We start from the raw sequence: 60,948 nt of genomic DNA, 5'->3' as shown, positions 1-60,948 counted from the left end.
CAAAACCACAGTGGCCCTGATTTTCTTAGAGAGAGTTCCTGAGAGTCCAGAAGAAAAGATGTGTGTTCTGATTGCATCCAGGTCAACCAGCCTGACCTAACATGTTGACAATTTGTCTGTGCCGTTACAGAAAAGTCTCTATCCGGGAGAGGTAGGGGACAGGGCCGATGCCCATTTGCCTTCTAAGCAAATGCATCAGAGACTGTTCTAATAGGGAAAGAAAGTAGAAGTAATGAAATTAAATTCAGGGAAGGAAGATGAGCTTTGCTAATGATTAATGTTCAACTTAATAGATCAGCAAGACGTGCTGAGTTGAGAAGCTGCCCAGAGGGTTCCAGCTTGGTGCCCAAGCACGGGAGGAACAATGAGAGGAGGAACTTCGGCTCCTCCCACCCACAGCTGGTCTCTGGGGAAACACAGTTATTAATTGCTCTGAAATGTCAGTCGCTTTGCTTCCAAGAAGCCACTTCCCCAGCGGCTTTCTGATCTCCCCCCTGAAAATGACTTGTAGTGTGGACATTGACTCTAGCTTGTGTTTAAAACCGAATTTGGGGCCATGCACGGGGGCTCCTGCCTGTATCTCAGCACTTTGGGAGGCCGAGGCAGGCGGATCACCTGAGGTCAGGAGTTGGAGACCCACCTGACCAACATGGTGAAATCCCATCTCTACTAAAAATACAAAAATTAGCTGGACATGGTGGCGAGTGCCTGTAATCCCAACTACTCAGGAGGCTGAGGCAGAAGAATTGCTTGAACCTGGGAGGCAGAGGTTGCACTGCACCAAGGTCACACCACTGCACTCCAGCCTGGGTAACAGAGTGAGACTTCATCTCAAAAAAAAAAAAAAGAAAATCAATTTTGGGGCCACCTACCACCTACCATATCAATGCATTAGCATTTTACATTTTTTTTTTTTTGAGACAAGGTCCCACTCTGTGGCCCAGGCTGGCGTGCAATGGTGCAATAATGACTCACCACAGCCTCCATTTCCTGGGCTCAAGTGATCCTCCTGCCTCAGCCTCCCGAGTAGCTGGGACCACAGGCAAAATACCATGCCTGCCTAAAGCAAGCATTTTACAAAGTGACGAATCAGCTCAGTTCAACACACGGGGGTGGCATCCTGCTGTTCTTCCCCTCGGAAGGCAAATACCCACATGGAATCACGCACCCAGAACAGTGTGAGGTAGGGTCCATGGGGGCTTCCAGAGAATAAGACAGAGAGCCAAAAGGGGACCCAGTTGAGGCAGTGCCTGCAGGCCAATGGTGGCCACATTGTCCTCTTGGAGGGACAGGCCCTGGGCTCAGACCAATGCACCATCTGGGGCTGGGGTCTTCTGTTCTCTCTTTTCCAGGCACCAGTGGCAGATAGGAAAGGACCGCTTCCCCAGGGTCCCCCTTTGGGGCACATGGCTTCCTTTGCTCCCCATCCTTTCCCTCTAGGGTTTCATGGAGCCCCAACTGTGTGCCAGGCCCTGCAGCAGCTAAGAACACCAGGCTTCAGGCCCCGCTCTTTCAAGAGAACCAGACAAGCTACCTGGGCAGTGGACAGTGTGAGGCGACACACCAGGAGAGTTGGATCAGGTAGGTGCCTCGGTGCGGTGTCGGGAGGGGCGGACATCTGTGTGACAACCGAATTCTCCCTCTGTTTGGAACCTCCCTGTATTTAACTCTGCAGTCTTTAAAACAATATAATCTCTAGGACGCCACAGCTTCCCAAATCCCATTGACCTGTGATTCGGATAAGAACTGATCTCATTTGTGTCTGAATGAATGAATGAATGTTGTCTGTGCAAGCAGCTGACTTCAGGGCTAGGCTGGTATCCAGCATCAGAAGAGCAAAGGCATGCTTTGGGGTTGCAGATCGGACCGGAGCAGCCCTCCCTCCCTCTCCCGTGGGGCCCGAGAGCGTCGCGGGTGAGGGGAGCCAGTGGCGGCAGCCTGCCTCCGTGCGTGTTCTCTGAGCTCCTCCTGACCTTGCTGGGAGTGTGTCTGATCAGACGTTTCCCCTGTGACTAAATATTTGGTCACGGCAGCAGGAGAGAATTCCATCAGCGGACAGCTCTATTTTTAAGGCTCTGGCTTTGTTTTCTGTTTCCCGAGAGGCAGCCCCTGCAGCAGGCTGGAGCCTCTCACACTGACAGCCCGCCTCGCATAATGTTAAGCAGGCGTCGGACACTTGCTGGAAGGCAGAGAATTGCCATGGAAAAGGGCGAAGGTGAGAAGCTGTGCTCCTCGCGGTGAAGGCAGCTTCTGCGCTCCTGAGATCTGCTGTCAAGCCAAGGTGACGCCTGCTTGCATGCTACCTGAGACGTGTGTGTGTGTGTGTGTGTGTGTGTATATGTGCACGCATTTTTTATAATGATAGCATCCTATTTGCCAATCACTGCCTGAAGCACCCCTTTCTCCAACCCCACTAATCAACTCATTCATTCACCCTCCCCTGTGAATATATGTCTTTGCCTGTCCCTTCCCCTGGGACAATCTGCCCATTTCCAGGCCTCCTCGCTTTCCTTCTCTTTTCTGCAAAACCTCCTGGGAGGCTGCATGAGTCTGTTTTGTCTTGCCATAAAGAAATATCTGAGACTTGGCAATTTATATATATATATATATAAATGTGTCTTTGGTTTACGGTTCTGCAGGCTGTACAGGAAGCGTGGTGCCCTCATCTGCTTCTGGGGAGTCCTCAGGAAGCTTTGACTCATGGCAGAAGGGAAGGGAAGCTGGCATCGCACATGGCGAGACAGGGAGCAGGAGAGGTGGCAGGCTCTCTGATTTTATGATTTATTTTCTTTTTCACATGATTATTTTTGACTTTTAGGATCGCGAGCACATGCAAGTTACTTGTATAGGTAAACTGTGTGTCATAGGGGTTTGCTGTGCAGACAATTTCATCACTCCAATAATGAGCACAGGACCCTATAGAGATCTTTCCTGATCCTCTCCCTCCTCCCACCCTCCACCCTCAAGTAGGCCCCAGTGTCTGTTGTTCCCCTCTTTGTGGTCATTGGTTCTCATCTATTAGCTCCCATTTATAAAGAAGAACTTGTGGAATTTGGTTTTCTGTTTCTGCATTAATTCACATCGGATAATGGCCTCCAGCTCCATCCAGGTTTCTGCAAATACATGATCTCATTTTTCATGGCTGCATAATATTCCATGGTGCATCTGCACCACATTTTCTTTATTCGGTTTACCGTTGATGGGCACCTGGCTTGATTCTGTGTCTTTGCCATTGTGAACAGTGCTGCAGTGAACATATGTGTGCGTGTGTCTTTATGGCAGAATGATTTATTTTCCTTTGGGATTATGCTCAGTAATGGGATTTCTGGGTCAAACAGTAATTCCGTTTAAGCTCTTTGAGGAATTGCCACACTGCTTTCCACCATGGCTGAGTTGGTTTACCCTCCCACCGACAGTGTGCAGGGATTCCCTTTCCCACACAACCTTGTGCCAGGCTCTTTTGCACAACCAGCTCTTACATGAACTCATTGCTGCAGGGAGGGCACAAGCCATTCGTGAGGGATTCGCCCCCATGACCCAAGCCCCTCCCACCAGGCTCCACCTCCAACACTGGGATCGAATTTCCATATGAGATTTGGAAAGGACAGTTATCCAAACCATATCAAGCGCCCTCTAACCTAGTAGCTCAATCTCAGCTCTCCTGTGAGCTGGCCCTGTGGTTTTTGCACATGCGCTCCATCGGTCCAGGGCTCCTTTCCCCTATGTGACAATGTGACCTCTCATAGGGGACATGTCACCTGCCCGGAACCCCATCAGAGATTAAGCTGCTTTTGCTATCCAGTCTCATTGCAACCCACCTCTTACACATTCGCCGCTGATGCCCTGATAGGTAAGTGTCGTGTGGGCAGTGCTCTTGTTACACACCTGCCATTTGTGCCCTGAGTAATAGATGGCATTGTGTAGGCAGTGCTCCTAGTTTCTGCTGGAGAAAAACTGGTCCATTTTGACCTTCCCCAGCCCCACAGATTTGACCTCTCTAGGTCTGGTGCAGGGGAGCATGGCTGGAGGCCAGCCAAGTAGACATTAATTCTTTGTCCACTCCTTGGGAAACGCTTGTTCCAACAGCATCTCTAGGAGACCTTCCCATTATGCATAGGACCCTGCCTTTTAGACTTTCTTTCCACCTACTCCTGGACACAGTGGTTGATGCACAGCGAGCACTTGAGCCATTTAGGACAATCATGTTTTGAATGGAGTTGATGGCAAAGAACACAGTCTCTGTGCTGTCAGTACATAGCCTCCTGTTCTGGCCGGAGCCATCCTGGGAGAATGCGGCCGTCACGTGGGGAGGCCGATAGCGGGCTCCTGGTGATGACGCCTGAACCTTGGGCCCCTCTCCACTGCCATTTGCTTCTGGGGGACATCCACATCCCTCTTGAACCACAGCAACCAGGAGGAGGCCGGGCAAAGGCCCGGAGGGGGACGTGGAGCGGGACATTGTTGAAAAAGCAACACGATTTGGTAACACACTTCAGCATTAATCCCAAGGGAAGGTGGATTTTTAAAAACCATGTAAGAACATGACCTTTGCCACTGCTCTTGTAGAAACGGAAGAAGAGGGGAGCGGGCCGAGGGAGAGGCCACCTTATCCATGGGTAGTGCCTGCCCGCGAGGCGTCTGCAACATTGACCCGGGGCTCTCCCCGCTGTGGGTGTGTTTCCTGTGAGTTCCACGGTTAGTGAGAAAGAAAACAGCAAAGCAAGGTCACATTAATTGGAAAATGTGATTATCTTCAAAAAGACAAGACACCATGTGGGCTTCTCCAGCTCGCCTCCAAAGATTTGCCTGCATCCCAAAAAGGCTTTTTTTTTTTTTTTTTTTTTTTTGTAAAGGTCAATAGGAAGAAAGTCTTTGATGCACTTTAGTTCTGGATTCAAGAGTATTTCTGACTTCTGGGCTACATGGCATGTCTGGATGTTTTTCTACTTCCTCAGACTTCCTGGATCGAAATTAAGCTTCTCACCTTTAAAGATCCCAGATATCTAACTTCCACCTGCCAATGGTAATAGGGCATTTTCAGGGTTTAAGACAAAAATAAACTAACCCTAAAAGTAAGCAAGATTTAGGCAGTAGCGGGGACACCCTACAATCATTGTGCAGGCACAGTCACAAAGCAGAGGCCCCTTTGGAATCCAGTCCCACGGCATCTCAAGCCCAAAGCGGCCCCAGAGTAGCGTGTCTCAGTGGATGGAGGTTTGTCTGGCCAGACTAAGGGTGCACACAGGAAGGAGAAACACAAGTCCCAGTAGAATCTGTGGTCTGTGTTTTTTTCAAAGAGGGTTCCAGAAGCTTCGATATTTAAAAGGGAGAGATCAAGTGGGAGGGGAAGAAAAAAATGAAAAAAAGGAGGGAGGGTAGGTAATGAGCCCAGCATTATCTTCATAAAAAGCGCTGATCCCTGCCCAGTGAACGTACATTTCACATGTGAAAAGGAAGGCGGTGGGGGTGGGGAGGGGGTGGTCAATGATACATTTGTCTAATGCCTAGTAAATCTACATTTTACATAAGCAAGCATGTGAAGTAAGCTATCTGGGAACAAAAGGAAGGCAGCTTTTGCATGACTGGGTTCCAAGCTTAACCTTCCCTTTGGCAGAGTGAGTTTCAGGTCCTGAGATTCAATTTTTCCTTCACAGCATCAGAAAAGGAAGATGGATTTCAGTGTATTTAGACTGGGCGAGCTGGTCTAATTCTACCTATGCCACACCTCTCTCTGTGGCCTTGGTCGAGTAGCTACGCTCATCAACATTTCTTTTGGCTCGTGCGAATATTTGAATATTAAAATATCAAAAATTTAAATACAAGTGTCAGGTATTCACTTGAACATGAGTTAATATGTGAATATCTAGAGGTGGACGTAGGGTGTAGGGTTAAGGGGAATTCTGCTGTAACTGGTCACCGTCAAAGTTCACTCTATATAATTTACTTATTTATTTATTTTTGAGACAGAGTCCCACTCTGTCACCCAGGCTGGAGTGCAATGGCACGTTCTCGGCTCACTGCAACCTCTGCTTCCCAGGTTCAAGTGATTATTGTGCCCAGCCTCTCAAGTAGCTGGGATTATAGTTGCTCACCACCATGCCCAGCTAATTTTTTGTTTTTGAGATGGAGTCTCACTCTGTCATACAGGCTGGAGTGCAATGTGTGATCTCGGCTCACTGCAGCCTCCGCCTCCAAGGTTCAAGCAATTCTCTGCCTCAGCTTCTTGAGTAGCTGGGATTACAGGTGCCCACCACCATGCCCAGCTAATTTTTGTATTTTTAGTAGAGATGGGGTTTCACCCTCTTGCCCAGGCTGGTCTTGAACTCCTGACCTCGTGGTCTACCCACCTCGGCCTCCCAAACTGCTGGGATTACAAGTGTGAGCCACTGCTCCCGGCCCCAGCAAATTTTTTTTTGTATTTTAATAGAGACGAGGTTTTGCCATGTAGGCCAGACTGTTCTCCAACTCCTGGCCTCAAGTGATCCACCCGCCTTGGCCTCCGAAATTGCTGGGATTACAGATGTGAGCTACTCAAGGTAATGTAAATAGTAGTTTCTATAATACTAATTCCTGGGAACAACACCATTTTACTGATGGGAAAACTGACGCTCTGAGATGCTGAAGCTCTCAGGCTACAAGTGGTGATCTGACTTCTATGACAGTGCTCCCTGCTCATTTAAAAAAAATAATAGACACATTTTTGTGAAGAGGGTGGAAAATGGCTTCAGAAGGGCTTTGAGATCTACTACTTAACGTGCCTGGGAGGAAAGGCCACTAGAATACAATGTTAAATGCAGCGAATTTTTTCAGTTTTGTGTTTAAAACTGTCTCAAAGGCTTCACACCTGTCAGGCGGGGAGACAGCAAGTAAATGACTACATTGCACACAGAAATTATACACTTTTGGAAAATAACTTTTGTCATGCTAGTGGATTTTACCTATGAATTAAAAATTGAAACTCAGTTTTCTCTTTGGCCAGCTGTGAGATTTTGCCTGTTAGGAACAGAGTCCCAGTTCACACAGGACCCCTGGCTACCTCAGGACCCTGGACAGAGTCCCGGCTGACACAGGACCCCCGGCTCCCTCACACCTGCTGACTGATGAACGCCTGTGTGTTTTGTATCTGTGACCTGAATCAGGTAAAAGCTGCATGGAGGAATGGGAGGGAGGTGGGCACAAGGATTGTGGTGACATCCCCCTGTGGGTGCGGGACCTGCAGCCTTAGGGGCATGTGGCCTGGTGTCCCCTGTCTCCATGCCAGGTGTGCAGGCACTGCCATCGTCTTGGGGGTCAGCATCTAGGGCCCTGCGGGAGTTCACACTCAGCCCTATTGGGCATCAGATTAGGTCTGGGACATACCACAGGAGTTAGAGACGTGGGTCGGAAGTGGGGCTCAGAGATCAGAAACAAATATGGCCCACTGAGGATTAGGCTGGGCTCCAGCTCTGAGTGCAGATGGGTGGAAAAGTCAGAGGTGCAGCAGCTGCTTGGGAATCTGGTGGGAAGAGGCTCAGCTCACCTGAGTGGCCAGGCCTCTAGGCGATGAGGACTCCAAGGCGAGCAGCCTGGAGGTGCTCCTGGTTTTCCCATCAGCCCCGGTCAGTGTCTAGGGAATGCCCAGGAGAAGCAACAGAAGCCTGGGTTCCTGCTACCCACAGAGTCTACAGGGCCACACCTCTGCCCTGGGGTCAGGGAGCTGGGGCATCGTAGACACCTCCTGCCTCATGCTGTCTGTGCCCTGGGGCATTACTCAGACTCCTCCATTGCAAGGACACTCTGCCCGGTGCTAGCTGGGAGCCAAGGGAAGATTCGATCAGGACCCTGTGGGTGCCTTCACAGGCTTTCAGGAAACTCTGATGGACTCATAAGGGCTCTCTTTCCTGGTGCTGGCTAAGGGGCACTGACGTGTGTGGCTGGTGTGTGCCACGTCTTGTCTTCCAAAGGGACTTCCTGGATAAGAGTTAGGCAGGGGCAGGCCACCTGTTTCTGGCATCTCCAATCACTGCCACTGAAATCTCAGGGGACTCACCCAAACCCACCCACATGGCAAGCAGAAAGCCTCACAAATCACTGGTATTCCACAGGAGTTTTTCCAGCAGAGCACACAGAAGCCCCTCTTCAATAACTGCTTAATATCTGTAATAGGTCTTAGTGTTTTCTAAGATAAAGTCCTGTTGACAAGGCCTGAGCTCCCACGTGCCTGGTGTCTGGCTCCGCAGGAGGGATTTCCATGTCTGCTTGCAGGCTGGGGTCCAGTCTGGCTCTGGATGGAATGCTGGCCTTACACAAAGGAAGGGAGCCACAAAAGGCAGCATTCAGAGCCTGAGTCCCTGGAGGATGGAGGACACAGGACATGGAATGCAGATGTCCTGTGAGCAGGGGCAGGGAGCACGGAAGGGGTCGGTCTCGGGCTGTGCAGAAGAAAAGGCAGCAGCAGCCGCCCTGACCCTCTAAGCTTTCTGTGAAACCCTTGGCTTTTGAAAGACCCATCTCTTGAGGGGCATTTGGGGTGAGGCAGGGTGGAGAGGATATGAGGTAATGATGGCAGGGCACGTGAAGGAAGAGAAGAAGTGGCCCTCTGTCCTGGGTGTTGGCAGAGAAGACTTGGAAAGGATTTGAGTTAATACATTTTCAACAATGAGTTTTCAAAGGTTGTTCCAGGCGGCCTCTGTCAATGCTTCTCATGGGAGGAAGACATCTCCAACCACATTTCAGGAGCCAGCCGGGCAGCTGTATCCATGTCAACAGCTGAGAACAGCGCCAGGCAGCAAGTGGGCAAAGAAGCGTGGCCAGCACAGTGGCTCAAGCCTGTAATCCCAGCACTTTGGGAGGTCGAGGCGGGTGGATCACAAGGTCAAGAGATCGAGACCATCCTGGTCAACATGGTGAAACCCTGTCTCTACTAAAAATACAAAAAATTAGCTGGGCATGGTGGTGCGTGCCTGTAGTCCCAGCTGCTCAGGAGGCTGAGGCAGGAGAATTGCCTGAACCCAGGAGATGGAGGTTGCGGTGAGCCGAGATCGCGCCATCGCACTCCAGCCTGGGTAACAAGATTGAAACTCCGTCTTAAAAAAAAAAAAAAAAAAAAAAAAAAAGAAAAAAAAGAAGTGCGTGGAGATGTCATGGGGATTTTGGCTTTCAGCCTTGCCCTCCAGGAGATGACCACACTGGGAAATTCTGCTCCACGGAGCATTCGTGGGCATTGTCAGAGAGCAGAGGGCATGTGAGTGGCCAGGCTTCCAGGCCTGGGGATGGAGACTCTGAAGCAAGCAGCCCGGAGGTGCTCCTGGTTTTCCCACCAGCCTGGGCGTGTCTGGGGATGCCCAAAAGGAGCAGCAGAAGCGCTGGGTTCCCACTCCCCATGTCCAGAGTGCACAGTTCCACAGCCTGCATTGCAATGGGGGCTTAAAGCAGCAGCCATGTCTGTTTCCCTCCACCGGGGAGCTCAGCGTGGAATCCCGGTTGCGAGGCTCTGTCTCCAAGCACTCGTCTTGCTGGAACAAGTCATCGCAACAACCAAGACAGCTTGCAGTCAAGACGACACAGCCCTCATCCTTGTAAGGAAACAACATGACAGGTATTAAAGCGTGGCTATTTGAGGAAATCATAATAAATATCTTTGGCAGAGGAAGGCTGGTGAAGGCTTGAGTCTCAATGGCTGAGACTCTGTCAGCCTTCCCATTATGAAACCCATTTTTCAGGGTTTTTAACTTGAAAGTAAAAATGTGCTCCTGGCAGAAGAAGCCTAGTACACGAAGTCTCTATCCAGAAAGAAGGATCTGAACAGATACGTTCAGATCAGCTTGAGATTGTAAAGAAAGACTGTCCTGATAGGTCGGGCCCTGGAACAAATCACCCAATTTCTGTTGCAAGCAAGTTAACAGCAGGGAAATGTTTGTGGAAATCTTGCCCAGAAAGCACCTACCTGATGTTTACCTGGAAGTGCATCTAAGTGGTCAAATTCTGGGGGCTGAAAACATTGCCCACGTGGCTACTGGAGAGCAGACGAGGGGCACCTTTCCCCCTAGAAAGAGTTCAGATAGGATCTGAGGTTCTAGGAACTGTGCCCGGCTTCCTGACCTTTCTGAGGGAATTCATTGAACCTGGCATCTAGCGGCCGTTGAGTGCTGACTGTCCTTTTGATGTCATAAGTCAAACGCCTGCTTCTAAGTCATGCAGGCCCCCAAAGCATCACTTTGCCTAATTAATGAGCACTCAGATGGGAACCCTACTTCTCCATCATAAGATGCCTCCACTCCGTTTCCCAAAGCCCTTCACAAACCAGATAAGTAGATTCCTGCCCACACACAATGTTCACGGTCTAGAAAATAATCGAATGAAATGAAATCTCATCCTGTTTGATCAGCACTGAACAGCCTTTAGGCCATCAGTATTGCTAACAGGCCATGGTGTCTTCCTGATAGAACTGTGGATTCAGTGGTGGGCACGCATGCCGTTTGCATCAACTGTTTATCGTAAGCGGAGGTTTAGACGGCGGTGAGCTGTAGCAGCGTTCATGTTTCCTGGGAATTCTCAGTTCTAGGGCGTGTGGTCCAAACTCTTAGCTGGATTTGGTTGGGAACCTCCACAGTTGAAACATCCCATGGACCAGCGTAGCAGTTTAAAAACAGTCTTCCATTTTATTTTATTATTATTATTATTATTATTATTTTTATTTTTATTTTTTTGAGACGGAGTTTCGCTCTTGTTACCCAGGCTGGAGTGCAATGGCGCGATCTCGGCTCACCGCAACCTCCGCCTCCTGGGTTCAGGCAATTCTCCTGCCTCAGCCTCCTGAGTAGCTGGGATTACAGGCACGCGCCACCATGCCCAGCTAATTTTTTGTATTTTTAGTAGAGACGGGGTTTCACCATGTTGACCAGGATGGTCTCGATCTTTTGACCTCGTGATCCACCCGCCTCGGCCTCCCAAAGTGCTGGGATTACAGGCTTGAGCCACCGCGCCCGGCCTCCTATTTTGTTTTTGTATTTTTAGTAGAGACGGGGGTTCACCGCGTTGGCCCGGCTTGTCTCGCACTACTGACTTCAGGTGATCCGCCCGCCTTGGCCTCCCAAATGCTAGGATTACCGGCATGAGCCACCGCGCCCGGCCTAAAAGCATTCTTTCTACTTTTCTTTTTCTGTGAAAAATTTGGGAAGTAGAAAAAAATTGGAAAAATTAAATAGTCAGTCTGCGTTATCTGTCCATAATCTCCAGCTAGCCAGTTTCAGCATTTTTAAACCTTCATCCAATCATTTCTCAGTGATACAGAGGCATATGCTTTACAAAAGTGAGATTCTATTTTCTAATTCTCCGTTCTGATTTACGTATTTAGCATCGTATTAGGCGCATTTTTCTGTCTCCATAGATATTCTTAGAAAAATAGCATTTAAAAATTAACTCCATAATCATACCTTGTATGGATTTTAAACATTCTCTTTATGGATATAGTGTTCTTATTTTTTGCTATTATACAAAATTGCCTTGATGGGCATCTGTACACATGAATACTTTTATGCTTCTGACTATTTCTTTAAAATATGCTCCTGGAAGCTCCTAAAAATGACTGCATCAAAGAATGACCTATTGCAAATTGTTCTGATACAAAGCAAGACACTGTCCCCACCACATACAGCATAAAATACTTCTGCACTCAGGAGAATTGCCTGAATCCAGAAGGCGGAGGTTGCGGTGAGCCGAGATCGTGCCATTGTACTCCAGCCTGGGTAACAAGAGCAAAACTCCATCTCAAAACAAAACAAAACAAAACAAAACAAACAAACAAACAAAAAAAACAACTTCTGCACTCTACTGCAGGCAGAGGGTTTCCAAAACAAAGCTGAAATTTTTGGATAGGTTAATATGGCCATGGCTCTTTTTGCTTTTTTTTTTTTTTCTGTTGTGTAGGTAAAACTACTAAAACAATATGAGTCCACTTTTCTGTGTTGGTTGGTCATATTTCTTCATAATTCCTCATTCCCTCCCTTTCCCAGTTTTGGTTCACGGCGAGCAGTTCACAGTCTTACCCTCCTGCCATGGACGCTGATCATATGACTTGCTTAGCCACTGTGAAATGAACAAGTACATGCCAGAGGCTTTAAATGTGTGTGTGGAGTTTCCACCCGCCCTGTTTCCCTTCTGCCCTTAGCCATGAAATGAGCATGCCCAGCTTGTCACTGGGCTCAGAGTGAAGAGATGTGTGAGACACCCCTAAGCCCAAGTGTCACTCTGGAGCCCAGCCGGCCAAGCTGGGGCTGATGAGCAGTAGCCCATCCAGGAATAAGATTTAAATGAATGTGATTTTAGCCACAGAAATTTAAGAGATGTTTGTTACCCGGTATCATCACAACAAAAGCTGATTTGAAGAGCTTTCTTTGTCAGATGAAGAATATGAAGCTTAGAAAGATGAAGCCATTTGGTCAAAGTTACCCAGGAATCAACGGAAGAGTGCAGATGAAACCCAAGTCTGCGCTAGTTTTCAAGGTAGTATTGCTACGTGGTTGGTGCACAGAAGTACTGCCTTATGATTTCCTGTATTCTGGCTGGAGTTCTAGGGTATTCCACTGATGCCTACCACAGCTGTAGGCCTGAGATTCTGCCCCACTTAGGAAGATAGCAGCTATCACAGACGAGGTGACGGACAGGGCGAGAGCAGGGCCTGGGGAAGGCGGCAGCAATATAGCCGGTGTGAAATGACTGGCCACTTTAAGTCACTTATTACAACAGGTAATTCATTTAGAATTTGAGAAAATGAATGTCAAAATGTGATGCTACACACACACACAGAGATTCATATTTATGAACGTGAGCTAGGGAGTCACACTGCTCAGTGTTAAATTCCAGCTGCCTGACTCCCTACCTTTCTGATTTATAAGTTATTAGAGCATCTGTGTATTTCAGCTTCTTCCTCCATAACATGAGATGACAGGAATGCTTTCCTCATACAAATGATGTGATGATTAAATAAAGTAACACTTATTAATACATGGACGAGTGCCTGGCAGGTAGTAGGCGCTCAATAAATCTTAACTAATTACTAGTTTTAGTATCTGCCCTTCAGAGCCCACTGGACTTGATCTAAAGCACTGGCCACCTTAGCTTACCTTTTCTGTTACTTGAACTGATTAACAGTCCCATGGTTAAGGTATGAGGATTTCTGGACGTCAGCCCTGATTATTTGGACTTCAATTCCTTTCATCCTTAGTAAGGTTGGATGTGCATATTGGCAAGTGACGCAGTTGGGGACTTTGTCAATAAGCAAAATGTTTAAAATTATATCTCAATCTCATCTCTAGTTCTGTCTTTATCAAAATTCTCTGATTATAATCCAGTTGCATAGAGTGTGAGACTGATGCGCGTTAGGAATCCCATCGCTCCTGACATCTCTAACGTCTCTTTCTGTTTGGACTCCACACATGAATGCCTGCCATTTGCATGGTTCTAATATTGAGTGTCAGCTCCTTAATAACCAGTAGGCAAAGAAATGAACAGGAAAGAAAGATAGAGATCTGGGTCTGGAGATTACAGGTGATATGAATTTATGGCTGTGACCAGATTGTCAGAGTCATCTAGGATTTACACAATTGTCAGCAGAAGGTGAGCTCATAAGCAGTCTTCTGGAGTCTGGGATCCAGCCCAAGGCCAGCAAGCCCAACTGAGGAACAGAGGTGGGAAAATTGGCTAGTGTATTTCCAGATGTGGATTATTAGAACAGAGACGGTATAGCATCGTGGTTCAGTCTGGTGCCGTATGTTCCGGATTTAAATTCTCACTTCTTTATTTACTTGATATGTGACTTAGGCAAGTTACTGCATCTCTCTGAGCCTGCGTTTCTCCCTCACTAACATGGGGACGGTCATAGGCCCTATCTTGTGGAATTGCAGCGTGGACCACATGAGGCAATCTGTGAAGTGCTGAGAGGGAGCTGTGCCTGGCCCATGGTGACCATCAGGCATGCGTCAGTTGTCCCTGTCCTTATTATTGTTGAAAGAGAGTGGGAGAGTGTTATTAAAGATGGAACCCAGAAGCACCAAGATTTCGTGTTTTAAATAACAGCTCTCATTGACCTAGGGACGTTAATTCATAGAGTGAAACTAGGAAGTCTCTCTGATTAACCTTTTACAGTGAGAAAACTGAGGTGCAGAGAGGAAACGTGTCTTACCCAAAGTTATACAGCAAAATATCTGCTGACCTGTGACCCTAAGAAAATGCCAGAGCTCCTGATTTTCAATCTAGAATTCTTCCTGCTTCTATTTTTTTTTTTCTGAGATGGAGTCTTGTTCTGTCACCCAGGCTGGAGTACAGTGGTGTGATCTTGGCTCACTGCAACCTCTGCCTTCTGGGTTCAGGAGATTCTCCTGCCTCAGCCTCCCAAGTAGTTAGGATTCTAGGTGTGTGCCATCCCACCAAACTAATTTTTTAAAATATATATATTTTTAGCAAAGACGGGGTTTCACCATGTGGGCCAGGCTGGTCTCGAACTCCTGACCTCAGGTGATACGCCTGCTGAGGCCACCCACAGTGCTGGAATTACAGGCCTGAGCCACCGCACCCGGCCGCTGCTTCTCTTCTTAGCTCTTGTGTCTGACTGTTGACCAAACGTGTCGATGCAAAAGCCACAGCTCCCAACAGAAATCTGGATCTAAATCCCATAGCGAGCTCTTTTCCTAAGAGGGCAACAGGCACAAGAGACAGATCAAGAGGAGCACCAGGGCTGCAGCAGGGGAGGGAGTAATTTCCAGCAGCAAATAAATCTGCCTGTTGCCAAGGTTCATTCCTGTGTTCCCTTGGAAAATGTGCACTTTATGTTTATGCAGCTTTGAGGCAACTATTTCACAAGAAAGGAAATCTCTTGATCACATAATGTTTTCTAAGTGAACATTTGGTATTTAGCGGCTAAGCAAATTTACTTTTCTATAATGGACAGAGTGGATGATTGAAAAACATTTAATATACTGAGGTGTGGGTACCGCTGTCCAAAGGATTACTTAACTCACAATTTAAACTCTCATTTTTTTTTTTTAAAAGGCAAACAGATTTCTTTTATAGTGGGGAGTTTGGGATTAACCGTTTTGTTCCCATTAAAATCTAACTAAATATGTGAATTGTGTGTTTTTACCTATGGGCTCTAGGGGGATATATGGATACACTGTTGTCAATATTGAACAGCCTTACCATTTTGCCAGGATTTCCCATTGGTACCTGCCTGCTGGTTGGAGAGTCAGTTGGTAAGTGTTATTGATTTAGACAAAAACCTGGACTGCTATAATTGCATTCAGGTTATAAGAGCTTTTATGTAATCCCAGCACTTTGAGAGGCTGAAGCGGGCAGATCATGAGGTCATGAGTTTGAGACCAGCCTGACCAATGTGGTGAAACCCCGTCTCTACTAAAGATACAAAAAATTATCCCGGCGTGGTGGCAGGCACCTGTGATCCCAGCTACTCGGGAGACTGAGGCAGGAGGATCGCTTGAAACTGGGAGGCGGAGGCTGCAGTGAGCCGAGATTGTGCCACTGCACTCTAGCCTGGACAACATGGTGAGACTCCATCTCAAAAAACAAGTTTTTAACATTGAGCCCACATAAATGCATATTACATTGTACTCATGCAAAGCCACAGAAGCACATCAGGTTTCTCTTCACAACTAACAAATAAAGAATTTATTCAAAGAGAATGAAGAGAGAAGACTTTGAACAACCATGACCTAGGAAGGCAGGGAGGTGAGGGAGCAGGGACAGGACAGCTGTGAGACTCTTGGCAGTCAAAAGTTTATGGACTTTCTGGGGGATTCACGTACAGTGACTTCAAGTCCTCTGAAACAAATTTCAGTTCATGGGAGAGAAAGTTGGCCCAGTTGGAGGCAGGTACTTGCCAATGAATTGAGCTAAGACCAGAGAGACAGTGCCACACAACGGTGTAATTGCTGTGGTCATTCCAAGAAACAGAGTTTATCGTGAGTTAGGCAGCAATCCCCAACATGCATTCATTGAGTCAGGATGGAAATGTGATTAAAAATCAAGTTGTTTTCCTTCTTTAATAGACACTGTCAGTGCCTCATCAACTCCTCCCGCCCGCCACCCCTCTGTCCTCCCTATTACAGGCACCTCATGACTCCCTACTTGCTTCTTTTTTTTTTCTTTTTTTATTGCATTTTAGGTTTTGGGGTACATGTGAAGAACATGAAAGATTGTTGCATAGGCACACACGTGGCAGTGTGATTTGATGCCTTCCTTCCCATCACCTATATCTGGCATTTCTCCCCATGCTCTCTCTCCCCAACTTCTCACCCCCCACTGCCCCTCCCCTATTTTCCCCCAACAGACCCCAGTGTGTAGTGCTCCCCTCCCTGTGTCCATGTGTATTCATTGCTTGACACCCGCCTATGAGTGAGAGCATGTGGTGTTTGATTTTCTGCTCTTGTGTCAGTTTGCTGAGAATGATGGTTTCCAGGTTCATCCATGTCCTTACAAAGGACACAAACTCATCGTTTTTTATGGCTGCATAATATTCCATGGTGTATATGTGCCACATTTTCCCTGTCCAGTCTATCATTGATGGGCATTTGGGTTGGTTCCAGGTCTTTGCTATTGTAAACTGTGCTGCAATGGACATCCGTGTGCATGTGTCCTTATAGTAGAACGATTTATAATCCTTTGGATATATACCCAGTAATGGGATTGCTGGGTCAAATGGGATTTCTATTTCTAGGTCCTTGAGGAATCGCCACACTGTCTTCCACAATGGTTGAACTAATTTACACTCCCACCAACAGTGTAAAGTGTTCCTATTTCTCCACATCCTCTCCAGCATCTGTTGTCTCCAGATTTTTTAATGATCACCATTCTAATTGGTGTGAGGTTGTATCTCAATGTAGTTTTGATTTGCATTTCTCTAATGACCAGTGATGATGAGCATTTTTTTCTTATGTTTGTTGGCCTCATGTATGTCTTCTTTTGTAAAGTGTCTGTTCATATCCTTTGCCCACTTTTGAATGGGCTTGTTTGTTTTTTTCTTGTAAATCTGTTTTAGCTTTTTGTAAATTCTGGGTATCAGCCCTTTGTCAGATGGGTAAACTGCAAACATTTTTTTCCCATTCTGTTGGTTGCCGATTCACTCTAATGACTGTTTCTTTTGCCCTGCAGAAGCTGTGGAGTTTGATTAGGTCCCATTAAAGCTAAGCAAGGTCGGGCCTGGTTAGTACTTTGATGGGAAGCCTACTTGCTTCTTTCCTTGGAGATCAGTATTTAGATTTCTCACCTCTCAGATGCAAACACTCCAAGTGGTTTCTGCATCATGACCCATAATTCCACAGGGCACCAAAGCCCCCAGTTCTCTAGTGGTCCTCAGTAGTAACTTGGTCCTTACTGTCTTCCCTTTCTTCTTCCACTTCCCCATCCCCTACCAGTGCTTTCTGGGATCACCTCCCAAGCAAACCACCGGCTGGCTAATCCTTGTTTCAGGATCTGCTCCTGGGAGGGCCCAGCCTAAGACACATTCTCTCTGGAGGCAGACAGCAGTCTACTCATAACTGATGGCTGCTCTCCTTTGATGGACTTAGTTAACAGTAGCCTCATTGGAGAGGGAGTCTGGCCGTCCCCTGCGTTTCCAGCTTCAGCATGATGAGGGAAGGGTCTGATGGTAAAGAAATGCCCATATGCCATGCCCGGCCACGGAGAGGGTCACAATTTTTCTTTTTTTTTTTGAGACGGAGTTTCGCTCTTGTTACCCAGGCTGGAGTGCAATGGCGTGATCTCGGCTCACTGCAACCTCCGCCTCCTGGGTTCAGGCAATTCTCCTGGCTCAGCCTCCTGAGTAGCTGGGATTACAGGCACGCGCCACCATGCCCAGCTAACATTTTGTATTTTTAGTAGAGACGGGGTTTCACCATGTTGACCAGGATGGTCTCGATCTCTTGACCTAGTGATCCACCCGCCTCGGCCTCCCAAAGTGCTTGGATTACAGGCTTGAGCCACGGCGCCCGGCCCACAATTTTTCTTGTTTGGAAAAAGGCTGACCGTGCTGATCACGCCCAGCTTTGCAGCTTAGCGTCAGCCTCGCGGATTGTTTTGGGCCTGTGGAGGTTGCCTCTCCAACTGCATGATGAGCTGCTGGAAGCCAGGGAAAGATCACTTGTTCCCTTCCATTTGTTCTCCCACTGGACAAAACTGAGGGGTAGAGACACTGAAGGTGCTCGGAAGAGATGTGTTGCTTGATTAAAGCACTGAAAGAGGAACAGACACAACTGTTTCATTTTCTTTAGGCTGGGGGAGGTGGGGTCTCGGCTCTTCGCGTATGGTGATGGTCCATGGAGTTTTGAGTGGGCTGTTGCAGGCACCGTCAGAGACCGTCCCTTTTCCCTTTAGCATGCACTGTGTGCAAACCAAAGGCTTCTTACTGCAATTGCCAATGAATCCACAATTAATCCTGCATGCAGGGCAGACGACAAGAGCCAGGGAGTAAATGCACCTTGGAACAGCTCTCCACCAGCCACCACTGGGGTGTGGCGAGTGAGCCCTCCAGCTTCCTCATCGGAGGCTGGAACAATTCTGAAACAGGTTCTGTAAGGCGGGTTTCCTCACTGGGAGCTTGGACACGCCCATCCCTCTCCGCCTGAAAACTACGTCTGTGCTGGATGGACATCAAGCCCTGCACACCGAAACCCAGCCGGCCATTGGAAAACCCTGCCAAAGTTTAAAAGAAGCCCTGCCCAAACCTGCCCAATAGCATTTTGCTCCATCCAGGTCCCCCTCCCCGTGGGTGGCCTGCTCACCGGAAATCCCGCCTACCTACCAATAGCAGCTTGCCCCAACCACGTCCGGTTTCCCCACAACCAATCAAAACTCCTTTGCTGCCTATAAAACCCCCCCCATGCCCCGGAAAATCAAGAACGACTTCCCTGGCCCCTTTACCCGGGACCATGGAACCTCAGCTTGGACTTGAATAAATTGGCATTTAATTTTCTTATGTTGGTCTGTTTCCTCATTCCAAACTTGGCAGTAACCCTTAGAGGTTCCACAGCATGAACGGAATCCAACAGGATTAAACTCCGGTTTCCCATAAGGCAAACTGCTCTAACACACCCTGCGTGGGTTTTCGTTCCTCCCCATCCCCCAGCAACCTGCTCCTCAGTCAGTGCTCCCTGCAGTCACTCCCGGGCCCCACGTCTTCATCAAGAGCCCGCTTCTGGTTTAACCTAAGATGAAGGCAAAATGGTTTCTGCATGTGCGGAAGGTTCGTTCAGAGACCAGGAAATGATGGAGGGAGAATTCGTGTCAGTACCCATTTACATCAGGGTAAATTCGTTTCCTATGCGGACCAGCTTCTTTGTTGTTGTTGTTTCTGTTTGTTTTTCATCTTCCAGGACGTGTGCACTTCCCTTCATGCAGAACATTATTTTACAAGACAGTATTTCCCCAGGCTGGTGTAAATTATTATCGAACAATGAAGCCTCTTCTCTAGTCGTCATTCCGGTGCCACCTGGCCAGGCTCAGATAAATGGCCTATTCTGGAGGTGCAGGAAACCGGATGAATCATGATGTTATCCCAGGAACATGGCAGCCCGGGCCCGGGGGATGGAGCATCTGTAAGTGCGGGCCTGTGGCAGCTCCTGGAGGAGAGGACTTTGCCATGATTAAAACCCATCTTACTGCCGCTTCCGGGAAACGCTGTAGGCACTGCACTGGTGGCCCAGGTCTGGGTTTAGATGATAACATTTTCCTCATGGCCTCTTTCCAGCTACCTAAGTTTCATAATGAACAAGCTATCCAAAATCGGGAAACGAGTGGCGTAACTTTCCTAATTTTACGTTTAGTCCCGTTGGTCTTAAAACTCATGTGCCGAATTGGGCATTGCTGCTGTTATCTTTCTGGCTGTTCTGAAACAGAAATTCATGCTGTCTCCTGGACAAGCACTCAGCTCACTCACCCAGACCGGACACCGAACACCCCTGCGAGAGCTCTGAAGTCAGAATTGCATTTAACTTAGGGTGTCAAAGCCCTGCCCTGAGCTTGGAACACTTCAATTGCTTTCTCTTAGGAGAGAGCATCAGGGAAAGAAGAGAGGTCCCACAGGTCTGAAACTGGGGCTGATCTGAGCTCTCAGGGAAATGGGCATGAGAGTCTGGGGTTTGTGTAGGATGCTGGGGAAAGCAGTTCCTATGTGCACAGCTTCAGGGGTTGCCTGGCGTTTCATATGACAATCACCACGTTGGGACTGAAACGATGCCCTGTCCCTTCTTAACTATAGGCAGCCAGGAGGACGATGCTGACCAGGTTCTGCCAGACATTACCTGTAGAACAGACTGATGCATTTTTCTCAGGACTGTCCTGGGCACTACTCTCAGGCTAAAGAGATTTCAGAAATGGTGATCAGATGGCTTAGGCCCAGAGTTGCAGACACATGACACAGGTGCAGTTACCACCTGCTCTTCCCCAGGGCAGACATCACTAATCAATCCCGAGTCCGGAAACAGCCTTTCCAGCTCACCCTTCTGGGCAGCCATGACCATACGTCAGGTTACACAGGCAAGCTCAGCTGGGTCCCTGCTGTGTTTCTCATCAAAACTGGCACCTGCAGTGAGTGCCACGGGACCAGGACAGCACCCCTGCCCTGCACGGCCTTTTCCCACATATGCCACAAGCGTGTGTTCATGAGAATTCACTGACTGGTTCACTGGTTCACTCTGTCTCAAAAAAAAAAAAAAAAAAAAAAAAAGTCTCACTCACTGTTACCATAGGAATCTCCCAGTCACTAGGATGATGAGCCCAGCAACCAATTCGTAGGGGTCATTGCTGAAGGATCCAGGCCCTCCTGGCACCTGGCAAAGGAAGGAAATGAGATGAACGGAGAGAAAAGGAGGGGCCGGTGCAGAAACTGCATGCTGGGCTGGGCTCCCTACACCCATCCCCTCACGGTATTCTGAAAATAGGCTTGTGAAGTGGGTGTAGATAAGTGCTATTCCTCTACTTCAAGAAACGAGGCTTCGAGAGCCACGTTATTTATTCATGCTCCGTGGCTGATCTGGGCTGCAAATTCAGCGGATGGCTTCAGACGAGAAGGAGCCCAGCTCTTCCTGATCTGCACAGCTCATTCTCCCTCCTGTGGCTCCCACAGCCCCTGAAACCAAACCTCGAGTCTAGAAATTGTCCTGTAAATGTCCAAGGAAGGGAAGAAGGAGGAAGAGGCAAACGCTTTAGGTAGGGGAAAGCCAGAGGGAAGGAAGAGCTGACAGCCGAGTACCTGGGGTCTTTTCTTACAGCAAGAGTGACTTCCCAGGGGGCTTTACCTTGCCCTGTGGAGAGGCCCACCCTCGGGGCTTCCCCCACATTCCCTGGCCCCTGCCATTCTCTGGAGCACACCCACTCCATGCATGCCCACTCCCGTCAGCTGCGCCGGGTCTCTGTGCCAGCTGCCCTGACTGACCTTGTCTGACTGCACTGAAGGCTGAAAACGCCTCAGGAGCTACATCCTCCTAGGATCAGACCCCACTCACAATAGGTGGGGAGGTGTAAATGCCTCCTTGCTTCTTGCTAATTGTTTTTGAATTTCATTGTTGTTTGTTCATTTTTGTTTGCATGTTCTTGAGACAAGGTCTCCCTCTATTGCCCGGGCTGGAGTGGAGTGGCGCTATCACAGCTCACTGTAGCCTTGACTTCCTGGGCTGAAGTCATCCTCCCACTTCAACCTCTCCAAACACCGGTGCATGTCGCCACATCTGGCTATTTTTTTTCAAGTTTTTTTTTTTTTTTTTTTTTTTTTTTTTTTTTTTTGCAGAGACAGGATCTCACCATGTTGCCCAGGCTGGTCTCAAACTCCTGTCCTTGAGTGATCCTCCCACCTCTGCCTCACGAAGAGCTGGGATTACAGGTGTGAACCACCGCGCCCGGCCCCCTTGCTTCTGATCAGGATGGCTCTCCATGCCCTCCAGAGCTCCCTCTCCAGGCCGAGCTGGCACCGCCTGGGAACCGTTCATGATGCTGCATCCTTGGGTACCCTTCTTCTCTCTGCCCCACTTTCTCACTCTTCCATTAGTCATTTCTGAGTAAGTCCTCATAATTTGGCTCAATCAATCATCCTAGTGACTGGGAGATTCCTATGGTAACAGGGAGTGAGCTGGCATTATTACCTCCAATTTATAAAGAAAGAGACCAAGATCCTCCTTCTCAGCTCTTTTTCTAGGGAATCCAGACTAAGATGAGAATCTCATCAGAATCTTCCCTTCCAAGCCTGAAGCCCTCCAGTAACCTCTTTGGGGCCATGTCAGAGCCTTGGTAGGGTCTGAGGGTCAAGTTCAAATCCTAAAAGTTTTAAAGATTCCAGCTTAGCCGGCTCCAGTGTTCACCCTTTGGGATGTGAATACCAGAGGTAAGGCTTGAGTTTTTAAAAGGACTTTACTCAAAATCTGTTTAGGGCGTTGCCAAAATGCTACAACCAAAGCACCTCGTGACCTGCATTCGAAAATTCCAATCAGGGAAATCTGAGATAAAGTAAGACATCAAAATAGAACTTTTAGGAGTAGAAGAATTATAACATAATTCAGCATTGATTTAGCCAATCCAGAATGCCAGGTACTGTGCGAAGTTCTATTTGTGAGCTACTGTTTATTCCTGCTGCAACCCTCTGAAGGATGAATGATTATATTTCTCTTCCCTCTCACAAATGAGGAGGAGACTGGACTCAAAGCTCTAAGAAATCCATCATGGGACACTTAGAGTCCAGTGAAAGAGAGAGATTGGCAGCTGGCATAGCCTTGCTTCTCGGAGTGAACAATGGCCATCAGCAAGACCCAGAAGAAGTGTGCACGCCCTCCCAGGAGTGGCTGGTCTCGATGCCCTGCCTTTCAGGCCAGGCTGAAGCAAGAGGCAGAAGCATTTGTTGGTGAGGAGTCAGGGACTGCCATTCACCATCCAGTGCAAAACCTCGCGTGCTCAGAAGTCCCTTCTGGGACCCATCCTTCCACCTCAGAAAGGACAGAAACCATTTGGTAAGATACGTCCACCTTGGGGAAGGCTAGATTCACTTACTCGAAACCAGTAGAGCAATTCCAATTGCAGCGGAGAGGACCCCCTGAGTGGGGCGAGGCAACACAGAGTGAGTGCCAGCAGCATGCAGGAGGCTCAGGTAGCTCCATATCCTGGCGCTGACTGTATGCTGGGTGTCGTGCTTTGGACTTTTTCTCATTTAATCCTTGGGCAGCCCCGCGGGGAGGTTCTGCTCTCATCTCTGTTGAGCCATCCGGAGTGTCAGGAAGGGTTAGGGAAGATGAGGTCCTTGCCTAAGGTCACGGGGCTCCTAAGTGGAGGCTGATGGGACCCCGGCTGCCCCGACTGGGCTCTCAGCCGCTGTGCTGCACCAGCCCTGATAGGTTTCCAGGAACCCACAGAGCCTCAGCTGGGGGAGGGGCTTTCTCAGGGTAGGGCCTGCGATGCCCTTGACCCTGTCTGCAGAGAAGAGGAGAGGGGGAGGTGTGACTCATCCCTTGCCAGTGTGGCGGGACTCACAGGCAGCCTTGCCTCTCTGGCTCTCTCAGGACGGGGCCCTGCCATGGAGTCAGTATTGCCACCTTCCTGTGCTCATCACTGCTGCTATTAATAACACACGAATAATTCAAGCTGTAAACTTTGAGGCACCGGCTCTTCTCTGGCCATGGGGGAGCTGTCAAAGATAACTCAGGCCCTGCAGCCTCACAGCGTGGGGTGAGCAAGGGAAGCGCGTGGGGGAAGCGCTTGTCCCTCCAGGCTGGGGTCTCTCGGTGCCGCCAGATGCACCCAGGGCCTCCTTTCCACCAGGGCAGGGCCCCTCATGCCGTCAGCCTGTGGGCAGGAGGAGCAGCGCCGGGTGGCATTGTTATCTGTGTCAAAGCCTAGAAGCTGGGTTCCCTCCCTTCTTCTTCCCACAGGGCATCTGTCTGGGAAGCACTGATTGGGCCTGTCATCCTTCCTCAAGAGCTGGGTGTCGAGGACTGGGTGTCCATCAGAGAGAAGGAATGCTCTGGCAACAATCCTGGGTGGCGCTGGGTGTCCCTGTGGCTGTTCCTAACCAGCTCTGAGAGAAAGCATTTAGCAGAAATTGTGCCTTTTCTACCCAAAATGTTGTGGGGGGTCTGGGAAGGGCTAAATCTGCAACTTGATCACTGCTGGACCAAGAGGGCCTCCCAAGAGGCATGGGGTTTTTGTGCTCCCAGAGAGCAGCCTGTCGCTGGGTGATGAGCTAGCCGGGCTTCTGGCACTACTCCAAGTTGTATCCCTGAAAGTTCCACATTTTAGGAAACTTCTCTGACATGGACAAAGCAGGCTGGGGAGCCCACAGCCAGATGGAGCTCATGAATGAGATGTCCAGAAAAGAGCTGTTCTTCGGGAAAGATTTTAACTTTATTTACTTAATTAATTTAATTTATTCATACATTTTTTTTTTTTTTTGAGACTGAGTCTTGCTCTGTCGCCCAGGCCAGAGTGCAGTGGCGCAATCTCGGCTCACTGCAACCTCTGCCTCCTAGGTTCAAGCGATCCTCCTGCCTCCGCCTCCCAAGTAGCTGAAATTATAGGCATGCACCACCACATCCCGCTAATTTTGTGTTTTTAGTAGAGACGGGGTTTAACCATGTTAGCCAGGCTGGTCTCAAATTCCTGACCTCAAGTGATCCGCCCGCCTCAGTCTCCCAAAGTGCTGGGATTACAGGCATGAACCACTGCACCTGGCCCCTTTTTCTATTTTATCATATAAGCAATATTGAAATTCTAGTGGAAAAAATTATTTTTAAAGCTAAAAATTTCTGTAACTTCGAGCTGAAGAAAACTGAAAACAACAAATAGAAATAGCACCAAAAATTTCTAAAACGATTACGGTTTCTGGAGTGCTCTGACTCATGTGATGGTGGGAGGAGATGGAGCTGGCATTATTACCTCCAATTTCTAAAGAAAGAGACCAAGACGTGACGCGGCTGCCTCTGTGAGGACAGCTCACAGGTGAGACCTCGTGGGCTGACCTCAGGCCTCCTGGCATGCAGTCCACGCTCTCTATGATCCGAGTTGCCTTTTTCAGACCTTAAGGGCAGTTGCTTCTTCTCTGAAAATCAGCTAGAATCTCCCCAGAGTGATCGCGTATGGAGTTTGCCTAGCACGGTCCTAATTTTTGCCCATTTTTCTGGTATACTAATTAGTAGTACCCTTTTGTGAGAAGTAAAAAAGTTTCTTTTTAAAGTTTACTTTCTTGTTAAAGAATAAATCATAAGTGTGCTAATAACTCTTTGTTAAGCCCTATCCTGTGTAGCTGTTAGAGATGCCATGCTTACAGGCCCGTAGTACGAGATATCTGTACTGGACATGCTCACAGGCATGTCCCCCCTCTCCCTTGCTTTTACCTGTTTAGAAAAGTTGTAAGTTGTTAGCCAATCAGGTTACAGTTTAGATTGTGAGGTCTGGCTCCGGCCAGTGGAGATCAGACACAGCAGTAAGGATGACCCAAAAAGCGTAAGGGATAAATTTGTGTTTTCTTTTGTTCGTTGTACTCTAGTGGTAGATGGTTAGTGAGGGTACCCTTCCTGCAGCCCAGGATGTAAAAGTTGTGTCGCTGAAAGATCCTTTGTCTTAGTGCTGATTTTTCTCTGCTGCACTGAGCATCTGTTTCCAACACCTCTTTACCCTCAGAAATAGTCCAGTGTGGAAAATAAAATACCTGGCCTCCTTTTCAAGGCATATCAACCTCTTCAAGTTTCTACGGGAGTTTCACAAAGCCACCCTCCTGGGGCCAGATGTGGAGGCCCATGAGCCCCTGCCTCATGCCTGGTGCGTGTGGTCTCCAGCTTTGCGCTTTGATTGTCATTCTGAACAGCTCTCCTCCCATCAGCTGCAGCTCTGAATCAGAGACCAGCACTCCCAGGAGCTCAGATAAAACGTGACTGAGGGCAGCTCCTCCCAGCCACAAGACAGCTGCCGTGTAGGGAGGCTCAGCGGCGCCCAGCAAAGTGCCTGTTGTGCACTGAAAGATCTTCAATGGGTCCTGATTTTCCATTTGTCCTTTCAGCGGTACGCATTCAACACATTGTCGAGAAGCAGCTAAGTGCCAGGCTTGGGCACAGATTAAGGAACAAGGAAGAAAATGCTGCCGTGCTCATGGTACTGATATTCCAGTGGAGATGCAGGGAACGCACAAGAAATACACATGAATAAATACAAAACTAGGCATAGACAGGTGCTGTAATAACACAGAATGGGGGTAGGTTGGCTTCAAACGGTGGAGTCAGGGAAGGACTTTGGAGAGGGAACTCTATGGTGAATGCCAAAAGAGAGGAAAAAGCAGGCCTGGAAAGGTTTGGGCTGGAAGAGAGCCCCAGCCTGCCAGGAATGTCAAAGGCAAAGGCCCTGCGGTGGGAAATGCCTCTGCGTATTTGAGGAGGACAGAAAGGAATCTGGGTGGCTGGCCTGTGGAGTGAGGGGCTGGAGAGTCAGTACAGCGGCTTACAAGGGGGACTGTGAGGATTTGGGACTCAGCTCTGAGTGCAGAAACAAATATTTGATGTGCTAAATGATAAATCTTGGCATCATCCATGTGGTGTTAATTCTGCAGGTGTGCAGATCTCAAGAGCAGTGGGGGCTTTCCTCCACATACGTTTCAGAGCATGTCCTGGAAAGCCTGGGTGCCCAGGCAGAAACTCACTGCAGGGACGGAGCCCCCCACAGAGAACCCCTTCTAAGGCAATGCCAAACAGAAAGGTGGGGTCAGAGCTGCCACAGAGTCCCCACCTGGGAAAGATTCCAGCCCATGGGCACAGGAGCGTGAGTCCAGCATGGTGGGGAATGGCGGGGTGCTACCTGAGGCCTTGGGATCCCAAATCTCCCAATGTGCATGGGATACTGGACCGGGAGTGAAAAGAGGTGATTCTCAAGCTTCGAGATTTACCGTCTGCCCTCCTGAGTTTTGGACTTGCTTGGGATTGTTGCTCCCTTCTTCTCGCCTATCTCTGCCTTTCGGGGTGGGAATGCCTGCCCTATTCCCGTCCCAGCATTGCGTCTTGGAAGCAGATGCGTTGTTTGATTTCACAGGCTCACAGTAAGAGGATTTGCCTCAGGATGAGTTGTACCTTGAGTCTCACGCACATGATTCAGGTGGGGCTCTGGACTTAGGATTTTCAAGTTGATGCTGGAACGAGTTAAGACTTTTGAGACAGCTGCCATGACTCATGCCTGCAATCCCAGAACCTTGGGATGCCAAGCTGGGAGGATCACTTCAGCCCAGGGATGCAGCAGGTTCAGCATCAACTTGAGCAACCTAGTAAGACCCTGTCTCTACAAAAAATCAAAAATAATAGCAAGGCACGGTGATATGGTTCTATAGTCCCAGCCACTTAGGGGGCCAAGGGAGGAGGATCACTTGAGCGCAGGTGGTTGAGGTTACAGTGAGCTATGATTGTGGCACTGCACTCCAGGCTGGGCAACAGAGTGAGACCCCGTTGTTTTTTGTTTGTTTGTTTTTTTATAAGAAAGCTTTGGAGGCTGGGCGTGATGGCTCAGGCCTGTAATCCCAGCACTTTGGGAGGCCGAGGCAGCAGATCATGACGTCAGGATATTGAGACCATCCTAGTCATGGTGAAACCCCGTCTCTATTAAAATACAAAAAAATTAGCCAGGAGTAGTGGTGCATGCCTGTAGTCCCAGCTACTCAAGAGGCAGAGGCAGGGGAATTGCTTGAATCTGGGAGGCGGAGGTTCCAGTGAGCTGAGATCGTGCCACTGCGCTCCAGCCTGGCAAAAGAGCAAGACTCTGTCTCAAAAAAAAAAAAAAAAAAAAGGCTTTGGAAGTACTGGGATGGAATGACTCTATTTTGTATGTGAGAAGGACATGAGTTTTGGGGGACCAGGACAGAAGGCTATTCTTTGAATGCCCCTCCGAATCTCATGTGCACACATAATCCCCACTGTAACCATGCTGAGAGGTGGGACCTCTGAGTGGCAATTAGAACTAGATGAGGTTATCAGGGTAGAGCCCCCATGGTGAGTCTGGGGCTTTATAAGAAGAGGAAGAAAAGCCTAAGCTGGCACACTCAGCCCCTTGCCATGCTGTGCCACCTCAGGACTCTGCAGAGAGGCCCCACCAGCACAAAGACCCTCCTCAGAGGTCGCCCGTCCATCTTGGACGTCCCAGCTTCCAGAACTATAAGAAACACATCTCTTTTCTTTATTGAAAAAAAGAAATATTTGTGGTGCTGAGTGCCATGAGCAGGTGCCCTGGTTCCTCTAGAGAGGACACACAGACAGAGAGAAAGTGTGAGTGCGGCAGAAGATGAGGAAGAGAAGAATGCAGGGGCTGGGGGGCACCTTATGTAAGAAGGGCTGCAGTCTGGATGGAGAAGTGTGGTGTCAAGGGTCAGTTTGAAATCTGAATACAGTTTGCACGTTAAAACAAAAAAGACAGAGCTGTCTAGGCTGGTGGAAATTGGGAGGGGGGAGCAGAAAAAAAATAACCAAGGAGTACATTTCACAGTTGGTTCAAGGGAGTGATAGATGGTGTGCCATCCTCTGAGATGTGATAAAAAAAAGGGAGGTAAAGGCTTGGGGATCGGGGCATCCTGGCACTGCAGGAGGGACTACAGAAGCTGTGTTTCAGACATGTTATTCTGAGGTGCCTCTAAAACATCTGAGCAGAGACGTCAAAAAGACGGTCGGACATGCAAGGCTGGAGATCACAGCCAAGGTCTTGGCTAGAGGCATAAATGTGAAAAGCATTTGCATATATTGAAGGCAAGATGGTAAAACTCTCAAGAATAAGAAAGTGGTCACTAGTATCAAAAATTTGCAGAGGGAATAAAATATAAGGACAGTTGGCTTTTTGTTCATAGATTTTGGCCAAAGTAAAGGTGATTGGTGACATGGATGAAACCGTTTTCATGGGGCTATAGGGCAAGGTTCGCATCTTGGACACAGAGAGCCCTTTATCAGCATGGCAGCCAACTAAATAAATAAAAATGATTTCTAAAACCTATTCCAAAACAAACTCCCAATAATGCTGGATAAAATGCAAAAAACCCCCAAAAACAACAACAAACAAAACCCAAAACAAAAACCCAAACATGAGTTTTCAAATGCATGGATTAGCACACAACAATAAGACAAATACCCAGAAAATAAAACCAGGATAGACACTGAAACTAAAGTTATAACCATGACCTGCCAGTCTCCCCAGCCAGGGAGCTTGGGCTTTCATGGCTTCAGGAAGAGGAAACCATGGGCCCAAGAGATCTGGGCAGTTGGAGTTGAGACTTTCTCCTTCCCACCCCATAGAAAGCTAGGAGCTCTGGAGGGTTGACACTGGCATGCAAGGATGGCTAGAAACACTGAGGCCACTACACAGAGAGAGAATAGAGAAGCTCATCCTCCTTGACTTAGCCTCCAGGACATGGATGAAACCGTTTTTATGGGGCTATAGGGCAAGGTTCTATAGGGCTATAGGGCTATAGGGTTCTGTTTTAAAGTGGTATCCACTATATGGTTAAGGAAAATGTCCACCGTCCCCTAGCCACATGCCATGTAATGTATGTGGCTTCTTCCTGTGTTCCTCCCCTCTCCATCAGCTCTCCCCTGGGAACACAGAATTATTCTCCCTGAATCGCATGGGACTTTTCCACTCTCCAAAGCTATGGAGAAAGCTACCTCAAATGTCAGTGCTAACATATCAAGTGTCAGAGTCCAGGCTCACCTCCCTTTCATCCCAAACCATGTATTGTGAATACAAATTTTCAAAAAGCAAGCCAAGCCAAAACAAATTCTATGTTTATACCTTTCTCCGTTTTTGGTTAACCTCTACTAAGGGACCCAATCATGTCACTTTTGCATGAGAATCTGAGTTTATAATGAAATAGTTCTGCTGTGCTAGCAGTCTTTCTAGTCTGTGTATTTCTAAATTATGAATTCTTGAGAAGCTTGGCTAGGAAACAATCTATGTAACAGCATACTCCATCAGAATTTCCCTATAAAACAACCAAGATCACGAAGGGTTCTTACTGGATGATTTTGCTATTCCTGGCTCCCTCTCCCCTATGGTGGGGATTCTACCAGAAAGATTCCTGGAACTTTGAAAAATGGTCACAAAGAAAGCCTGGCTACCAGTTTACCTGTTGTACCTGGATTGCAGCAGTGTACAATGCTTAGGCTCAGGACCTATTAATACTAAGAATTCCTTTATTCCATCACACAGGGGATAAAGAGTGCATTTAAGTTTATTTTATTCATTTACAATTTGTATTCTACTTATAATTTTTTTTTTGAGATGGAGTCTTACTCTGTCACCCAGGCTGGAATGCAGTGGTGTGACCTTGGCTCACTGTAACCTCCTGGGTTGAAGAAGTTGTCTTGCCTCAGCCTCCTGAGTAGCTGGGGTTACAGGAGCGTGCCACCATGCCTGGCTAACTTTTTATATTTTTAGTAGAGATAGGGTTTCACCATGCTGGTAAGGCCTGGTCTCTAACTCCTGAGCTCAGGCAATCCGCTCGGCTTGGCCTATCAAAGCGCTGGGATTATAGACATTTGCCACGGCGCCTGGCCTGTTCTTCCTTCCTTTCTTTCTTTCCTTCCTTCCTTCCTTCCTTCATTCCTTCCTTCCTTCCTTCCCTCCCTCCCTCCCTCCCTCCTTCCTTCTTCTTCTTTCTTTCTTTCTTTCTTTCTTTCTTTCTTTCTTTCTTTCTTTCTTTCTTCCTTCTTTCTTTCTTTCTTTTTTCTTTCTTTCTTTCTTTCTTTCTTTCTTTTCTTTCTCTCTCTCTCTCTTTCTCTTGCTTTCTTTCTTTCTTCCATTCTTTCTCTTTCTTCTTTCTTTCTCTTTTTTTGAGACAGTCGCACTCTGTCATCCAGGCTGAAGGGCAGTGACATGATCTCAGCTCACTGCAGCTTCCACCTCCCAGGTACAAGCGATTCTCCTGTCTTGGCCTCCTGACTAGCTGGGACTACAGGTGTACACCATCACACCCAGCTAATTTTTTGTGTCTTTAGTGGAGATGGGATTTCACCATGTTGGTCAGGATGGTCTCAATCTGCTGACCTCATGATTCACCCACCTCAGCCTCCCAAAATCCTGGGATTACAGGCATGAGCCATTGCACCCGACCCGTCTACTTATTTTTTAAAAGATGAGGTTAACTCGAAATCACTAAATGTATTAAATATATTTTTAATCTCTTAACGTAATGACATATGCTACATATACTATATATATGTCATTGCTTTGAGAGATTAAATATATTTAAAAGCAGAATTAAGGTTGAAAGACTGAGCTCATTTCTGTAATTGTACACTAAATATAACGCAGCACTTTTTGGTAGCTAAGGCAAGAGCAGGAACAAGTTCAGTTACATGACTCTTTCATTATCTTATCAAAGGAAGCATACTGGCTGTTTAAAAGAAAGAATTGATAATAATTATGAAAAAATCAATATCACCAGAGAAAATAAAACAATTTTTAAAGGTAGTACATGGTAAGGCTTTATGTATGTAAAACGTGTACCTTTTGTATACATTGCTTATGCCTGGAATCCCAGCGATGATCTTCCAGTTGTGTCAATGAATTGCTCTGGTCACATTTCAGTAGCTTCAGGTTCCCGGTGGGAGAATGTGAATGTTTATTTATTTATGGCTTCCTTGGAACACTGCTAAAATAAAAATTATCTGTTGAAAAGGAAGTAAACAGCAAAGAGAAAAAGACAAGCACAAATAAAATTACCTTCACATTTTAGAAGACAAATAGTTTTATGGACAGAGAAAGCTGCATTTTAGAAAAGCAACTAGCCTGTAGAGGAGGTGAAAGCCAGTCTGTCCTCAGGCAGCCTGGGCAAGACCTGGGCTCAGGGTCCTTGAGGAGTGTCTGGGATCTTGGAAATCTTGGAAATTCTTGGACATGTACAATAGTACATCAGCAGGTCACTGTCCCCACTCACTGCTTCCCAGGGGAGGATGCTCATTGGGACAGCTTTCTTCCAGCAAAGCCCAATATGGCTTTTCACTAAAAACATTGAAAAGATACATGGAGAATGCAAAGGCATTTTGGGTGGACAATGGCAGCCAAGTGATACCCTCCTCATTCTGGCAAGGAGAAGAATGGGCAGTGGCCTGATACTTTACCCTAATGTTCTTGTTCACCCACACAGAGTTCCTAGTCAGACACTGTGTAAGTTTGGGGCCACCCAGGCATCACCGACTGTAGGAGGAGAATTGGCAAGCAGGAAAGGAAGCGCCAAAATGCACAAATAGAAAACATGACCCCAGAGAAATTACGAAATTAGTCAATTACGTAATTAGTCAATTACGAAATTAGTCAATTACGTAATTAGTCAATTAAGAAAATAAACAAGAACTTAAAAGAGAACGTGATTCCTAATTTACTCAACAAGATTCAAAAGATACATTAGCTACAAAACAAAAAGAATAACTGAAATTGGTAAATCAAATACAGATAATGAGAAGAAATGAAAAATATGGAAAATAAAGTTGGAAGAATCTTCCAGAATAAAGATCAAAAAGTAACAAAATAAATAAAGAGGGAGAGAAACTGTACCAAATATCCCACACCTAATAAAAACCCCAGAAGAAAAGAGACAATAGATGGGAGAAAATGATCAAATAAATATCAGAAAAGACTTTTCTGGACCTGAAGCATTTGAGTTTCAGATTAAAGGGTCTTCCAGGCGTTAGAAGCTGCAGCGAGCTGTGATTGTGCCACTGCACTCCAGGCGGGGCAGCAGAGCAAGATTCTGTCTCTAAAAAAAATTTAAAAGGTTCTACCAAGGTCCTATGTATGGACACATTTTCCTGAAAGATAAGAATATCTTACAAGCCTTCAGAGAGTTAAAAATAAATTTAGCTACGAAGAGTGGGAATGAAAAGTGATATTTCTCATGAGTAACCTTGGATGTTAGAAATGTTAAAAAGAGGCCGGATGCAGTGGGTTATACCTGTAATCCCAACACTGTGTGAGGCCAAGGAGTTTGGGACAAGCCTGGGCAACATAGGAAGACCCAACCTCTATGAAAATTAAAAAATTAGCAGTGTGTGGTGGTGCATGCCTATGGTCCCAGCTACTCAGGAAGCTGAGGCAGGAGGATCTCCCAAGCCCAGGAGTTCAAGGAAATAAAATAAAATAAAATGGAATAGAGATTTTTAAAGTTGTGGTCCATTTTACTTTTTTTTTTTTTTTTTTTACTTTAGGTGTATACTATATCCAGCATTTCTCCCCATGTTATCCCTCCTCATGGTCCCCCTGTCCCTCCCCTACCCCCCCAACTGCCTCCAGTGTGTGATACAATTGCCTATTAAAATGTATCTGTGAGTTTAATTCCAAATATGAAACATATCAAATGAAGAATAATGTTTTTTTTTTTTTGAGACGGAGTTTCGCTCTTGTTACCCAGGCTGGAGTGCAATGGCACAATCTCGGCTCACCGCAACCTCCGCCTCCTGAGTTCAGGCAATTCTCCTGCCTCAGTCTCCTGAGTAGCTGGGATTACAGGCACGCGCCACCATGCCCAACTAACTTTTTGTATTTTTAGTAGAGACGGGGTTTCACCATGTTGACCAGGATGGTCTCGATCTCCTGACCTTGTGATCCACCGGCCTCGGCCTCCCAAAGTGCTGGGATTACAGGCTTGAGCCACCGCGCCCGGCGAAGCATAATTTTTAGTAATTAATCAAGAGGAAGAAGAAAGCCCACTGGACCTTAGTGTTGGGAGAAGCTGGTTGTGGTACAGGAGTGAGGTAACTGGACACAGGGCGAGTGAGATACAACCCTGCTCTCCGAAGCACGCTTCTTTAAACCATCCTGTGATCCGTTGTCTTTTCACTTACTGTCTGCCTCTCACCCCTCACTCCCAGGAGACTCCTCCTGCCTGTTCGTCACAGTAATTTCGACAGCTGGAGCGCCACCTGGCACTTTTCAATATATAAATGAGTGCTTACACAGCGTTAATATTATAAACATTGTTTATTAGATTTCAATGATAGAAACACAGTTGGGTGAAGAATAGGAGACTTAACTGAGGTGGAAAAATATATGAAGGGCTGGTGCCATGGCTCCCGCCTGTAATGCTAGCACTGAGAGGCCGAGCAGGAGGATTGCCTGAGCTCAGGAGTTCGAGGCCAGCCTGGGCAACATAGTGAAACTCTGCCTCAACTGAAACACAAAAACTTAGCCAGGTGTGGTGGTGTGCACCTGTAGTCCCAGCTACTTGGGAGACTGAGGCAGGAGAATTGCTTGAACCATTGAGGTGGAGGTTGTAGGGAGCCACTGCACTCCAGCCTTGGCGACAGAGTGAGATTCCATCTCCAAAAAAAAAATGTATTAACGTGTGAATGGACTTCAGATGTAAAGGTAGAAATGTGGCTGATGGAAGGCGGATCCTGGAGTGGGAGGCTGGAGTAGACGGAAAAGGTAGAGTCAAGGTTAGAGGTGCCGAGATTCTCACCCAGAAAGTGGAGAGCAGAGAGCTCCTAGAGCAAGCAATAATGCTGAATTATATTTAAAGTTACTTTAAGCTGTTGGTCATTATGAATAATGCTGCTATGGATATTTACTTACATGTCTTTGTGTAGACACGTGCTTCAATTTTCTTGGGTTAATTCCTGTAAATGGAAATGTCTAGAGTCTAGGCAAATGTAGGGAGACAGAAAGCAGAGTGGTGTTTGGCCATTGCTGGGATGGGAGTGATGGTGGCTTTACATGGGTAGGAGAACGTTTCTGAAATGACGGGAATGTTCTGAAACAAGATTGTGGGGATGGTTGTGAAGCTCTATAAATTACCAACACCATTCAATTGCACACCTACAATGTATGGCATACAAATTATATCTCAATATTATATTTTAAAAATGTATTAAGTAAAACTTCTAGGAGAAAATTATAAGAGAATAACCTTGTGACTTCAGCATAGGCAGACACTTCACAAATACACACCCGCACGCGCACACACACAAACACAAGTGCCAATAAACACACACACAAACACACAACATCATTTCATCAGGGAATGGCAATTAAAACTATAATGAGACACAACTACCAGAACAGTCAAATATCAGCAGAGATTGAGCAACTCGAATTCTGGAGTATTATTAGTAGGAACATAGAGTGGTACTTTCACTTTGGAAAAACGTTCTGGTGGTTTCTTATAAAGCTAAATACATACAGCATTTCTCCTTCTAGGTGCATAGCTGCAAGAAGTAATGACGTATGTCTGCAAGTAAAATCCTTGTACAAGGATGTTTATAGCAGCTTTATTCATGATGAGAAAAACTCAAGGAAACAGCCCACAAGTCCATCGACAAACCCAGAGAGACAGCTGACATAGGCAGTCACATGAACCATTGCAAAAAACATTATGCTGAGTGTATTTGTACAATAAATAAAACACGATTTACTGTACAGATTCTTTCTGTATGAGTTATAGAACAGGGAAAACGAATCTACCCTGGAACAAATCTGAACAGTCGTTGTCTCTGTGCTGGGGACAGTGTCGGGACCTGGGGAAAGCCTTGGGACAGTGGTAACATTCAGTACCTCAACAGAGACTTTGGTGACACGGGAATATGGCTTTGTCAAAACTCATTTGAGAGTACACTTAAAATCCACGTATTGAATCTTATATACATTTCATTTCAAAAAGATAAAGAAAGAAAAGGATTGGGCTGAGTGATTGACTATAAATGGGTATTAGAAACTTTTTGGGGTGATGGAATGTTCTAAGACTTGATTGTGGTCATGACTGTGTGGCTGACTCGGAACTCTGGATCAGCACTGCAGGCTGAAGTGTTGATGGTGAAGTACACTGATGTCTCCAACTTATTCTGAAATTCATTCAAAAAATAAGATGGATTGATGACAGAGTCAGACGAATGAACAGATGTACAATAAAGCAAATAGAGTAAGATGTTGATTAAAGAATCTATTCTCCTCCCAAGCTCAAGCAATCCTCCTGCCTCAGCCTCTAAGTCACTAGAACTACAGGTATACAACATCTCGCCTAGTTAATGTTTTTAATTTTTTTTTTCTTTGTAGAGATAGGGACTTGCTATATTGCCTAATCTGGTCTTGAACTCCTGGCTTCAAACCATCCTCTAGCCCCAGCCTCCCGAAGTGCTGGGATTACAAGTGTAAGCCTCTGTGCCTGGCCTCAATTTAATAAATCAATACAGATATACATTCATATTATTTCACACAATGGAGGTAGAGAACAAAGGAAATAAGATAGAAATTACCTAAAGAAATTATCTCTGAGGCATGCGATTGGGGAAGTGCATTAAACTTGGCTTTCATAATAACCTATTCCTTTACCTTTTGATTTTTTTTTTTTTTACCATTCAATGTATTACTTTGATTAAAAAAAAAAAGAACACATGGAAAATGTCTCTGAACCCACAGACACATTCATCAGCTAAAGGGCTACCGAAGACCTTAGCCCAAAGTTCTCTGCCCATCTCCGGGTTTGAGTGATTGATGATGTCGGGAAGTGTCACTGCTGGAAGGAACTAGGTCTCAGAACCACTTTCATCTTGTGTCAGAAGTCTGAACTGCATGGCTGGCTGGTGTCTGCCAGGTGAAATGCACAGCTAAATGTGTTCAGATTATTCCAGAATGGGTCATTCTTGGAGGGAGGAAAACAAGGGCCCACAGACAGTTGAAGCACACACTGGGTTTTTACTGATTCCCAAAGTGATTGCCTTCATTCCAAAATACAATAGGTTGATCCCTCTGTATTTTATAAGTGTGATACTGGGTTTCATACTCGTGCGAGATGTGCCTCCCTCTAACCCTGTCATACCACCAGCACATGACCCATCCCATGTGAAGCAGAAGAAGACAGGTTGGGCGCATCGTGGCAATTTGAAAGTCAGTCATCATCTCAATGCAAGCAGAAGGGAGAAACTAACGTGACTTGTACTTGATCCTACTAGCAAATTTAATCGCATTGCAATGAGATGCTGGCTCTCAACTGAATCCTCGGCTTCTACACTTGCTGGTCGTCTGTGCTGAGAAACCTGTTTCTTGCCCAGTACTCTGTGGCTCTACGAGCTGGAGATTTTTTAGTTTCAAAATGTCCTAAGTCCAGTGCTTCTGGTTGAGGGTGGCTGCTTTCAGTAGCATCTAGGAACCACATTGCCGTGGACAATCACCATTTATCCATCCAACCATCCAGCCATCCAGGCATTTATCTAACAAAACCTAATGGAATACAGAACATGGTACTCATTCGAGGACCTCGAAAAACTGCTGTGGACAAGGATGGACAAGGCCCCTGCCCTTGCAGAACTGACTTTCAGTTACTTAGAGCCACTATAGATACATGTTTGAATGTCACGAAAGAATTGATCAAGGTTACCTAGGTTAAAAACTGACTGAGGTGGAGAAGACAGGGTGTCAAGAGAAAAATTCTTTGAGGAGGTGGCATTTTAGCTGGGACAGAAGGTTGAGGATTCAGCTATAAGGAAAGTATGAGGGAGTATATTCCAGGTGACTGGGACCGGAAGAACAAAGCTGAGGGGTCAAAAAGAGCTTGATGTGTTTGAAAAACAAAGTAAGAGTCATTGTGGCTGAATTTTAGTCACATGAGATGAGGTAGAGGAGATTGGGGACAGGTATTTTAGGCCCAAGCGGGTCTTGGTAAGAAATTTGGATTTTATTGTCGTTTGAATGAGAAGTCATCAGAGGAGCTTAAGCAGGAAGGTGACTTAACAGAACGCGTATTTTAAAAAGATGGTTCTGGATGCACTGTGGAGAATGGAAGACAGGAGGATATGGACGAAAATGGAGGGCTGAGGCCGGGCGCGGTGGCTCATGCCTGTAATCCTAGCACTTTGGGAGGCCGAGGTGGGTGGATCACCTGAGGTCAGGAGTTCAAGACCAGCCTGGCCATCATGGTGAAACCCCATCTTTTAAAAAAATAATAATAGTAAAATAAAATAATAATAATAAATTAATTTAAAAAAAGAAAATGGAGGGCTGTTTTAGTCTTTCAGCCAAATCTGCCATTGCTGCACCTTTGGGATGGAAGTCTCTCGGTGTGGTGCTTCCTTCAGTGAATCCCGCTCTAGCATTCCCCGGGGCCACTCTGGAAGGACGCATTAATCTGCCATGCTTCTGGGAACCAGGTAGCTTGTTTGGGGCTACAGCCTAGCTGGAGGACTCTTCCTGATTACCTACAAACTGTCTTCATTACTTAGAAACTGTCACATTAGGCAAACTACCTGGAGCCTTTCCCCGGCTCTAATCAGTCCCTGCCAGCCTCCACCTCCTGGTTCTACTTTTACGACTTGACCACACTCCTGGGGAGTCCACCCCAGAGGCCTTACTGTGCAGTCTCTAAGACAAGATAATCTTCATTCTCTCAGTTGTAGAAAAATGCGTGGGATTCATCCATAGTAGACTGACCTATTTAACATTCACGCTCCTGAACCAGCCACGAGGGTCAGGGATAGCATAGCTGTCATCCTGAGTCAGCTGTCAACTGCTCTAGCTGGTGTGTGCAGCAAGGAGCTGGGCACCAGACCCACATTCTCTGAGATCAACAGGGGGATGATTCTTCAAGGCAAATCGAGATGCTGGCAGCAGCAGAAGGGAGAATAAATGGCCAGAGGGCAAACACGATGAGATCTCTGAAGTATCATTCAAGCTGCGGCTCCTAAGAGCTCTCTTCCAGGAACTATTCTATATCTAGTCTGGCTTGGAGAACCAGCTTCGTCACGCAGTGGACTTTTTTGTCAAGGGGAAATGCAGACAAATGTCAGTGACCAGGTCCGATCTTCCAGGGAAATCTTGCAAGAGCCTAACCTGTGGTCTCCAGATTTCTGTGCTTGCACTGTGAATAAGCACCCAGTGGTGACGACTGCACCCAGAGTTCTTGTTTCAAAAAGTTCCAGGAAGAATCTCAGTGCTGGAAAAACAAAAATGGGTTTGACCCAGAGGTGTCTGCTTTGGAGAGGAACTTTTGGAGAACTCCCCTTGTTAGCATACGAAAATCCCTGCCCAGGGAGGAGCTCATTCACTGCTTTCTGTACATGTGAGGTGTGTGGAACGTGATCAGAGAAGGCCTTTACTCCATCTTCACATCTGATGACTCAGCTCACCAGCGCACTAAAAGCCCGGCTTTCACCTTTGTTCTGGGAGGCATTGCTTTGGGAACTATCCCTGATGTCCTCCCTACTTGCTGCAAGGCATCAAATCCTTTCGTTAAACCGCCTTGACTGTGGTCACCTGCCAAGCTATTGAACCCACCTAGTGTGTGGATACCAAGACGCGGAAGAGAACCTTAAGGGATGGGTCTGATTGTTTTACTGATCATCTGAAGACCTGGTATGGAGCTATTTATTCAACACAAAATTGTAGGCGTCTACCCTGGGCCAGGAGCTGAGCAAGGATCATGAGCCCCAAAGGCCCTTCACGCCCACGTGGTCTTGAAAAGAGCCCGTGCCCACCTTATGGACAGAGCACAGCACAGGCATAGACGCACACTCAGAGAAGGTTGTGAGTAAATAAATGACAACTTAGCACACATGTTGGTCTGGAAGAGGGGCTGAAGTAAGGGATAAACACAAAACAGTGTTCTCAGAGCCCTCACCAATGCTCTTCTCACAGCGATGCCTCTGATCAGTCACTGAAGGCTCCTCCTGCCTGTAGAAATGTAGCCTGGTTTCTTCATCTGAGAACATGCCCCAGACAGAGGTCCCTCGGCATCACTGGCGTCAATCTCCCTGCCCGGTGTAGCCCCCTGGCCTGTCACATCCTACTTACTTCTCAAGACTCAACTACATGAAGCCTCGTTCCCTGGGCCAAGTTCCACTGCATTGTCTCCTGCTTCTGTGATCCTGCTGACACCCCCTATCACTCTCCCCGCCACCTGCATAAATGTGGGTCCAGTGCTCACCGGCCACTCGCCCTGGATCTCAAGCACTTGAGAGTAGAGGCTGGCCTCCTCCAGCCCTGGCCAGGACCCCTCCCACCCAGGACACAGACGATGCTCTCACCAGGTCCCAGCTGGGCTTGATTTCTTTATTTTCCTCTTGGAAACAGCTTCTTAATGTGTTGGACATAAATAGCCAAGACACTGAGGGAGGCCACGGTCTCTTGGCCGAAAGGCTTCCTTGTGCCACAGCTCTCTTGCATAGAGGAAGCTGTCTCATCAAACTCAGCGGCAAACCTTCCTGGTTGCCAGCCGATTAAATCAGCAGCAACTCACTATGGCCTGTAGGGTACCTGCTGGCTCTGTCTTGTTGCCACTCAGGCTGAGAGCCCACCACGGCCACTAACATGCCGCTTGTGGGTAAGTTAGGACCGAAGACCAGAGCTGCCGCTCTCCACAGACTCACCATTGCCATGGGTCACTGTGTGGGGTCGGGAGAGGGGAGAGGGAGGGTGAAGAGGGCGTGTGGCTTTTCTTTCCTGCTGCAATGCTAACATTTCTGTAATTTCTGCCGAGTTATTAGTTAATGTGATATGGTGACTTTGTGTTTCCTTTACAATGACCAAATTAGGGTCTGTTGATGCAATCTTTTCAAATGCGATTCTGCTGGGTGTATGGTGGCAGCAATACTCAGGCTGCCATTGAAAAGGCACCCTTCTGGGGAATATTCATGAGTGCCTGCTTTAATCAGTATGGGCTGGGCTGAATGGCTCTGCAGAAAGTTTCCTGGATTTTAGGGTTAAGTTCCTGGTCTGTTGGGGAGAGGATGGGGCCAAGGAGAGGAAGAAGAGTGTCACTTCACTGTGACTTGGTTCATTTAAGTTTCATCAGGGAAATACTTATTATCAACAGAGACGTCTGGAAATACTTATTATCCAGAGACTTCTGGAAAAAAACATTCAGGTGATTCATGCATTTTAAAAAAGAAATAGAAAGGAGTATGATGAAGAAAATGACACCTGGATGTGCATTCTTGCTTACAGGAGGCCTAAGGTTTCAACTCACACACCAGATCTTACTGATGGAAAACAGCAAATATGCCGGGCGTGATATCTCATGGCTGTCATCCCAGCACTTGGGGAAGCTGAGGTGGGCAGATCAGTGGCAGTCAGGAGTACAGGACCAGCCTGGCCAACATACTGAAACCCCATCTCTACTACTACTAAAAAAAAAAGTTAGCCTGGTAAGGTGGCATGTGCTTGTAATCGTAGCTACTAGGGAGGCTGAGGCAGGATAATTACCTGAACTGGGTGGAGGTGGAGGTTGCAGTGAGCAGAGATTGCACCACTGCACACTCCAGCCTGGGCCAGAAGAGTGAGACTCTGTCTCAAAACAAAACAAAACAAAACAAAACAAAACAAAGAAAAAAAGAAAGAAACCAGCAAGCAAATATTTCATGATTGACTAGTAATGTCTGCCAGGGTGTGAAATGGACAAATGAAGACAAAAAGAAATTCAACTATATGATTGAGAGTCTTAATCCATCAAAAAAGCCTATGAGAAAAAAAAAAAAACAGCCTTCATTTATAAATTCTTCTCTAAAGCAATGTATATTTTATGTTGGAAAGCAGCACATGGTTTCTACTGAGGTTGCTCAGATGAAAGAGAGAGAATTCTGAAGCTGCCGGTAGCCTTGTTTCTCAGAGGAGAGAGCTACCTGAAAATGTAGACAAATAAAGGAAATCAGTCAAGAGACAGAAGGAGACTACGTTCTGATGATGTCCTTTCCAAACCCGGATCGAGCTATCCTCTTGGTCAAAAAGATCTACCCTTGGGCTTTAGTTACATAAGCTTATTTTTTTCCCCTCTGTCTACGTAAGCCAGTGTGAATCGGGTTTATGTTATTTGCTACCTAAAGAATCCTAATAGATTTATTAAAAGAGCCGAGAGGGGAATATCTTATAGGAAGGTCACTTAATTTCTTTCGACTTTGAGTGCGCTTATCTGTCAATGGAGAATAATGAAGTTATCTGTATTTGTTTAATAGGATTGCAGTAGAAACCAGCCAAGATAAAAGATGTCAGAGTTCTTTGAAAAATGTGCATGAAATTTCACAAATTAAATTTCATCAGGATACATGAGTGTGTGTGTGTGTGTGTGTGTGTGTGTGTGTGTGTGTGTGTATGTGATTTATGTATATTCTCAGGAAGAGAACTAGGTGATGTGTATTTCAGATAATGAGGTAGATAATCCACTACCTTCTGTTTTTGATTTAGGTTTTGGAAACTCTGATTCATAAAATCATGTTCTTATGTATATTGTTCCTGCCACATCTACCAAAGCCAGGAAATTCTTTTCTTTGTGGAATCTGCTTTTCAAATGAAGTTTCCTATATGATTGAACACTTTGATTATATATATGTATATTATGGAGTCTCACTCTGTTGCCCAGGCTGGAGTGCAGTGGCATGATCTTGGCTCCCTGCAACCTCCACTTGCCAGGTAAAAGCGATTTTTCTGCCACAGTTTCCCAAGTAGCTGGGATTACAGGTACCTGCCACAAGGCCTGGCTTTTTGCATTTTTAGTAGAGATGAGGTTTGACCATGCTTGTCAGGCTGGTCTCAAACTCTTGACCTCAGGTGATCCACCTGCCTTGGCCTCCCAAACTGCTGGGATTTCAGGCATGAGCCACTGCACCCAGCCAGATTATATATCTATTTTTGACTATGTGTTTTCTTATGACATCCTGAAACTTTGAACTTAGTGATTTATTCGTGTTGGCTGGAATGCCCCCTCTTTAGCACTCTGAGATGATTCTCTGTGGACCTGGCCTTCCCACTGACGTTGAGTCTCTCATTAAGAACCTAAGTAGCTCTCTGTGACCCCAGAGTATTCTAAGAGAGCTGCTGGAACAGCAGTACTGGAAGCGTTGGTCAGCACTCTTCAGAGTTAGGAATGCCAGGTCTATTCACCATGCCTGCTGTGGGCCAGCCTTCAGCTCCTGTGTGGTATTTGTCCTCCACAGGTGCTGGCATCCTTCAAAGCCACTCACACAACCAAGATTGTGTAGCCTGGGCAGGGAGAAGCATCTTCTGTTTCTATCCCAACACCCAAGGTCTCTTCTGGCTTGAGACTCAAAGATCAAGTCTAGGCCGGGCACCATGGCTCACGCCTGTAATCCCAGCACTTTGGGAGGCTGAGGGGGGGCGGATTGAGAGGTCAAGAGATCGAGAGCATCCTGGCCAACATGGTGAAACCCCGTCTCTACTAAAAAAAATACAAAAATTAGCTGGGCATGGTGGCGCGTACCTGTAGTCCCAGCTACTCGGGAGGCTGAGGCAGGAGAATTGCTTGAATCCAGGAGGCGGAGGAAATAAATAAATAAATAAATAAATAAAAAATAAAAGATCAGGTCTGCAGATTCCAAATGCAAAAGGACCAAATGCAAAATTCCAAATCGCTCAGGAAGACAACACACATGGTGATTTGTTTCCTGGTTTTGGCTCGAATCTTATTTTCGAGATATGGATCCTTTGAAAGGCCTTGAAAGATCTTCCAAGAGAACAACCCAAATATCTCTTAAAGTCAGTCTCTTCTTTTGTCATCCAATAGAAGGTGGTGTAACCTCTCCCCAGGGGTGTGAAAATTCCAGTGTCTGCAAGGATTCCGGGAGGAATTTAATTCTCATAGTTACCGCTGGCTTCTTTGGTTCATATCATTTTCTTTTGCATCATGCTTTTGTTGGGGGCTTTACTTTTTCCCACGAAATTGCCTTGCTGAGCATCAGCCCAGTTCTTTTGCACAGAGTTGGCTGCTCAAAATACTACCGCCTCACAGCCCTGCACAGTGCTACCGCCTCACAGCCGTGCACGGTACTACCGCCTCACAGCCCTGCACGGTGCTACCGCCTCACAGCCGTGGACGGTACTGCCTCACAGCTGTGCACAGTAGACTTTCCTGGAGGTTCAGAATAATTCTTGGGCTGATATTGCACCCACGACAGCAAATCATCCAAGTGTGAGGTTTGCCGTTTCTGCCTTTAAACTTACCCCAACCATCTCTTCTTCCTCTCTCTCTTTCTGGGTCTCTCTCTCTCTCTCTCTCTCTTCCTCCCTCTCTCCTCTTGCCTCCGCCACTCCAGCCCACCTTCTTTTGTTTTTCATTTTGTTCACTTCGGAGCCTTGCGAATCCCATTTGTGCTCAAAGCGCATTGCTTTCATTCTTCATAAGCTTCTCAGGTGGTGACAAAAAGACATGAGGACGAAAAGAGTCTTCTAGAATTCTCTCCCTGGGGCATTGAATACTCAGCTCCTGGAATAAATTATTTCTTTCTCGCCATTATTCTTAGCATGAGTTTGCAAACATTTGATGGATAACAAACAAGAAAGCATCAGGGAAATGTCCCGACCCTTATTATATCTGGCAAATGTTAGCTACTATGATTGGTATTCTTATTATTACACAGAGGAGATGCTTAGTATACACTGACTCATTGAATAAGTGAATGAATGAATGGATGAATAAACTGATCATGGTCTGGGGGAAACCTGAAGTCTAAGAGTATTTTAGGAAGATCACCATAGTCTCTTTTATTTCTCCTTAGTTGTTCTCGCTTTTCTTACTAAGGTTGCAAAGAGACTTCCAATACCTCAGTGAGACAGGGGACATCTGCTTCATTAGTCCCATTTTTCAGATGAGAATCAAGGCCTAGAAATATGACTTTTGTAAAGGCGTGCAGCTGGTAAGTTTCTAGGCACACTGAGATATGCTCGTGATATTGGCTTTGGTATAAACATGCCTAGGTTCAAAGCCCAAGTGTACCACATAATCACTTGCAGCCTTTGGCAAATTCTGAAACTAAACTCTTCTGAACCTCAACAACTGGGGGGCAAAGTCATGGTTACACGAGTACCTACCTCTTAGAGTTGCTGGATAATTAAACAAGAGTGTCCATGTGCCTTACATGGCATGCCCTCTGCCCAGGTACCAAGCACACCAAGATGGAGCCAGCTCCTGGCCGAGGACCCCTTTCCCACATCTTCCCTTCACTACCCACCCTTCTTACTACAAAGGGTGGCTCCCTCCTGTATCATCACAGGGAATGTTCCCCCTCTCTTTAGGGTCTAGCCCAGATGTTCTGTATCCTTGGGTCTGTCTGACACTTCCATCACTTAAATCATCCTTCTGCAAATCCAGCTTTCAAGCTCTAGCAGTGTTATGGGTTACCCCCAAAATTCATATACTGAAATCCTAACCCCCAGGACCTCAGAGTGTGACTGTATCGGGACACAGCGTCTTTAAAGAGGTAAGCTGAAATGAGGTTACTAGGGTGGGCCCTAATCCATTATGACTGGTGTCTTTATAGGAAGAGAAATTTTGGACACAACACACACAGGGAGAAGATGGCCGTCTGCAACTCCGGAAGGGCAGCCTCGGGAGAAACTAACCTGCCAACATCTTTATCTGCAACTTCCAGCCTCCGAAACGGTGAGAAAATTAATTTCTGTTGTTTAAGCATCCAGACTGCAGGACTTTGTTATGGCAGCCCCAGAAAATTAATACAGACAGCAAACAGCCAGATGTCCCACTTGAAAACCTCAGCCAGGAAATGGAAAAGTCAATGTTGTGGGAATGACGTTGGATGGCAGGGTTTCAGTCTGCAGTTGCTCACAGGAATGACAACAGAAAACTCTAAGATGGTGTATTTCAAAATAAGCTCGGCAGATAAACAGTGCGAATGCTGCTTTAAAGAAAACTTGAAAAAAAAAAATCCAAGAAAAAAAAAAATCCGTTTACATGATCTAATGCCCTCCTACCCAGCCTTTAGAACCTGATTTAAGGATTTGAGGAAGCCTGGAGAAAAACAAACCAGGAGCCTCTTACTACAAAGAGAGAACAGTGAACAGTCCTTGGCCTCAATAAACAGTCTTCAGCCTGCAGCTGAACCGGCATTCCAAGGAGCAGACTTTCTTTTTTTTTTTGAGACGGAGTTTTGCTCTTGTTACCCAGGCTGGAGTGCAACGGTGCGATCTCGGCTCACCGCAACCTCCGCCTCCTGGGTTCAGGCAATTCTCCTGCCTCAGCCTCCCGAGTAGCTGGGATTACAGGCATGCGCCACGATGCCCAGCTAATTTTTTGTATTTTTAGTAGAGACGGGGTTTCACCATGTTGATCAGGATGGTCTCGATCTCTTGACCTCGTGATCCACCCGCCTCAGCCTCCCAAAGTGCTGGGATTACAAGCGTGAGCCACTGCGCCCGGCCGGAGCCGACTTTCTGACATGCACATGGAGTGGTTCCACCAATGTGCAAAAAGTCAGCTGGAAGGATAGTTGAGTTTAGACGAGAAGAGAAGCATGTCGTGCCTGGGCAGCTAGCAGGACCCCACGAATCTGCATGAAAATGATGCTCAGAGCACAGTTTGCAATTGCAAATATATGGCACCAGCCCAAATGCCCATCTGTCAACAAGTGGATAAAGAAAAAAAATACACACACACACACACACACACACACACACACACACACACACACCATGGAGTACTACTCAGCCGTAAAAAGGAATGAAAAAATGGCATTCACAGCAATCTAGATGGAATTGGAGACGATTATTCTTAGTGTAGTAACTCAGGATTGGAAAAGCAAACATCGTTATGTTCTCACTCACAAGTGGGAGCTAAGCTATGAGGACCACAAAAGCATAAGAACGATACATTGGACTTTGGCGACTCGGGGGAAAGGGTGGGAGGGGGAGAGGGGTAAAAGACTACACACTGGGTACAGTGTACACTGCTTGGGTGATGGGTGAACCAAAATCTCATATATCACCGCTAAGGACATCATTTATGTAACCACATACCACTTGCTTTCTAAAAACCTATTGAAATACAAAATAAATTTTTAAAAAAGAAAAAAAAATGCTTCTCAGAATGAAGAGGGCACATTTCAGTAACTAGCACACACTTTAACAGTAGCTCAGATCTGCCACAGAGACAGGAGGGTGTAACTTCTGTGTCCCGGGACTTCGTTCATGGCCATTGTCAGGTTAACAAAGCACCTGCTTGATTAGTGGTAGCTGGGAATGCCTGGGGTTGCGCTCCCACATTCACAGGGCTTGCATTTCTTGGAGCTCAGAGACGGCCATGCTCATGTGAGAAACGGCATGGCGTGTTGGTGGAAGGGTGCAAAGAGAGAGGCAGGGGAGGGAGGCTGAGGCCAGACGCTGGAAAGACATTGATAACCCCCAGGAAACTGACCTTGCTCTGGCAGGGAGTGGGGAGATGATGAAGGATGCTGAGGTGTGAGGGGGGCCTTTTGTTTTCATAAAAAAAGAAGCCCATGCCGGCATCTAACTAAGATCATAGCACCAAGGGAAGGAATGGGAAGTAGGAGAGTTAGAAAGCAGGTGTAGTACGGGAAAGTTCTCACCCAAAGGCTTTGGCCAGATTTGGAGAATGCAGAGAAAGTCAGGGCTGAACAGGGTCTTTGTGGTTTGGTGGGCAGACGGGAGGACGCGTTGCCTGTCACTTGATCAGGGAGTCAAAGGGAAGCAGAATTTGGACGAAGAGAGGTTCTGTGTTAAAGGCCAAGTGCTTACGAATCAAAGTGAGAATTCCACTTGCTGAATCGGCCTCTTTTATCTTGGCTGTTCCACAATGTAGATTCTGTTGTGCAAATGATCATCCGGACATTGCGTGATGTTCCAAGCCCAAAAGTGACTCTGGCAATTCCAGCTTATGAGTATATTTTCGGCTAAGTTCTACTGTGAGAAGGAGCTCCTGCGTGGCGCTGTCTGTCTGACTCAAGCCCGTGAGGGTGCCCAGCTCACAGGCAGCGCTTTCCCACGCTCTGCCCCCAGCTCCCACGCCTGAGCAGCTCACACCAGCTCTGAGGCACTTCCCTGGCCCTCACATGCTGGAAAATTTGAATCATGCTTCAGTGACTCTTTTGAGATTGGCAGTGATGGAAAAAGTCTAAGGAAGGGAACTTAGTTTGAAAATAGTTTTAATTGTACCAACGACAATCGACACAGATGTGTCGGGAAAACACGTTGAAACATCCAGATTGACAGTGGTGATTCTGTGAGCTCAGTTCACATTTCAAGTGCTCTGGCCTCTGACTCGTGGCGTTTAGGAACCTGTGAAACATACAAATCCATGCACATGAAAATCCCAAACACTAAAAACTCAGCCTTGATTAGGCAAAGGTGCGCTCTCTGTAGGAGGGGAAAATAACATTGTAATGAGTATGTTTAACTTACACAAGCAAATACATGGTTTTCATGTGAAATATAAAAACTAGTACTGCTAATTACCATCATTTTTATCAGTTCACTGAAGCTGGATCAGCAGGCCCTGTTTCTAGTGCCACTTTTAATTGTTCTGTGCAGCATAAGATCTGCAGAATGAAGCAACACTCCTTTTCAAGTAGGGTCTCACGTGAACCTCAGTGATTCAGACCGGCCTTCACAGCTCCCCAGCAGTCTGAGTGAGGAGTCTGAAGAGTTTTCAAGGGCAACCATGTCTTGAGCAAGCCACAAGGAACACTCCAACTTTATGTTTAGATGAATTTCCACATAGTTTTCTTCTGCGAGGGTTTTGGAGAAGGTAGCGTGGCGGACTTCTTTGTACAAAATATTTTCGGAAGTTGTGTTAATGGAGAAATGTCTTTTGGGGCTTACGTTTCTATTTACCTTTTGTGACATGGTTTTTAAAAAACAACAAAAACCTCATTATCTTCCTCTTCCACAATCGTAGCAGTAGAAATGAGATAAGGCAGGTCCCATGTGGACCGGTGGCTGGGTGTGCTGCGGGATAGCTAAGGCATCCCCTTAACAAGCTGTCTTTAACATGCAGTCACACCCGCAATCTCGGTGCTGAGTGATAAGAAGAATTGGATTCATTACACCATTGAATACAGGAACATATTTCTGAAATAATTTTTCTTGTCTAGAATTACACAGAATTCCACCGAGTGGTGCATTCAAAAGAATTTTTATTAGGAGGGTTCCAATGAACCGCTCAGTGGCAGAGAGACTTTATATTTAATTTGATTTTTCAGAACCAGGCATTGTGGACAAAGGCATCAGATAACCATGGAGCGCTGGGTAAGGGAGGGATGGCTCACTGAGCAGAGTTCATGCGTTCAAGCCCCGCAGACAACAGGTATTCGCTGAGACTCTCATTCCAGAGTGGACGCCAAGGTGCCTCGGGATCTCAGTGAGTTCATGAGGCTTCCTGCCTCTTGTCTTCTTGCATTTGGTTACAGAGGTGACACAGCCTTTGTTAGTGAGGCTGGATGAAAATCAGCGCTGGCCAGACCTCCACAACCTCTGTACAGGGGCCCCGGACTTGGGTGTGGAGTAAAACCAAGTGAAAATCTTGTAGTAACAATTTTGCCAGTGTGGATAATTCCCCTTTTCTCATTTTGCTTTGGCATAAACAAAGATCTTGAAAATAGTTTAACAGCACTTTGGGAGGTTGAAGTGGGCAGGCTTGAGGTTGGGAGTTCGGGACCAGCCTCGTCAACATGTTGAAACCCTGTCTCTACTAAAAAATACAAAAGTTAGCTGGGTGTGGTCGCATGTGCCTGTAATCCCAGCTACTTGGGGGACTGAGGCAGGAGAATCACCTTAACCCGGGAGACGGAGGCTGCAGTGAGCCAAGATCACGCCACTGCACTCCAGCCTGGGTGACAGCCAGATTCCATCTCAAAATAAAATAAAATAAAATAAAAGTTTAAAACACTGAAAAGTCCTACGAAACTATCAGACTGTTGTGAGCAGCTTTGTAGAAAAACAATCTAGTGGTAGAGGCTGCTAGTGGGTTAATGATGACCCTTAAAACAATATGTCCACATCGTAAACTCTAGAGCAGGTGTCCCCAAACTACGGCCTGCGGGCTGCATGCGGCCCCCTGAGGCCATTTATCCGGCCCCCCGCCGCACTTCAGGAAGGGGCACCTCTTTCAGTGGTGGTCAGTGAGAGGAGCACAGTATGTGGCGGCCCTCCAACGGTCTGAGGGACAGTGAACTGGCCCCCTGTCTAAAAAGTTTGTGGACGCCTGCTCTAGAGCCTGCGGGTGTGATCCTATTTGCCAAAAAAAAAAAAAAAAAAAAAAGTATTCGCAGATGTAACTGAATTAAGGGTCTCAAAAGAAGCAGATCATCTTGGTTTAATTTATGGGCCATAAATCCAAGGATGACAGACAAAGAGAGAAGAGGTGAGGGCCATTGAATGTGGAGGCAGAGACTAGAAAGAAGCTGCCCAAGCCAGGGAGCATCTGAAGCCACGAGAATCGGAGAGAAGAAGGCAGAGTTCTTTTCCCGAGCCTTGGGAGGGAACATGGCCCTGCCAACATCCAGCTTCTGATGTCCAGAGCTGTGACAGAACACACTTCTGTTATTGAAGCCACCAAGTGTGTAAGAGTCTGTTACGGCGACCTCAGGGCACGAATGCACTGTCTCATCTTTAGGCGTGGGATTAGCTCCTCTTCTTTATTCTCCTGGGCTTGAGCGCACCGTAATGTGAATGTCACATCCTACATCTTCCTCATTATCCAACAACAGTCTCCGAGGCTGCGATGGTTGAGTCTGCAAATCGCATGTGAGAGTCAGAGGGTGTCAGAGCTGGCAGGGCTCTCAGTCTGCCCTTAAAGAGAAGATGTTGGACAAGCTACTCCCTTGGACCTGAACTCTGGACCTGCCCTGGCACTCACAGGCTAAGGGCTTTTTTTGAGAAGCTGGTGGATCTTTTTCCTCAGCTTGCTCTTGCTTGGTCTAGAAAGCTCTCAGGATCTGACCCCGATTGCCTCCCTCTGTAACCTCACCTTCCATCCCCACCTCCTGGCCCTCCAGCCGCAGGAACTTTTCTGAACATGTTCCGATCCTGCCCTTCATATGCTTTTCTCCACACCAGGCTGAGAGAGAGACAAGGCGTCCATTAAACCCAGATCCCTGTGCACGGACCTTTCCCTGATCCTCGAGGTGGGGTCGCTCATCCGCGCTGCTCCCTCTGTGCATTGTATGTCCCTGTGTGGATTCTGACCACACTGTAGGGCTCCTCACAAGACCCAGCAGACCTGCAGAGTCTGTCCCCAACCTTCCTCCTAGAGCAACCTCTCATCACTCCCACTGCAGCCGCTCAGATGCACCGGGACCCCTCCTGCCACCAGGCCTTCGCTCACACTGTCCTTTCACTAAAGTCCTCGACTCTTCCTTGCAATAGACTTGGATTAGAGTTAAAATGTTTCACATCTTTGTTGGGATAGTTTGTCCAATGTCTGTGTCTTCACTGGGCAGCAAGCCAGCATAGATTATGGCTGATTTTCTCCTAGTATAGAGCCCAGCACGTAGCAGATCTAACAAGGAATGACTGTGGGTGATTATATATGAAACATATAAAGATCATCTTCCATGACTTTAGGAGCTCCTCAAGGGTAGAGACTTGTTAATTTTACATCTCTAGCATTTGGTACAGAGCCTGAGCTCAGGAACTATTTGGGAGGAACATTAATTCACTAAATAGGTAAATTCAATTCTCCCTTTCTAGAGTTAAGTTTTCTCAACTAGAAAACATGAGCACTGTACAAGATCAGTGTTTCTTACACATTCTTTTTTGATGATCACGGCTTCTTAGATAAGGCGAAAGATTCCTGTTCTTCCCAAGCTAACTTGTCCCACTAACCAATAATAATTTTTTAAAAAGTCAAAATAACAACAAAGAATTGGATAGTAACATAATAATTTTAAGTGTTCACTCATGCTTTTTTTTGACTGGTAATCCTGTTATTTTTGCCTTCTTTTTCATCTTCCATTCTCTCTACTAATTTTCTAATTTAAACTAGACCAGAGTTGTTTTTTTTTTACCTTAGGGAAGGATTATTGATGCAGAAAGGCAAAGAGAAAAAAAGTGAGTTCTCACCTCTTGACTTTAAATCAGACTGTTGAAGCCAATGGCTGGGTGTCACCAGGGGCCCTTCCGGAAACAGACACGCAGCAGGCTAAAACTGAGGAGCGTTTAATGAGTTAAGGGGCTATTTACAGAGGTGTGGGTAATGTGGAGGGAGACACATGGCAATGGCACCAGGATGCCTGTCCCACCCTAGGCCAGAGGAGTGAAAGGGAAGAGAATGTGTGTTAGGCTGTCCTTACACTTCTCTAAAGAAATACCTGAGGCTGGGTAATTTATAAGAAAAGAGGTTCCATGGGTTCATGGTTCTGCAGGCTGTACAGGAAGCAGAGTGGCATCTGCTTCTGAGGAGGCCCCAGGAAGCCAATGGAAGGTGAACCAGGAGGAAGAGCATCATCTGGCAAAAGCAGGAGCAAAAGAGAGAGGGAGCAGGTGCCACATGCTTTTAAAGAGCCAGATCACCTGGGAAGTCACTCACTATCACCAGGACAGCTCCAAGGGGATGGCACTTAACCGTTAATTAAAAAACCACCCCCATGATCAATCACTTCCTACCAAGCCCCACTTGCCAACACTGGGGATCGCATTTCAACACAGGGTTTGGATGGGGACACAGTTCCAAACCTTACTAGAAAGCCTGGCAGAGAGGACTGCTTGGCAGGAGCTGTGGCGTTCAACCAGGGACCCAGCAGGGATGGAGCTGGGGGAGGGAGTGCCCCACTCAATGTTCTTCCCTTAAACTCAGCCAGGAACCAGGAGGCAAGGGAGCCATGGATAAAACCCATGCAGGGATCCTCCCAGAGCAGGGTGAAGGGCAAAGTGAAGGCCTCCAGAAGAGACCAATGCTGGCTTCAGAGAAGGAAGCTTACAAGGACCTCAGGAACATGTTTATGCCGCGGCAATAAACGTGAGAAAAGATAATAAGAAGTTCTCAGAGAGGGTTTTCCCTCCTTCTTCCCATCTCCATCCTTCAAAACAGATAGAGACCCTTGAAGCTGGAGAAGAACAGGCATTCAGGGTAGAAGGCAGTGGGTGGTGGGGTTGAAGGTGCTCACCGAGGCCTCTGTCATACTGAGGCAGAGTGTGACTCGGCTCTAGAGGTAAGGCTCAAACACTGGACCAAATTAAGAACTGGCTAAAACAGGGGCTGGCAGAAGCAGCTTTCTATAAGACACACCCACAAGTGTGCCATATCAGTTTTCCATTGCCCTGGCAACAACTAGGAGATGCTATTCCTTTCTATGGCAATTACCCAATGACCCACAAGTAGAAAATTTTCTAGAAATTTCTAGAAATTTCCTTTTTCTAGAAATTTCCACATAACACCTCCCCCCCATTAAGCTACATGTAATTAAAAATGAGTATAAATATGACTGCAAAACTACCCTGAGCTGCTACTCTCAGCGCCCTGCTTGTGGGGTAGCCCTGCTCTGCAGGGGCAGTCACGGAGCTGCCACACTCCTGCTTCAATAAAGTGTTTTCTTCTATCCTATCGCTAGTTTGCTCTTGAACTCTTTCCTGGGTGCAACCAAGGCTCCTCACAGGCTAAGCCCCACTTTGGAGCTCATCTGCCCTGCATCGGTATCCGCTAGGCTGAGTTCCTTAAGAGTAAATAACTGAAGCCCTAGATTGATCCCAGACAATGAGAGCCTGGAGAACCTGCACCACACTTCCAGTGGAGCCCAGGGAAGCAGCAAGTCTCCTGGGAGTCTCCAGCACCAACAGGGCATGCCAGCATCAGAGTTGCGGTGGAGTGTAATCAAGGTACCAGAGCCTCCCAGCCTATGTTTCCTGCAGGCCCACGCTGGGCAGGAGAGCCCCCTTTAAGTTTCATGTGTTTTCACCTGCACACACCCCAAGAAAGTATCAAGGTTGCTAAGACCAGAGGTCAGTGGGACTATGGAGGTCACTCAGCAGATGACAACATTCACAGATTACAGTGCTCCAATCCAGACCCAATGCATGAGCTTCTTGAAGGTTTTCTGTAACCTCCCTACGGAGGGGAGGGGAAAACTCATGCAAAGACTGTGTTTACTCAGTTACTAAGGTTAAGTTTCAGCTGCTGCAGGGATGAGAGGTGGAGACATAAACTGAGTTCAGCTATAGAAACATCAAGTTGTGTTTCTTTTATGCACATCTGAGTGTGGCCCCGTTCAATAGACGTTTCCTCAGTCGGATCAGGTGAGCCTCTGCACGGCCCGTAAAGGCTTCAGTAAGGTATGGGAAAGAGAGGCATTGAGAGAGAGAGGACACTTGCCTGGTCTCCCCAACCTTTCCTCTGACATTTAGCTTTTTTTTAAGAATATAGGCCGGGTGCAGTGGCTCACGCCTATAATCCCAGCACTTTGGGAGGCTGAGGCGGGTGGATCACGAGGTCAAGAGATCGAGACCATCCTGGTGAACATGGTGAAACCCCGTCTCTACAAAAAACCCACAAAAATTAGCTGGGCATGGTGGCACGCACCTGTAGTCCCAGCTACTTGGGAGGCTGAGGCAGGAGAATTGCTTGAACCCAGGAGGCGGAGGTTGCAGTGAGCCGAGATCGTGCCACTGCACTCCAGCCTGGGTAACAAGAGCGAAACTCCGTCTCAAAAAAAAAAAAAAAAAAAAAAAGGAAAAGAATATAGGGTAAGGGAAAAGATTAAAACCCCACATGACTTTGGGACCTCATTCCTTAGAGGCTAAAGAGACTCATAGAACACAGCATGCCATTGAAACCATTTTACCCTCGGGCCTGTGTCAGCAGGGAAATCCCTCTCATTGCTCTGCTGGCCCCTGGTTCTAGGCCACACCTTGGGATCCTGGTTTCTGGGCCATGTAAGCCAACTGAAAATGAGGGGCAAGTCCCTTAGGTTTGCATCCGAATATCTTCCTGCAAGCATCTAAGGAACTGACACCATCTTCCTACAAATGGATCTCTTGCCCTTACTGCATTTCACCAGAGCTGCGAGAGATTAGAGCTCCGTGTGTCAGGGAGTAATAGAATGTTAGAAATGGAACCTCATTTAGGGCTTAGAGATGAGTGAGTTCAGATAAGAAAATGGAGAACCAGGGAGAAAAAAATTAATGTTCCAAGGGCCACTTTGCAAGTTAAAAGCAGAAATTGAACTAGAAATCAGGCCTTTTGAATGAAAGACAGAGATCATTTTTCTTCTTTTATGGTGAAACTACCCCTAACTCTGCCACAACCCCCATCTATATCAGGACATGTGGCTGGCACCTTCCACAGATGGACCTGAGTACTCTGTGTAACCAGGCCCCATACTCAGCACTGGGGAATTACATGAGGGGAAGACAGACTTCATCGATGCCTTCAAGGTGCACACAGCTGCCTGCATTGGACTGGATCAAGAGTCCTGACTTAGCTTATTTGGGGTGGCTGGTGTGTTCCAAAAGCCATCTTTCTTAGCAAGCTGAGGGCCTGAATCTCATCTGTGCAAGCCAGTCAAAAGGCTGATGGTCTGAATCTCATCTGTGCAAGCACAAGGAGGCACCATCAGCTCTGGACTTTCCACTTCCTGGTTAAAACGAGTAGGCAATTTGTGCCTCCCCAAATGAAGCACTTCTTAATGAGTGTTTGGAAAGATGACGAGGCCATCACCGGTGTCAACGTTGGCAAGGGCATGCCTGTGTGGTAGCTTGGTTCACTCAGGCTGCTGTTAATAGAGCATTTCAAAGATCCGCTGGGCGGAAGGCTTCAGGGTTAAATGGTATTAAGAGTCCATCTCGGGTGAAACGCTTTGGTAGCCAATGAGGACTGTGTTCTGAAAACTCAACCACTACGCTCCCCACTCCCTACACACGTTTCCATGAGTCCCATGAGTCCCCCATACCTGTCAGTGCAGCACCCAGGGAAGAGGAGCCTGGATACCACAGCAAAGAAAGGCAGTTTGGGATTTTGAGCTTCACAACAGTCTTTTGTTACAAAGAGTCTTGATTTGTAGAAACCAAAAACTTCCATGCACTAAAGTCTCAGGAGGCCAGGCATGGTGGCTCACACTTGTCATCTCAGCACTTTGGGAGGCCGAGGTGGGAGGATGGCTTGAGGCCAGGGGTTGGAGACCAGCTTGGGCATCACAGTTAGACTTCATCTCTACATTTGTAAAAATTATTCGGCCACGGAAGCATGTGCTTGTAGTCCCAGCTACTCGGGAGGCTGAGGCAGGAGGATTACTTGAACCCAGGAGTTCAAGGCTGCAGTGAGGCATGATTGTGCCTCTGCTCTACAGCCCGAGGAACAGAGCAAGGCTCTGTCTCTTTAAAAACAAAAACAAAACAAAAAACAAGAAAAGGAGGAAGTCATCATCCGTGAAGGGCTTCGCCTTGCCCTTTAGATAAGACACCAACTTCTCCTGCGTCTGTGAACCCTCGTTCTCTCTGCTCCCTTGGCCTCCAGCTTCATCTCTGGCACTTTCCTTTCTGCCAGCCCAGCTTGGCAAGGCCTTCAGCCTTTCGCACACTGGCCTGTGCCCTTCTTGGGGCCTTGTGCAAGCCCTTCTCTCCCCGTGGAACTCTTCCCTATCCCCTTCTCTGCCTCTTTTTGTCCTGGTTGATTCCTGTCTTTTCAGGGTTAGAATGTCACTTCCTCAGGGAAATCTTTGCCGACCTTCCAGTCTAGCTTCCAGTGGCTGATGACTCACCTCTAGTTTTCTCACGTGGCCTACAGAACTCCTAGCATGCTTCACTATGCGTGTCTTCTGTTAAATGCATGCCTTCCATAAGCTCGCAAAGCCAGGCGGAGCTGGACGGTAGCTGTCTGATTTCAGAGCTCTCCGCTCTTAGCACTTCACTACCCAACGCTCCCCGAAGGAAGGGAAAGGAAGGAAACAGAAAAGCAGAAAGGATGCATGAAGGCTACGTGGAAGAGGGCCACCGTAGTGACTTCTGAAGTCCCTGCGGACCCCCCTATCTGGTAGAAGTGCACTATGCCCCAGAGAGCTCAGGGAGGAGGCAGGACGCTGGGAAGGGCTTTGGTACGACCCTGGCTTATCTCCCAGCCTTCTCCCTGGCCCATCTGCAGCCCCTGCTTGCCATAGAGCCAAGTAGCTTCCTTATGCAGTAGGAACTCTGATCCCCATTTATCGGAGAAGGAAGCCAAGGTGAGCAATGATAGACCTGAGCGGCCAGCACGATCGTGTGATTGCAAAGCCCGACCTCCTTCCGGTAACCCTCTGCCTTATCACATAACGTGATGGTGGAACCTGTGCCCAGCACCACTGAAAAAAAAAAAAAATGCCCTAGAGATAGAGCTGTCAAATGAATAGACCGACAGGTAGACAGACAGGAACTCATCCCTTTGCTACCACCCAGGACGCTGCTTCCTCTCAGTCCATTTCCCAAATCCTCCTCTCCCCACACCCCACAATCCTGTCGGGACTCACCTCTTCCCTACACTCTGCGCTTTCATTAATTTCTTATCACCTATCCTTCAGCTGTAATCTAGGACTCTGTAAGGACAATTAATTAAAGTGAGAAGGTTCTTTAAAAAAAAAAAAAAGGTATTGACCTGCAATTCAGCCCTTTCTCGCAGCAAAATCAATCTTCAGATTACAAGTCAAGAGAAGACACCTTTAAAAACGTGTCCAGGCAGTCAGTTCTTCAGATGCGTTCATGAAGTCGCACCAGCTGTGTATGGACTTGATTGCGTATCCTGCTTACTGCTTAAGAAAAGCACGCCTGACTGAGCACACTCGAGAGTGCGGCTTGCTTGAAGAATCTGTTGCAGCAGGAGGATAAAAGAGAATAAGAAGATAAAATATGTATAAAAGGAAAAAACATCTATTGGTTTATGTATCTATCCATATATAGATATATGTATATATATATGTGTATATATATATGTATATATATATGTGTATATATATATATGTGTATATATATATATATATATATATATATATATATATATATATATATGGTTCTGGTCCTCAATCCTGGGCAGGGTGTCTGCTGTCAGAGACGGGCAATGATGGGTACCAGCCACTGAAGAGCTGTTCCAGGGAGGGAGCCGGACCACTCTCTGGTCTTAGCCAGCCCAGGTGGCACCGGAGAAAGACCTGATCCAGTGCTAAAACAGACGACCCCAGTGCATGCATTACGATAGCAGGCGAGTAAAACTGTCTGTTGTACACCATGCTGATGTAGGAGCTTTGTGATTATCTAGTCTAATATGCAGATAAGGAAGTCGGGGCCTTGGCGGGTATATGACTTGCTCAGTCTTGCTGCATATGGTCCATTCCCAGAATTGAAATTCAGGACCTCTGACACCCAGGCAAGGCTCTATTCAAGACGAGCTGCCATTTCTCAGGGGAGAAATTGAGAGAAGCAGTCAGACATCTTCCTGTCTGGCCCCAACACTAGGGTTCTAATCTCCCCTAAGCTCGCACAGCACCTCCCCAACCACTTTTGCAGAGAGAACAAAGAGAAAGATATTGATTTATCCAGACAGCCTCTGTCACTAATAGTAACACGTGGCTTTTACTGAGGGCCAACTGTATCCAGGTGTGGTTTTTATCTTCTTACGACTATTAGCTCATTTACAAATAAAGTATAGGAGGCTTAGAAAGGTCAAGCGGCTTGTCGAAGCTCACACAGCTAGTCAAAGCTGGAACCAGAACTCTGGGATTGCAAACAATTCTTTATTGCCTCAGCAGACAAAGTGCACATTAATTTGAATTACTTGAACCAAGCTGAGTGACTTGATTCCCGTTCCTTACATTGACGTGGATGCCAAGCCTGGGCCTGACCCTTGCCAGGAGCTTGAGGGCTGAGAGAATGCCACAGAGAGAAATGCGTAGCAGCAGAGCACAGTGACCAAAATGTCTCACTTAGGTCAAACAGAGGCACAGTTGTGCTCTGCGTCATCTCGAGAAAAGTTACTTAAGCTCCATGATCAGTTTTCTCATCTCTAAAATGGGCATAGTGGGATTCACCTCTCAGGGTTCCTGGGGATCTTGGATTACTTCCAGGACATGCTGGGCAGCTGAGGAGCAGCACAGCCCTTGATCATGTTGAACAAATGTTAGTCATCGTGACTGACACAGATAATGCCTTACAGGATGCTGACAGTGGTGATGGTGACGCTGAAGGCGTGGTGACGCTGCTGCTGCTGTGATGATGAGGTGACAGTGAGGACACAGAAGAACGAACATGGTTCTGCCATGTCAGGACCATTTAGGTCAGTGGTTCCCAACTGGGAGTGATTTCACCCACAGGATGATTGGCAATGTCTGGGGACACTTAGTTGTTGATACTGTTAGGGAAGGTGCTATTGGAATCCAGTGGGTGGGGTCCAGGGACCTTGTTAACCACCCTACAATGCATAGGACAGCCCCCAGAAGAAAGAATGATCCAGCCTGAATTGGCAGTGGGGCCCAGGTTAAGAAATCCTGGTCTAGGAGGAGGTGAAACCTGAACAGTGGAGGTGAGAGACTGAAGCTTCCAGGAGCCTTGTTGACCGCTTAACACGCCCCTTTCAGCTTCTACTTTGAACTGTATAGGAATCTGCAACTAAAAGGAAGAGGGCAGAGTCCCCAGTAGTCAGGAAGACTATAGCCAAGTCATTCCATGGGTCCTCCTCCCTCTACCCGCAGGGCAGCCTGGTGCAGCTGCCCCTCCAAGTCCCCTGGTTGTCTGGGTGTGCAAAAGAGCATCTGCAGGAGCAATCTCGCTCTCCCAAGCCTCTGACGCTGTGACAGGTGCACAGAAGCAGTGGAGGAGAGGGAGGTGGGAGGAGGAGGAGAGCCACCCACAAGTGAAAGAACAGTGGAACACTGATCGGCGCTTTTTCACAGCGTGGGAGCTGCTTTGCTGAGCCTCGGTGCCGTCAGGCAGGACCTTGATTAAACCTGTGTCACTGCCGGGATGGGCGGCCCCGCTTAGCCCCCAGCAGCAACTCTACCAGAAAGGAAGAGGTGCCAAGGAAGTTGTGAAAGGGGCCCAGGGCTGGCGGCTGGGTAACTGGAGGGCTAGCACCTGCTTCCTTCCACCAGAGCTGGCTCTAAATTCCAGACTCGGAGCAGAAAATTTATATATATTTTTCTAGGAGATGGGACCAGGGGAGGGTGAGAGCGTGGGCAAGGTGAGAGTCCCTGGGAACAGCCTGTTTTCCTCTCTGGGAGGCCTGGAGTGCAGGTTCTGGACACCGCCCTGATTCTCGCTACGGAGCAGGGACATGGTGAGTCCTTACCAAATTCCAGATGCCTCAGCAGGGAAGGAGGCTCCGTGTGGTGATGAAACCTGCTCTGTCCATTTTGTCGTTTGGAATTCTCTCATTCGGCTTGCGAGTTTTCTGTTATGGAATCAAAACCACTTTTCTTAAAACGTGAGAGGCTGTGTTCTATTCTGCCTGAGACCCCCATATGATGCCAGAGGAGGCTCTCGCCTCAACTCACAGGCCCTGTGTCACCTGCTGCTGTGTGCGGATGAGGAAGTCTGTCTTCCTGGAGGGGGTTCTTATGAGCACAAACAGTGATGAATGTTAAATACATGATGAAAAATTAAGCCATGACAGAAAGCTCAACCCACAGAGGGAGAGCATTTTGTGGATAAGACCTGATTTTTTTTTTTTTTTGAGACAAAATCTCACTCTGTCACTCAGGCTAGAGTGAAGTGATGGGATCACAGCTCACTGCAACCTCAATTTCCTAGGCTCAAGCTGTTCTCCTGCCTCAGCCTCCTGAGTAGCTGGGAGTATAGGTGCACAACACCACACGCAGTTTATTTTTTAAACTTTTTGGTAGAAACAGGGTCTTGCTGTGTTGTCCAGGCTGGTCTTGAACTCCTGGCCTCAAGCAATTATTCCATTTGGTCTCCAAAAGTGTTGGGATTGTAGGTGTGACCACAATACCTGGCCAAGACCTGCTTCTTAATCATTGCTGGAGTCATAGAGACTCACACTGTGCTGTCCATGGTACCACAGAGATAGGAAAGCTCTTGCAAATGTGCACGTTACCACCCCGGCTGCTTCCCAGGGAGGGAATTCCTCATCAGGGTCCTCTGCTGAGTGGGTGATGGGAATGGAGAGGGGAGGGAGGGGAATCCCTCATCAGGGTCCTCTGCTGAGTGTATGATGGGCATGGAGATGAGAGGGAGAGAAATCCCTCATCAGGGCCCTCTGCTGAGTGTGTGATGGGAATGGAGATGGGAGGGAGGGAATCCCTCTGAGATGGGAGGGAGGGA

General features: G+C 47.1%; 1 long non-coding RNA gene and 1 other non-coding gene across 2 annotated transcripts; both read left to right on the top strand.

Annotated features, from left to right (window-relative positions):
* The first annotated feature begins 1,937 nt into the window (after positions 1-1,937).
* On the top strand, positions 1,938-8,788 carry LOC141581178 (uncharacterized). Its single transcript, XR_012513708.1, has 3 exons — positions 1,938-2,281; positions 6,428-6,536; positions 6,980-8,788. It is a non-coding gene; the product is annotated as an uncharacterized LOC141581178 (long non-coding RNA).
* Positions 8,789-36,711: 27,923 nt separating this feature from the next.
* LOC120362909 (small nucleolar RNA U13) lies at positions 36,712-36,811 on the top strand. The gene has a single exon (XR_005578700.1). It is a non-coding gene; the product is annotated as a small nucleolar RNA U13 (small nucleolar RNA).
* The last annotated feature ends 24,137 nt before the right edge of the window (positions 36,812-60,948 follow it).

The sequence above is a fragment of the Saimiri boliviensis genome, chromosome 14 (genome assembly GCF_048565385.1).
Source record: "Saimiri boliviensis isolate mSaiBol1 chromosome 14, mSaiBol1.pri, whole genome shotgun sequence".
Classification (NCBI taxonomy): Eukaryota; Metazoa; Chordata; class Mammalia; order Primates; family Cebidae; genus Saimiri; species Saimiri boliviensis.
The sequence above is the reverse complement of the archived record's forward strand: the minus strand, read 5'-3'. Positions and strand labels throughout refer to the sequence as shown.